Here is a 72,089-nt window from a genome sequence, read left to right on the forward strand (position 1 = left end):
CATTAAATTTGTAATTCGCGCCACATCACCGCGGTTGGACGTGGTCGCTTGCTGCGTTGAAGATAGTACACAGTGCAACGCACTTTCACTGAAGATAGTTCCCTAGTGTAACGAACTTTTCTTCTCCCATCAATGGTGGGCGAAACTATGTGTCATCAAGTGATTAACTTTTGACCAATCGTCGAGCAAGATGCTTAGTATGATGATTATAATAAAATATAATCTACTCGTTAAATCATCAACTAAAATTACTTAACAACATATATCCGCCAATTCTTATTATGAAGATCGAGTCGATTTTTTTTTAAAGCAATTATACGTTCCATATTTTCTAACTGTTTAGGAGCCCGTAGAAAAAAAAATGGTGGAATAATGTTTTACAAGTAAATATACAATATTTTGCAAAAATAATAACTGTATTGACAAAATAGAAATGATTGGTTATAAGAGTACAACATTTAAAAAAAAAAATCGCCATCTGTAAACAAAACATTTCGTATATGTTTTTGTTTTAACCATAACAATGTAACATTCCAAAAAGTTCGTACTTTTTCACAATTTAGAAATAAATAAACTAACTTCTGTTCATGATTTTTACAAAAACTACACATTGAAGAAGTACTTACACTTATTTTGTAAAGAAAACTTTGTGTTGCAATATTTCCATGAATAAGTTATAATTAAAATTGGAAAATTTTCATTTCATTATTCATTTATCCGGTTATTTTTTTTTCTGAGATATTTGCTGATAATTTTAAAATTTTACGGAAATCGTTCAATAAAGTATCTACGCAATTTATCAAAGAACTTTCCTTTTCAAATTGTCCATGTTTCAGAATATTTTCCAGTTACTAGGTTAGGCGGAAAACTTAATAGTATAACATAAATGAACCTGACAGAAAACTCATTCGACTTTCAATGAGGAACATATCCTTAACATATATCATATCAGAATTGAAACATCCAATATTGAGAGATTTTCGGTCTACCAGTATATGAGATTTTAGGCGAAGTGATTGGGAAATAATCTCCCTAATTTTAGCTTTAGGTTGTAGAAATTGTAATGACTCAATGCAATCAATCGAGAAATGATCTGTGTATTTATTGAACGGAGCGGAGATTGCCGCTAAAAATATATCGTCTCCCTTATTTCTCAGAGAATGAGCAAAAAACATTTTCCATTTACTTTTCTTTCCTTGATCAAAGTATCTCTTTATCAAAGTAACTTTTCATTGCACGGGTAAAAGATAATAGATGGGGCATTTTTTTGAGTCCTCCAATTTTAAATTCAAGTAACGCATTGTCCTCCCTATTTAATACTCCATACACATTTAAAGAGTACTACTCTCTGAAATTCAGAAAAGAATCAAGGGGATCAGGAAGAATACAAAGTAAATAAATCAATTTAGTACAACAAGAGACTTAAAGGGATAGTTGAGTTCTGTTGCAGAGGGCGCTCCACAACAAAATTGTGAGATAATAAAGAACCGAGTATCGAATTAGAAAGAACACACGATTTAAATGACAAAAACATTTTTTTTTAGGACAAAATCAGTTCAGAGACGGCTGAAATATCCATAAATATAACCATTTCTAATATGTGTGTACCAGCACAAGTGCCGTTCGAAAATTTAACCAGCCATTGAAAAAAACGAAATAGCGCCTTCTATGTCCTATTCCAGCCAATGCCAATGTTGGCTTTTTATTGGCTATAATACACACAACTAGTCTGGCTGTGTATTGTTAATATTAATTAATTAATCAATTAACGGGCAGCATATTTTTTTGAAAGTGGAGCTGAATTGGTATGATCCTATTGGCTAAATTTCACAAATTTTGGGGTCTAAAGTTACCTTCATAGCAATTTCAGGTCCTAAAAGAGCACTAGAAATGTCATAAATAAGAATAAGAGCAATAACCATGCACTTTGAAGGCATTTGCGGTCTGAAACAAGAACTCAACTATCCCTTTTATAATGGTCACCTTTCTATAGAAGGTTAAAGAGAAGGTTGAGTTCTGGGAAGAGGTGAAACAAAATTTGTGAGCGTTACTCATTCTTATTATGCAAGTGTGGAAGAACATCAGATAAGACATGTTCCCTGAAAAGCATGGCTCTTCAAATGCCTTCATATTCTAAATATGCATGTAACATCGTAAAAATCGGGGGGCCGGATTTTTACGCCACGTGTTTGTGTAGTCCCATATACATATTTCTGTGTACAGTGTTTGTAACTTTACCAAGACTTGGCCAAATTTCTTATCATTTTGATGATTCCAGAACCTTGCAATACACACAAATACTTATATGCTTGATGATCAACCATTTCTGGTCCGTTCCACACCGTTTCTTTCACAATGCAATCGCATGACCAGAACTCAACTTCAAGTTTCAAGGCCTTAGAGTCCATATATTCAATGTTCTCTTAATTTCCTCACATTTTGATTTAAAATAAAGATCTTAAAAACTCAAATTACCATTCAGAGGAACTTTAATACATATGTGAAATAATATGAAGGCCAAATAAATGGAATGTCTTAACGCATGTTTACTTTAAAATTTCTCAGTCTAATCAAATTAAATTTTTCAAAATTTCTTTTCGGCCAGAAGCTTCTCTGAATTCATTCAAGATTTGAACGTATCGACGGATATTCGTTTCATCAGGTTCAATAAAAATAACCGTGTCTTCTGCATATTCACTAATCTTTACCTCCTCATTGAAACTTTATCCCATAAATATCTCCTTTTTTTGTCTCATGAAAAAGCCTAGTACTTCAACTGCAATAATAACAAGATATGGAGACAAAGGACTTCCCTGTCTCACGCCAAGTTTTATCCCAAAGGAATATGACGCGAACCCATTATTAATAGCTCGTCCTTGAATATCTGTATACAATGATTTCATCAATTAATAACATACTGGTCAAATCCAAATACATGAAGAGCATCGTACGTACACAATTCCAGTCAATCGTATAAACAGCTTTTTAAAAGTCAAGTAATACTCAAAGCAAACTGAAACCGTCAATAGTTTCTATTTCCTAACAGTTTTTTTTTTTTTTTTTTTATATCAATGAATAATCGTATATTCTCTCCAATAAAACGTCCTTTAATAACACCATCCTTACTTATCAAAAACCTTTTTAATTCGAAATGAGAGAATTTTTGCTAAACTTATTATCACTGTTAAGAAGTTATATTGGTCGCTAGTTTTTGAGAAGTAATAAATATCTACCCTTTTTTTTGGGGGGGGGGGAACAAAGTAATAATAGATAAAGGGGAAATACATCAAGCAAAGAGAAAGTATACGGAACATAAAAGAGTCTTTGATATCAAACCATAATGTTTTATAAGAAACTCTTTGGGAAGCCCATCTGATCCCGGTATTATAGTTTCATAGCAAATTACAAGGAAAATCTAGTTATTACAAGATGCATATAGATTTAGGGAAACAATCTTCCTTCCTTGAGGATGTCTTAACATATCTATAATAGGTCCTGCTAGTAATTTTCGAAGTTTGAAAATCATATTTACGAGTATAATTCGGCAGTGCAATACACGAATTTCATTGTTCTAAAATCATATGAAGCAAAATGGAAATGACCAATATTTAAGTTACTCTTCAGACCTGATATTTGTTTTAAAATTTCCAATTTGTAGTCAACTTTGACTCAGTTTGAAAAGAACTTGATTGTCAATCATCGACTTTGAATAGGGTCACTATGATACTAGATTTATTCATTAATCAAAATTCGATTATTTGCTTTGATTTATATTGCTTAGAAAATGATCGCAACTAATTAAGCAAAAATCAACGTAAGAAAATTGGAAGAGGCCTTGTTTTTATCCTTTTGAAACGTTCACCCATGACAATGATGTATTACGTAATCCGAAAATGATTTTTCTGGGATGAACAAAAGGGGATTGAAATTGCTGCTAAGTTGATTTCTCTGTAGTGTTTGCTTTAATAGATACTGCTTATATAGCAACTAAGCAAACAATTAGGATCACTCTCAAGATACCAACAACAAGTCCGACCCAAAACCATCTCCCGGCCTCCAGCGATGCGGCCTCAGCAGCAGAGGTGTTACCAGATCGGTAGAGAGAGTTGACCTTGGTCGATGGAAAGAACAAACAAGAAAAGAAAAGGAAAACCTATGTGATGAAGTACCAATATAATGTGTTACTAACCAGTTAACAAGAATGATGATGAATGAATGCATGAAACAAAATAGACCTAAATAAAATAGAGACGATTTTTTTAAAAATTAAGTAATTAGTTAAGTAAATAATTGAATGATTACAGAAATGAATATATGTTTATATATAAATAGATAAATTAACAAGTAATGAAGTACAAAATTAATTGTTTTATGAAAAGCATATGACTAAATTTTAGGCTGATCACAATGCACTCATAGATGGCTTATACCGAAAGGATGTGTAGCGTCGCGTCGCGTCGCTTTGACTGGAACGCAACCATTCGTCCAAAGCCCCCCCCCCGGTCTTGCCGAAAGGGTGTTTTAAAAAAAAAGATGGAGAAGCAGAACCATCCGTTTATCGCACTTTTAATTTGCTTGAACTATTTTTGTATTATTGAAACTGTTTCACACAAACTAACTATATGAATGCACACGCACATAAGCCCACCCATACATACAGGTGTCGGTTAAAAATGCTAGTCAAATGGCTTAGTGAAACGTCAAAAATAATTCGAAAAATTTGCATTTTTATGTTGCAAATATAAATTAGCTGTCTTTTTCTTATCGGGGGTAGCGAGCAGTAATTTTTTTTTGGGCCCTCGAAAATTTGAAAAATCGCACCCCACCCCCTTGAGCCCCAGGGGGGGGGGGGAAATCTCCAAAAAGGGGTAAAAGTTAACGTGATTTTATACGTTTTTTTCCCGGGGGGGGGGAACGGCCCCCCGCCCCTCCCCCCCCTGATCCGCCACTGGACCACAAGGTCATCCTTTGGTTGTGAGGGCTGGTATCAGCTGATAATTAGCTAATTTGCATATTTAATGAAAATTTGCGCAGATTAAAAATACTCTACAAGATAAACATTCCTGTGAAGTTAAAAGTACCATGGCGAAGGTTTAAAGGTACTATGTCCCTTTTGCAGGTCCCCAAAATGAAAAGGTTAAATTCCAACGGCATTTGGAAGATAATACTAATTTAGAACTTCCCTAAAACTAAGGAGGCTTGAAATGTCTTTAAGTGGGAAAATAACGACTATCAGTTGTCGAATCGTCTTAAGAGCTATAGAGCCAGTAAGTAATAGTCTGATTTACAGACCATAGAACGGAATGGTCGTACGTTTTATGCTACGCAAAGATGCAATCAGTTTAATTTTGGCCATTACCAGAAGTGGGTAATTGATGTAGACAAATGCTCATGTACCCTTTACAGCTCGTTTTATGTATGTTATTACCAAAGAAGAAAAAAGCCAGTCAGTCACTGAATAGTGTCTGACAGTGAAGTCTAGCAAGTAAACGGGTTTCCTTGCATAATTTGAATATTAGGACACTTTTAACGTTTAAACGTCACAGATAGGACATACATGACATATTCATAATTCTTGCAAAGTTCTACAGAATGTAATGTTGGCCGCAAAAGGGACATAGTATATTTAAACAATGCTTGTTACCTTAATTCAACGTTGGCATCATTGCAAAGAGAATGTTAAAATCTTCCTAATGATTTATATTTACTTTTCAAAAAATGTTACAGAATTGACTAATCTGCTATCAAAAGTGATAAAATTGCTACCCGTTTTTCCGACCTTGCTCAGCCTGCTGTTTGCTGGCACGATTCGTGACGTCAGAGCAAGTTGGGCTAATGCGCGAGAGCTCTCCCAAGCCCCTCTCACTGCACTGTCAGCCAACGTTACCAGATCCGGCATAATTTCGACCCTTTATCATCTGCCTGGCATAATTTGGATTTTTAAAGCAAAATTCTTGCTTAATTTGAGCTTCTTTTTTTTTTTAGCATAATTTGAATATATTTTTCAATTTGATTACATTCAATTCAATAAATGGCTAAATAGATAAATGGTTTACCATGCTTCCTTTAACCACTCCGATGAGACCAAAGATTAACGAACAGAAGAGAAGAACCATGACATTTTGTACGATGTAATTTGGTGGCTCTACTCCTCCCTCTCTGTACAAGTCGTTTGTCTGCACCTGTATACCATGGGCAGAAAACAAACAACAACACTAGTGCCCTGGCCAAAACCTGATCATCAAAGTAACTTTCAAAATTAAGAAACACACAAAGAAATAAGAAAAAAAGGCGAACAACAACAACAATATTAACAAGAAGAAGGAAGACAAGAACAAGAAGCAAGAAGAGGAAGAAAAAAAGATTAGGAAGAAGAAAACAATAGAAATAATGTAATATTGCTTGTCAAAATTAATTCTGCATGGAAAGGAAGTTCAATTTAAAGGTACAGTAAAAAATAATATTAATGAAGAGGAAATCGAAACAATTTTGCGAAGAACAGGTGATTGGATACATCCCCCCTGGAAATTTTAGATTTGTTAGATTTGAGAGAGAAAGAGAGGGAGAAAAAGAGAGAGAGAGAGAGAGAGAGAGAGAGATCCCCAGGCCTCCCCTTGAGAACTGCCCCCCCCCTCGAGCTCCAGCACAGAAGCGATTAGACTAACCGAACTGTCTATGTCTACTTCTGTCGATGGCATAGTCGCTGGACCATTAAAACATCTCCTGCATGCCCTGTGTAGAGTAGCCCAGGTTTCTTGATCGGAATGCACCCTGATCTGTTCTGATCTGATCTGATCTGATCTGATCTGTTCTGATATGATCTGATCTGATCTGATCTGTTGACCCATCATAAGGTGTGTAGGATGTATCGTTTACATCATTGTTGAACGCGTCCACAATGTAAGTTTTATCTGTAAGGTAGGAAGGAGTAACGGATTATATAGGGCATACAGGTGAGAATAAGAGAGAGAGAGAGAGAGAAAGAGTGAGAGAGAGATAAAGGGAAGGGAGAAAGGGGGAGGGAGAAAGCGGGAGGGGAGAGGGGGGGGGGGGGTAAAAGTAGGAGGGTGAGAGGAGGAGAGGGGAGAGGGAGATGGGATATATATATATATATATATATATGTGTTTGTGTGTATGTGTTGTGTGGGTGTGTGTGTGTGTGTGTGAAAAAATGTGAATGTGTGGAGAGAGAATGAGAGAAAGAGAGCGAGCGCGAAGGGGGCGAGGGAAGAAGGGAAAGAGAGAAAGAAAAAAAAAGAGAGAGAGGTAGGGAGAGAAAGAAGGAGTGGGGAGGGGGGGGGGTAGAACGATATGCACAGTATATATAATACAGTAATTAGAAGATTCACTGATTAGAAAAAGTATAGATGACATTTGGTCATTAGTAGCAAACTTTAAAGATCAATAATTTGAAATAATAAACAGACGCACGTTGAACATAGACCTGGTTAAACAAAAACATCTATCGATGACGTTAGATCTTTAACTAGACGCAAAATTACGTAAAAATATAATTAAGTTACAATATTCCTATATTGATGCTGTTTCTATTATTTTTCTTGTCATTGGCATTTGTTTGTGTTATCAGATTTGCAACGTTTATTAATGTATTTTCAAGTTGTAATGAAAAACAGTCTTGTCGCTTTAAATATTTAAACGTTTAACGTTTTCGTAATTGCTCGATCAGGGCTATGGAGCGTGTATATAATTTAAATTTAGCATACTTAAACTAGATTAATTGATCGCAAATTAATCTTCACAAGAATATCATGATGGCATAGAATAACGAACTACGTATCTCATGATGTCAGATTGCAAACCTGTTTCTGGCATTTCACAAGTGATATACTAGTATATGTATGTATGTGTTGTACGTGTATCTGCAGTAAGGTGATGGAACATATTATGCTTAGACACATTTCTAAACATCTTGCAGCTAACGACATACTCATTGATGAACAGCATGGTTTCAGACAGAATCTTTCGACAACAACACAACTTGTCACAGCTACCGATGATTGATCATCCTCTCTTCAATCTAGAGGCCAAACTGATATCGTCTTTCTCGACTTCCAAAAAGCGTTTGATCGCGTACCACATCCACACCTTAGATCCAAACTACATTACTACGGAATCAGGGGAGACTCTCTCCGCTGGACTATGTCACTCCTAGCGAATAGACATCAAGCTGTCGCTCAGCATGGATGCCTATTACTTCAGGAGTACCGCAGGGTTCTGTCATCGGCCCCGTACTTTTCCTGCTGTACATCAATGACATCAAACTCAACATCAAGTCCACAATGCGTATCTTTGCAGATGACAGTGTCATCTATCGGCGTATCGACTCTCCCTCTGACACACATATACTGCAAGAAGATCTCCATGTTCTTGCAGACTGGTCTACTAAATGGCTGATGGGATTCAACATCAAGAAGTGTGCTACATTGTCAATCACAAACAAGAAGCACCCCGTCACAGTGGACTACACCCTACTAAATGAGTCAATTCCTCGAGTAAAACAATACAAGTATCTTGGTGTCACGATTACCCATGGCCTTAAATGGAACACCCAATGTAAACTCACCACCCAGAAAGGCAATAGAACCCTTGGCCTCCTACGCAGAACTCTATCACCGTGCACCAAGAACATCACATCCAAAGCCTACACAATGCTCGTTCGTCCTCGACTTGAGTATGGCAGTGAAGCTTGGAACCCTCGGACTCTGACATCAATACAAAGTCTTGAGAAAGTACAGCGAGCTGCCGCCCGTTTTGTATACCAAGACTACCGGAGAATAACATCAGTCACAGCACTTGTCAACAAACTAGGATGGGATACCCTTCACAACCGCAGGCTTCTTGCACAGTCCACTTTGTTTTACAAGATGCACCATCATCAACTCAACATGCCTTTTCCCACTCACATTATCCCAGCTACATATCTGGGCAGAAATGATCACCCTCTGAAGTATGCAGTACCCCCGGCTTCCATTGATAGCTTTAAGTACTCCTTCTATCCTCGCACAATCTGGACGTGGAACCACCTATCAGCTGCTGCGGTAACATCTCCAACAGTGACCATCTTCCAGGAGGCTGCTCTACCCATCATCAGAACGTTGCCTCCTCCTGTTGGGTCCAAGCTACTGTAGACTCCACGTCTCGGTTTTTACTTGCACGTCCACCGTTTTATTGTAAATAATAGACATCATTCACTGTTTTGAATTACTTCATGCACTGTCACTATGCCAGCACGTTGCACGGACATCCCAGTTTAGCTGTATGATAGCTGCCATCGGGATTATCTCTACAAGTAACAAGTGATACTCAGATTTTACAGCTGGATTGTATATAAACGCTAAAACTGTTGCATTATGCAGATGATAATCTTTTTACACTCAACGGTTCAATGCAGGATTTACAATATGCCCTTACCATACTCAATGAATTTGCAAATATGTTATCTCTAAATTGGCACAACTAAGAAGTCAATTGAAGACTCAAAAAATAGATTTTTCACGAATACAAACTTAACAGGATATCTGAAAGATATTTTAGGTGCATAGACTTTTCAGTTGAATTATCAGAAATGGAGTATCATAATTATCAAGAAAAGGTTAAAGAGATAAAACGTCAGATGACGGTATGATCGGAAAGAACATTGACTCCCTTAGGGAGAGTAACCTTAGTGAAATCCTTATTTGTACCCAAATTGAATTACCTATTATTTTTTTTTTATCTCTTCCATATCCAAAATTAGATATTATGAAGGATATCAATCGATGTTTTTTTTCGAGTTTCTATGGCATGGAAAACGTGATATAAAAAGTCAGAAACAAATGTTTCAATAGTACAATGATGGTAGGGATAAAATGACTAACATTTGCATGCATTCTAAATTACTTAAAATTCCATGGAAAAGAACATTTATTTGTTCTGACAATTTCACTCTTCATATGTTCCTATCATTCATCGTAAACATCAGTTCAGTTCAGTTTCAGTTCATTTTACTTCACATCCAATAATAATGAGAAAAAAAAGAAGATATATCGACTGCTATGAGAGACCTGGCTGTTTTAGAGGCTCAAGGGGATGTACACATCCTGCCATGACTCCGATGTGCGACTGGGTGGGGTGCGTACCGAGGGGTGTTTCTGATTTTTTAATTTTTTTTCTAAATTCATTTGCCAAGTATATATGGGATATTTTAAAAGTGAACTTTAATTCGTCACTGATATCTATTAATGTACGTTCTTATCATATTTTGAATGGCCAAGAAAATCATTTTGAAATTCTGCATGTACATGTATATGTATATCTTCTTTAAAAAAAATCTTCGAATCAACCCTAGGCCCATATGTCGTCGAGGTAAACGAGGTGGGGCTAGGAGATCTACTCATCCAGTGGAATCTCTAGCTTCTCACAATATCCCGGTGATTGTCCGCCCAAGACCAGTTGTTAATAGGTTGCAAAGACAGAAACCAAATTATATGAAAAAAATTCAGCTGGTCCAGATTGAACCCGAAGAGAAAACTAATGCAAGGTCGGTACTTGTCCTACAGTCAGTTTTATTGTGCAATGCTCGTTCTCTCAACAATAAACTGGACGAATTATCTGTTATTGTTCGGGAACACGATATCGATATATGTTCAGTAACAGAGACATGGTTTAATCATGACCAACCGGAGTCATCATACAGCGTTGATGGTTACAAAGTCTTTACCAAGTCTCGGTGTTCTCGCAGGGGTGGTTGTGTCGCTATTTACGCGAAACATAGCATTGACCCCAAACAGGTGACTATTATTCCAGTTCCAGATGAGCACGAAGTTGTATGGGCCTATTTTCGACCTCACCGATTACCGCGTCGTGTCAGCAGTATCTACTTCGGTGCAGTTTATTCACCCCAGGAAACGCCGATGAGTGCGATCTAATAAAGTACCTCATTCGGAGTGTTGACATCATCAAAACTGCGCATCCCTATGCCGGTGTTGTAATCCTCGGTGGTTTGAATCGCATGGACATTTCCCAAATCCTCAGTGGATGTCACATGAAACAAGTTGTCCGGACCCCGACAAGAGGTAACGCGATCTTAGACCAAATCATAAGCAATCTCGATCCCTTTTACCAAGAACCATCTTCGTTATCCCCCATTGGCCTTGCCGACCACAACATTGTAATCTGGCTACCCAAAGAAGTTAATAATAGACCACGCAATAAGGCTAAAAAACGGATTGTCCGACCAATGAATGACTCGGACATAACAGCTTTTGGTGAGTGGATAACTCACAACGACTGGCGAGATGTTCTTGCCGAGTCTGGGCCGCAAGCCATGTGCGACCACTTCTACCAAACGCTGCAATCAAAGGTGGATGTGCACTTCCCAACAAAGTCAATTAAACTCCACCCGACTGACAAGCCTTGGATAACGCCCCGTACGAAAGAGCTTATTAACCAAAGACAAATAGCATTCAGCAACAACTCTGAAGGAGCTTGGAAATCTCTACGCAATCAAGTCCTTCGCGAAATCTCTAGAGCAAAACGCTTTTTCTATCGTGATCGTATCCAAAATCTTAAGAGCGATAACCCCTCATCTTGGTACAAGAACATTAAAGTCATGTCTGGTCATTTAAATTCGCAAGCAAACATAATCCGAGTTCCGACTGTTGAAGACAATGACCCAGTGAAAATAGCTACCGCCATTAATGAATTCTTTGCAAATGTTAACGCTGATATCCCCGAACTACATTTGAGAGACCTACCATCGTACCTGCCAGCCCTAACACCGCCCCCACATGTTCAACCGTGGGCAGTCATGAGTGAATTGAAGAAGATCAACCCTGGCAAGTCAAGCGGCCCTGACGGCATTCCTGGACGCCTCGTTTGGGAATTTGCTTGCGAACTCTCAATTCCCCTGTCAGGGATACTAAATGCATCTAATACATAACAAGGTCCCAACCCAGTGGAAACAGGCAATAATTGTCCCTATTCCTAAAGGTCCTACATCTGCAACTTTGGATAAACTGAGGCCTATATATCTCACCGACCACTTTTCCAAAATTGCTAAGTTGTTTATAACCAAGCTTCTTTTACGCGACATTAACCCTCTTTTGGACAAACACCAATACGGAAGCAGACCGGGCCTCTCAACTACCATTTGCATCGTCGACCTAATCAACTACCTTGCTAAATCAGCGGAGGCACCAAAAACTGCCACTACCGTAGTATGCACCGACTTCAGCAAGGCATTCGATCGGGTCAACCACACTATCGCGATTAAGAAGCTTATTGATCTTGGTGCCCGCCATTCGATTCTTCCTTGGATCTGCGATTTTCTGACCGACCACCAAACCTGTGTTCGTTACCATGGTTCACTTTCGCCCTGGAAGAAGATTCATGCTGACGTCCCACAAGGCACACGCATAGGTCCTGTTGTATTCTTGGCCCTTATTGATGATGTAATGCGTGATTCTTCATCAGCGATTCACTGGAAGTACGTCGACGACATGTCCATTGCCGCCTCGCACGATGCACGCAACCAGCCACGTGATATTTCCAGTTCACTATCCACTCTAGAAGTTGGTGCCAGAACAATTACGTTAAACTCAACACCAAGAAGTGTTCAATCATGCGATTGTCCTTCAGTAAAGTCCAACTACCCCCATAAGGAGTACTTATTGATAATGTCCCCCTGAACGAGGTTAGCAGTGTGAAAATCCTTGGAGTAACCATTGAAGACACCTTGAAGTGGAATGTACAGGTTTCGGATACGGTTTCTCGTGCTAACCGCCGCATTTTCATGTTAAGATCCCTGAAAGCCTTCTATCCCCCCACCAACGACCTCGTTACAGTTTACATAGGATTTGTAAGACCACTCCTCGAATATGCGTGCCCTGCCAGGAACGGAGCATTGACTATCGCCCGGTCCAACAAGATCGAAAATGTTCAAAAACGGGCATTAAGAATTATACTAGGTAGATATTACATATCCTATTCAAATGCCCTATCAATGACCAAGCTTCAAACTCTCCATGCTCGCCGAGAAAAGCTATGTCTCAAGTTTGCCCTGAAAGCACTAAAATCCGACCAATCAGACTGGTTTAAACTAAACGCAAGCACAAGAAACACACGGAAATCACGTATCTGTATATAACCTAAGTTCAAAACAGAACGTTACATTGGCATAAATTACCCTGATTCCTGCCCGATTCCACACCTCTTATTTAAATCGTATGCCTTTTGTTGCTTTTAATACTGTTCAACTTTATACCCATCAACTCATAAAGATTAGTGCATGTAATCCACATTGTAATGAATGGATACACTTGTGTTTTTAACTGTCAAACTGATTAATTAGTGAATATCTTTCTTATAGTTACGCACGTTCCCATGTACATTCTATATGTCTTTACATATTTAAAGTTTTTACGCATATATTCTGTTATTATCTTAGTAATGCATATTTCGTAAATTGTACTGTTTTTCTCTGTAAGGGAAACTTTGTAAATTACTTTGTAATTTTGTTCTAATCCCCTTTTCCTTGTCGTCTTACTTTCATCATCACTCCGCTTCTCCATGTCTTCACAGTTCCAACTGTTCCATTCTTCTCATTCCACTCCCTCCCTATCTCTCTCTCCCTCTCCCATCTTCCGCATGTCTTCTTGTTTTTCTTTCTAACTTGACTCTCTCTCTCTACATCGTTCTCTCCCTAACCTTTTTTTTCTTCTCTCTTTTGGTAATTGTTTAATCATGTTTCTATGATAAATCCTTATATATTGTGTAGCGTTATAGACATTCAATGTGCATTACGGTTCGAAATTAAACAAATCTTCAGTACTTACGTGTTATAACTCCATTAATCAGCCTCAATTTATACTTAAAATATGAATATTCCTCACTTAAAAATGATTACAGAAACAAAAATAATGCCGAATCTATTTTATTTGTTTCATCAATTTGTTTGCAAGTAGGGAATATGTAATTAGTTATGATCTACCCGACTGTGTATTATGTGTACTTGTCTATATCTAAGTTTGTTGAAATGCTTTTTAATACATGTAAAACTTGCAATGTAATTTAGCTTTCGGGCTACCATTTTGAAGTTGTCTAATAAAAAAAACCATTCTACTACTACTACATAATACATATGTGAATGATATTATTTAATAAAGTAACCCTGTGGAAGGGGGAAACACAAGAAGAAAACAAGTGAATCTTACCTGACATTGCGTGATCTTGTATGCCTTGTGAAGCTTAAGAATAAAGCCTATATCACCGATTCAGGGCTTCAAAAGCAGGTTCAGAATTTGACGAAGGATAATGTCTTCTTTCGGCGTCTGTACTGAAGCTTAAACCATTCAGACTTTGATATGACCGATATCTATTGCAAGGTGCTCAAATACACACTGAGAGGAAAACATGACATATCTGCCAAATATAAATTGTTTCTTATCGCACACTTCTTGACCACTTGTCTTTATCTCCTTGATAACATTTTGTTTGATAAGAATGACAAATATTGCTCTATCACTTGACACGAAGCAAGTCTTTCTCCAGCCCAAGTAAATTAATAATCTTCTGCTCTGTTAGTATAATCTCTCTATTTTGCCAGCACATACTCTAATTTGAAGGTTTATTGCAATTCCTAAAGACTTGAGCAGAGGATAGATCTATCAGTTTTTGGCTGTGTCGAGCGTTTTCGATATAGGGGCTGTTGAAGTCTCACATCGCAGACGCTGTAACGCACAGCAGCTGGCTAGGAAATGTGCCGGCATAGTAAGATCCCCCTTTCTCTCTTTCTCTCTCTCTTTCCCTCTCATATCTCTTTTTACCCTCCATGTTCCTCTCTCTTTGAGGGAAATATAGATGATTAGTAAACGAATTATGATGGTTAGCGTAAAGGGTAAACTAAGACAAAAACGTAGAAGAAAAGAAGCCGAGCAAAACGATGAAAAGGAAAACAAAAAGAAGGATAAAATGAATGGAGAGGAAGGAAAAGAAGAGATCAGGAAAAAGAGCATTGACCGACAGAAAGAGTGTGTGTATTTGTGTGTCAGATACCAATATAATGTTTTATGCTGCTTGTAAGTGTCGGCTTGCATGGTGATGTACATATACAGTAGGTTTGCGAGTGCACCATGTGTGCGAGAGAGAGAGAGGTTTGAGGAGTCCTGAAAAGGACTCTGACTCGTAATCTTTCTTGGGGGAGTGTAGTCCTGAAAAGGACTGTTTGTTATCTTTCTTAGCATATAGTTCTGAGGAGAACTATAGCGCTTGGGAGAGGATGAGTGGCTCGACATTTCGAACAGGTTGACTATCCGTCGTCAGGAGTCAACCGACGACGGATAGACAACCTGTTCGAAACGTCGAGCCACTCATCCTCTCCAATCGCTATAGTTCAATATGCTAAGAAAGACAACAAACAGTCCTTTTCAGGACTACACTCCCCCAAGAAAGATTACGAGTCCGAGTTTTTTTCAGGACTCCTCAAACCTCTCTCTCTCTCTCTCTCTCTCTCACACACATGGTGCACTCGCAAACCTACTGTATATAATGTTTTAGTTTCGAAAGGTATATTTAGACAGTCTAAAAAGCCTAAGTTAAAAAAAACTAGAGGATTTCAATCATCATCGATAAGTGTTCGAAGAGCACATGACTATCGTTGCTATAAAAAGAAAGAGTTTGTTAGTCTGAGCTTTAGACTTGCCTCGCTACTGGGCAAGTTCAATGTTGTTAAGGATTCATTTGCAACACGATTGCAACTACTTTTAATAGACATTTCAACTGAAGGCAATTTCAGTATCATTATGCGTCGCCTATTGATATATGCGAACGTTACAATGATACTTACTCAATTAGACCATGACTTCGAAGTGTGAAAGACAATGAACAACACGGTATTGACATCACCTTCGTTTGTTTTCTCCAAAAAAGTTGCGATCGTGATTTTTGTAAACGATCCTCGGATCAAATGAGTCTATGAATAAGAGAACATGTATCTTGAATGCTAAACATAGTGCGCTGCTCTTTATATACCCACGCATGAGCAACTTAAAAGTGCAATCCAACCCTTGTATGGAAGCAGAAAAATAGCAGAACAGAACGGCAATAGTTTGAAATGAATCGGACCAATAGTGAGGAAGTTAAGAGATCACTGAGTCTATGAGAATCTCAAATTGGTAGTTTGGTCAGTGGATTGTGACGTAGAATGTGGATAACTCTCCCATTTGTTGTGTACAAAACTATCACTAATTTCATTTTTTCTCAAAAGTTCCTTCTTCCTTAGGGCACTAATCAAAGCATTTTAAGATAGCATTATATTTTAGGTCCTTTTAAAAGAAAAGACCCTCCTGAGCCATGACTTTTTTTCAGTCCTTTTTTATGTCGGAACAGATGGAAAAGTAGTCTGACACTACATCGCATTAACATTACTGCTTCAGCCAATTTGAAGTGCCTATACGTATAGTGATTACAACTTCAAAAAATCATACATTTCTTATATTTAGTCAGATTTCATTGAAACTTTCATCCGTTTGCTTCTCTGATTTTTCTGCTTCCTTTTAAAGTAGTTGTCTATTTGGATTCGATTTCACTTTAGTCAGTACCAGTGTTAAAATCAGGGAGCTAATCAAGACCAAAAATATATAATTTTACAAAGTCATTGTGTTGCACAAATATGGTAATGTTAATGTTTTTTTATTGAAAATTCATTTGCAAGTAGATGGTTGAATTGTAGAAATTGTACATTGCATAAAAACATCAATAATTATACAAACATAAATTGGTGCATATTCTTTTGTGCATACTTGCACTGTCTAGCATAAATTTCACACGCAGTTACTTATCCACAATGTCGTGGTGACCGACGTATTTTAAAGAAATTGTACTGATTTTCTTCGACAATTGTGCGTGTGGGTATAAGTCTAATTACTGAATAATATAATAGTCTTACGAACTCTTACAACAAAATAGGTTTTTATTATCTATACACGTCTCAAAAATCTAAAAAGAGAGCTATTACTAAACAATGAGGAATGTTACATAACCTCAAGAAAAAAACAGATTTAATATATTTATTTTTACTGTACACTAGTAGTGAATAATTCAAAAGCGGCATCTGTGCATTGTGAAGGAAAGTTAATTTGAAGAATTAAGACATAAATTTACCCTTTCATCCCTGTATTTACAAACCAGTAATAATATAAAAATTACATAACATATTTACTCTTTCTATAACATTTTGAAAGTAGCAAGTTTCATTATAAATTCTTGTAATAATTGAAATAGAGTATTACCGTAGTATGAGCATTAATAAGGAAGTATGAACATCATGATAAAGATTGCCAACTCTGTTAATTGCATAGCATGTTCATTATTGTTGATTCAGCATGTATCAATGTCGGCACCATAACCCTCTGCCTCGCTAGGGCTGCCTCTATATTTCTTCGTAAGTGTCTCCCGGATCTGATGTTATGGGTTCTAGATAGGTATCGTCAGTGTTGGGTTTCTTAGGATCTAGATACGTATGGGGGTCGGTATTCTGGTAGTTTGGGGTATCTGTATTGAGATCTTGGTAGACATGGGTATCAGTATTAAGGTCTTCGTATTTATTGGGGTCTTGGTTGGAGTCATCAAATGCAGGGTTCTCATGCTTAGATGAGGTCTCATGTGCATTGTTTGGTGGCGACGGTTCGGCCGTTGAACGTCTTTGTTTCTTCCTGGAAGTGAAATTCAATTAGAGAAAACACATTTATTTCCTTCTTCTTGGTAAAAACATTGCGATGACACATACACACACAAACGCACGCACGTATACTAAAAGTTGAAATACAATTGAAGGAGGAAAGGTCCCTTATAATCATAACAGCTGCATACGGGTGATTGTGGATGTACCTTATAATACAATACCTACAAACACATTATACACAAACTGTCTGCATTCACGTAAACATATACACCAAATTTCCTGTAAAGTTTTATTATTACCAAAATATGATTAAGAATCAGATTTCATTTTCATTTAACTTTCATTTTCCTCAGGTTTCGATTTGAATATGAGATTATTTATGCAACAATTGATCAAGATTTTTCTTGTCGATGCAGCAAAGATTAAGTTTTGTGTGCAAATAATTCCTTACTAACCCTAAGTAGTGTACTGTTCGTAATTAAAACACACATCATTTTAAAGGAAAACCACAGAGGGTGATATTAAATCTTTGATTTCATTTACGTTGCAAATATATTTAACCTTTCTGTAGTGTTGTTGTTTTAATCATCTTTTTGCAACTTATGCAACAAATGGATGGAACTTTGTAATTGTTCCATTAACAGTGTTTGTTAATTTGGCGTCTTAAACAGTGTATTTTAGCTTTCTTAATGACCCTTTAATAGATAACGGTCTCCCCGTCACTTACCTTCTAAAGATGACAAGAAGGAGAATAATGACCAGGATGATAATAATGAGGGCAGCCATGACACCCCCTACTATCGGTCCTAATGATGTACTGGAAGGGCCACCTAAAGTGTTGCAATAAAAAAATATGCCTTATACAATGTACCAATCAAATACAGGAATCCAGTGGCTCTCGTATTAAAGCCTATGGAGACTGTGGAATTTAGTATTTATTTGTATTCGTTTATTAATTCATTTTGTGTGTATTTATACATGCGTTGTGCAATCAGGAACATTGGCCACTTTAAGATTTACGCAATATTGACAGCTGGTCACAGCAGCGTTTCCTATGAGTAAAGATTGAATAGCTGATGTTAAGAAGTTCGAAAGCATGAATAGAAGAAATAATAGGCTTTAAAAGTATGTGTTGAGAACTTACAACTTACAAATGATAGAACCTTGTCACGGGTTGTCTGCTGTCCATAGATTATTTTTTCCCCAGGATTTGTTGGATCTCAATGACAACAAATTAATTACAATTGACATTCTGTATCAAAACTTTTATTTATCTTAGTTTGTTCATGGTTAGAAGGTTAAAAAGAAGTACATGTACCGTTGTTGCTATAGGGTGTTATAGTCTTGTTGATAAAATGATGTAATATAATTTAAACGGTAAAGGGTTCAAGTCTATTACACCATTCAACAGCGTTAAGAATTACAGGATAGGTATATACAAATTTTGTTCAGGTTTTCGGTATAATTAATTGAACTTTAAGTCTTCAATTTGGTTTAAAAATGCTTGTTTTGTTGCTTTTGTTAGCATAAAATATATCCTAATATATATATGCAGTACATGACGCCGACAGGAGTTTGTTTCTGTGTCGGGAAAAAAATTTCTTATATAGTTCGACAAAGTGTTTGCAGACATTCTTTGGAATATTGTGTTACCCATAGAACAGCAGGTACTAACGAATGACAAATCATGTCTACCTTGACAAACATACATCATTCAATTACTAGCAGTTAAGATAGAACTTTGTGATACACTTCTTTATACATTGCCAATGCGAAACATAATTATGGTCCCTGTATTAAATATGGGAATGAGTAGTGTTTCGCCGAGCGATGATTTTTGCTTGGTTTAGATTTTCTCTTTTTTTGCTCTTATAAGCTACCATAGGTTAAGTTCGGCACTGTCGCCATGTTCTTCAGTCAACGCAGTGCACAGTCAGAAATGTAGTCCAGTTTGACTCATTTACCAGTTAACCCGTCAGTTGCCATTCAAGTATTTCCGACGAAGTTTTGTCCCGCCACAGAAGTGAGTGTTTAGATTAATATAAACTGGAATGTGAACTCTTAAAACAGAAAATAAGATAGATTCAAGTTGAACTGTAAAACGGACTCTAAAAAAACTGTATTTAACTCATTAGCATAATGCACGTGTGGCATTAATTCCAAGATGGCTGCGCCTAAAATGGCCGCGCCCATAAGACGTACTTTTATTCATGTGTTTTTTCCAGTTCAATAATAATTGTCAAAACAGAATAACAGTAATAGGCAAATATCGTTTTATGTCATTTATAGAGTAAACAGTGTATATATGTAGAAGTCCTAAAGATAAAGGATGTTTATATTTGTGCATGCTAGAATCTTGGATTTTATGCAGTTTGTTTGGGTGACAAAAGTTGGTCTGTGGAATTTGATTTAGCTTGCATAAAAGTTGCAAGACACTATTTATTGACTTGGTGAAAGGTTAAAATTTGCACCTCTGGCATTGTATTTAGAGTCAGAATTGAAAGACAGTGTTTAATCATTTTAAGAGTTAATAATGAAACTCGAAAGGATTGCTGTAGTGTAGTGCATGTGTGGATTACAGGAGTAGATTACAGATGTAACTTACAGGTGTAAATTACAAGTTATGCCAGATAGTTTATTTTGTATTGAAGTGTAATCTCTAGATTATTACTGGGAAGTTTTATGCAAGTCAGATATTTAAGTTTAATTCATCAAACAGGGTTAAATTGTATGAAGTCATTTTATAACACAGTTTTTCTTAGACGAGCATAAATATGCAAATGAGGTGCCTGTCAAAGTCAGTGGAAGGTCATACGATACATTTAAAGTGACAATCCAATGTTGAGGTTTCTAGAAGAAATAATTCTGTGCATATAAATGTGAATAATCAAGCTTGTGTATAGATGCAAGATAGAGATGTTTACATTTATTTTGGTTCATGCAAATTGACATTAATCTGTTTAAAGGGAAGTCAGGTCTGTTTGAGAAACTCTGAAAGTATGAGTGTTTGAAAGTAATGCATATATTAGAGAATGCAAAAGGTTTTGTAGCCATTGGCTCTGAACATCTGATAGTTAAAGGACGAGGTCAAGATTGACAGTTAATAGTTCGGAAGCAAAATGTGTTTAAATGAATCTTTATAGATTACTTGGTTTATTCAAATGTTTGGTATTGTATCTCATGTCAAGAATGATATACTAAATCTGTCACTGTTATTTTATCTGTTTTTTACAGATCGAATAAATAAGCTTCACAGCTTAATATCTCCATTTACGGCTGGACTCCCAAACTTCATTTTTCCCTTTCCTCAACTATTCAAGTAGAGTTTAGTAGTCAAAGTTTGAATTAACATGAAAAGGTCTTATGTTAGAACATAGCATTGATCAGCCTTGTAATGTTCTTACCTGATTGTATCGTCTTAGCATTCACAGGTTCTGACCAGTTACTCAAACCAGCTCCATTAACAGTCCGTACCTATATAATAAAACATGGATATCATTACATAAATTATTCTATGCAGTTTATCTTTTTTCTTAACAATGAACGATATTGTTCTTGTCCTTTTAGCAGCCGAGTCTGGGCAAATCTCAGGTGTTTAAAAAAATAACTTGCTCTTTCATGCTCTCTCCACAATCGAACCATAAGTACTAAAAGCATATCTATAGCTGTCCTTTTAGAGGCCAAGTGAGGTCAATTCTCAGACCCCTCCCCCCTCCCTACCAAAAAAAGAAAGAAATCAGCTGTCAACGTTTGCTTCAGGCATCACAGCTCAAGTGCGGATTCTCAAAAGGGATATTTGACAAAACATGCTTATCAATGTGTGTCAAATTTATAGGGAAATTTACCAATCTGAATTTATAGGGCAATTTACCAGTCTGAATTTAGTGCTCGTGTCCTCTGAGTGCATTCATTGTTAAGTCCATTCATACATATTGCATCCTTACATTGTACGCCCAAATACAGCTACCCCCAGTCAATAGCGAATTGTTGACCACTATATATGCATTATGATTGATTAAAGTCAGCATTTTTCCCTCTTATGAGGGATTACTGACTTTCACGCCCTCTCTCCACTTCTTCTTGTCTCAAGCATCCTCCTCATTTAGACCAACCCCACTGGTTTTTCTTCTTCACCATATCTTTCTATCAAATCTTGATCTTCCTTTCCCTCTCATGCCATTCACTTCCAGATCCCACGCTCTTTTCACATGTTCATCATCTTCACTTCTCAAGCAAGACCCGTCCATGTCAATCCACTCCTCTCTACCACTTCCCAGTAGTTGCTTCCAGGCCCAACCTTTCCATGCCGTATATAAATACATACAAGTACATGACATGTGTTACCTGAACTGAGTAGATGGTTTTTGCTATCAGGTCTATAACAGTATGCTGTCCTTCAAACGCACCATTCAATACTTCCTCCATCTTATAGCCACCATCAGTAACGAGATCAGTTCGCTTGTAGCGGATGATATACTTCTGGATGTTACCATTGATGTTAGATGGTAGAGGGGTAGACCAGGATACAGTGAAGGAGCTTGTAGTACTCCGCGGTATAGCCACATTGATAGGACTAGGTGCAACTTTAAAGGGAAATCAGATAATAAGAGTCTTTATTAACAAACTTGTATAAACTTTGTATTAGATCATACATGTACACGATTGTACATACCAGGGACTTTTAGATTCGCACGAAGACAATGGGGATTCCTACGGTCGACGTCCTTTTAATGCATTGCATTGAATGGACGTCACACGTTTCAGTCCACGCAAATCTAAAATTTCCTATTAATCGTCTGGGACAGGTCTCAAGATATCACAGGATAGGGTCTACAAAAATATATATTAATTTCAAACGGTATACAACTGTATAATATTGATTTGATCTCATTTCCAAGCTTAAAAATAATTGCACCAAAAGAGTGAAGAAAAAAAAAGTACTCTGTATTTGGCAGTCAAACTCTCACTTTCTTCATATCGTTTTGCGGATAGTCTTACTGCTCCTTTCATTCTCCTCATGGGAAATGTGTACTCTAACAATATCCAAGAAAATAACAGCGATCTGCACTTCTGTGTATCAGAATAAGACTATTTTCGTTACAACAGTCCAAGAAAACTAGCTGATGAAGTCTCACCTTCTTCAATTGTTTTGCCGATAGTCTCCGTGCTCCCATCACTCTCTTCGTCTTTATTTGATGCAGTTATTTGAATGGTATAGTCCAGATAGGTATCCAACCCTCTTATCGTGTAGGAGCTTGTGTCATTAGGAACCAGGAGAGAGTTTGAAGAAGTTGAACCAGAGGGAGCGTAGTAGATCAGATAATGAGTCACTCCACTCCTGCATTCTGCTGATTCCGAGGGGATGTGCTGAAACATAAAGGTGCAAATACATGTTACTTGCAACAAATTTACATTAACGAACTAGTAAACAAAACTAAAATATGTTTTCAAAGTTTACATACAGTTTCTCGCATTAATAAGGATGCTGCAATAACGTGATGGAGCTTTCTGCTGAACCAGAATATCTTGATCACAGAACATCTTTATAAATCAGCTTTCTACTGTGAAATTAAATCAAAATTTAATTTGATAAGCCCCAAAGCACACACTTTCATCTTGCCACAGGAAAATTGATACTCATGTTTTCAATAAGAAACATTTCATTTAATGAAATGTTTAAGTACGTAAAGAATGTCAAAGGTATTCAAATGAGGTATTGAGTGAATTAAACGTTCATATTTGACATATCTCGATGAAATTTGGGGCAAAATTAAGTCTAACATGGTTAGTACTTTTATTTTCTAGCTCCTTTACCTAACGTTGTGGTTGTACCTCAGTGTAATAAATTGTGACTATTAACAGTTATGAATTTTGCATTTCACTAAGTAACCAAACAGCCATTCTTAAACAGTTCATACCTCCCATGTCACCTCTAGCTCTTTAAGGTTGATGGTTGAAACTTGAAGTCCCGTTGGAGAAGCACTGGGTTCTGAAGTTTAAAATTATATATAAGGTATTAAATGGCTTTGATCTATAGTAGATGATGTCATTACAGGTACACACAGGTCATGGTATAATCGTGCAGTACTCTTCGTGTAGTTCTAAATTATAAGTAAGGTAAAAGGAAAACACCATCGGGCAAACGCAATGAGGGGCACTATAAACTATTTTTTTTGGGGGAAATGCATGTTTTGTAGAAGAAATTGTCTATGTCACATTTTAGAAAGATAGACAAATTAAACAATGAATTGTATGGAATGAAAAATATAAACATTTTTACGTGAAATATTTAAGTCATACAACTAGATAATTAAAGACCCAATCAATGTAAAGCGCATAAATATCCCAACTCTGCGTAGATACCATTTACTAATAATGTAATACATGTACTTTCTTGTAGACATATGTACTTTGAAAAATAACCATCTCAAATGTTTTATTATGCGCTCTGAAATCAGATTCGATAATTTATCTTCTGAACAAACTTACTTCTACAGAGAGTTATTGTTTTGCTATATGGAGACACGGGTCCTCTTCCACCGGTTCCTTCCCTCACTGCTGCTACACGAAACATGTAATCTGTGTCGGGTGTCAGGTTACTAACGATGGCTGATGTTGTGAGTTGATCTACTCTCTGTTCTATTACCCAGTCACCATCCTGATTTACAAAAAAGACATATCCTACCAGAGGAGGATCACCTACGTCATCTTCTTCAGACCATGCATTCCATCGAAGACCAACTGTAGTTGAGGTGGTGCTCACTATCACTGGTGCCTTTCCAATGACTGGCAGAACTAACAAAAAGGAAAAACGACAGAAATAGTTATTGCAATCTATTAAAATAACCGTAAAATAAAAGCCACAACTATAATATAAGTTCTTCTATCAAGTCAATAATTATGTCTAACATTTATCAAAGTACACAAGAAAATTAACATAATTGATGCAATCCGTTGTAACCCGGTCTGTTTGCAGACAGCGTGACTGGGAACGATTCTATATTTAAAGCCTTTCTGTACTAGTTTTTCCAGGGAGAATTAGACCACCCAGCGAGGTCACTGACAGGTGACTGTTTCATCAACCCGGCTCTCGATTAACATAAGAAAAAGAGGATCACGGGGGACCAACGGGCACCGCTTAAGCTATGGTCACAAATCAGAGCAGCGACCGACCGATTAGTAGCCTGTTCGGTCGCCGCTGGAATTTAGGCATCGCCTAGCGATTTTTTGGAGACGAGAAGGCTGTAGAGGCCCAGCGATTTCCCGTCGTTCGCCGGTCGATTTTAGGTCAAAACTGGGCGAAATCACGGAGCTTTTCCACGCGGTGTCCCGGCAGTGACCGACCGGTGACCCACCGATTCCTAGCAGTCTCCCACCGGCCGCCGGCTGATTTACGCCCGGGCACCGAACTAATTGAAAGTTCGCCGCCTAGCGATTTAGGTCAAAAATCTATGCCGCTAGGTCAAAGGCTGCCGACCGATTTTGGACTCGCAGCCCAGTGACCGTCTGATCTCCCAGCGGCGACCGGGCGGCGGCTGCTCGACAGCCTTTGACCTAGCAGCTTCGATGTTTGACCTTAATTGCTCGACCTTAATTGCTCGATTAGGTCGGCGCCCGGGCGGCGACCTACCGAGCGTAGTTTGGGCGGCGAGTGAAATTGAGCAGGCTCCGCCCGAATTTTAACTCCGCGCTAAAACTTCAGCAGCGACCGAGCGATGCTTTGAAAACAAGCGGTGCCTGGGCGGCCGCCGCTAGGTGGCCGGGAAAAATTGGCTAAAAACTCGCCGCTCGACCGCCGAGCAGGCTACCTTTGGGTAATGTGACCATAGCATAAGGCCTTGTTTTTTTAGAGGGAGGAAGTAGCTACAGGTAGAACAGTGTGGCTTTAAGACATTGAATTAGTGCTTCCTATTTCACACGTATCTCACAGACGTACAGTAGAGTATTAGCGATGTCACGGAGTTTGCTCACCATAGCGTGCCTTGGTAACGGGCGTACTGGGATAGCTTACATTTTCAACATATAGAACGCAAACGTATTCCCCATCTTCCTGTGAATACGCTCTATCAACATCAAAGACAACAGCTCGTTCTGACCCTAAGACAGTGCTAGATCTCCTGGTGATTCCTGTCCTATTATTGGTGTCTTCGGTACGTCTGTAAAGATCAACTGAGGATGCATCGGGAAGTGGGATGCCCTCAACATAACATTTGAAGCTAGAGGGTTGGTATGGGTTCACTCTCACTGGAACCAATCTTGATATTCCTGTCAATAATTAAACCAATTATTAAATATAAAATTATGCACATCAATACATCAACACAGAGCAAGCTCTAACCCAATCATTTTATTCAAAATCTGCTCGCTTGTTGTATTTCATCCAAAATACATATGGCAAACAAAATCATACATGTATTTTGATTTTCTTAGATTTCAAAAAAACTTTTGATAACATTTGTCATGATTTCCTATTTTTGTTATTAGATAGATTTAAGTTCAAAGAAACGTTTAAACATTGGGTCAAAACACTCAACAGTAATGCAATAGGCAGAGTTATTAACAACGGCTGGGTCTCTAAGTATTTCAGAATAGATCAAGGTGTATTAAAGACAAGGTTGTCCCCTATCGACTCTTCTCTTTATATTGGTTGCCGAAGTTATGGCTGTGAGAATAAAGCAAAATACCAACATAAAAGGTATTATTATTTCTTTGAAAACTCCACCTGTCGTTGAAGAGAATATCAAAATATCTCAATTAGCAGATGACACGGTAATTTTTGTTAACGCTATAGAAGATGGAAACACTGCCATAGAAGAGGTGAAAACATTTGGGGTCTTAGCAGGGCCAAAACTGAATTTAATGAAAACCAATGTCATGTCAACTTCTTTTCGAGAAGAATGCTTAGATAATTTAGAATGGACTAATGAGCCCATTAAATACTTAGGTGTGTACATAACTCAAGGAAAAAAAAGAATCGGAAAGTTTAAATTGGAACTTGAAACTGGAGAAAGTAAATTCGTTGCTGAGAGTTTGGAAAATGAGGAACCTGACATACTATGGGAAAATAACAATTATAAAAACGCTTATTGCTTCCCAATTTGTATATATTGCGACATGTTTACCAATTCCACAAAAGTTTGTTGTCAACCTAAACAGATTAATTTATAGCTTTCTTTGGGAATCAAAAAGGGAAAAAGTAAAAAGAGCGGTTGTTACTCGTGCTGCAGAGGGGTGGGGTTTAAACATGGTAGATATCTAAACCAAATTCCAATCATTGCAATTATCTTGGTTTTCAAAATATATGAAAGGAGGTAAGTCGCAATGGAGAATACTTTTCAGATATTGGATCAGTTTTATTCAAGACATACCATTAATTTTGAAAGTAAACTGTTCAAGCAAAGACATGTTCTCGCTATGTAAGATGTATAAGTTACCAATATTCTATGCTAACTTACTCACATACTGGTGCGAATTAAGATATGTTCATTTCCTGAATGTAAGAGACATATGTAATGAAATTCTGTGGTATAACAGTAACATCAAACATGAACGAAATGTTTTACTTTTTAAAAAATGGAATGTAAACGGAATCTGTAAAGTTAGCGATTTATTTGTAAACGGTCAATGGGTGTCAAGCAACACTCTCTTCGAACGTTTGGGCACAAGTTCTTTATTAGATAGCTTCAAACTTTCGAAACTAAAAAGAGCTTTTCCAAAAGTATGGGTAGAACAAATAAGAAATACCAATTTTAATCCAATTGCAACAGAAGTTTCTGAAGAAATGTTTGAGATATCGAACTGCGACTTGATGAAATTAAGTCTCATGAAAGCAAAACACTTTTATATTCTTTTGAATGAGTTCAAAAAAGAAAATCCTCCGGTGTCATTGTTTTGGCAGGAAATACTGCAACTACCAATCAATTTTGAGTGGAGGCATGTTTTAGATTTTAAATTAAAAAAGATCAAAGACAACAGAGTAAGACAATTTAATTTCAAACTGCTTCATAAAGTTTTACCCTTCAAAGATAATCTTTACAAGTGGAAAATTACATCCGATATGCTTTGTACATATTGCAATGAATCAGAATCGTTTATACACATTTTGCTAAGATGTCGCCAAGTCGCAGTCTTTTGGCAAAAAAATCATCATCTGGTAACGACCTTGTTCCAAAAAGATATTGAGTTAGGAGAAAAAATCATATTAATTGGTTTCAACATTGAAGACCCGGAGTTTCTGCTCATGGAGGTACTAATTGTTTACGCACAATATGCAATTTATAAGGTGTATATACTTAATCATCTTAGAAGCAAATCCTTTAATAGTCATTCAATTTGGATGACTTTCAAAAGCGATTTTATGTTTTATGTCAATTGGCAATACAGAAACCAAGAGCAATTAATAAGTAATATCAAGATGAATCTTTCTTAGTTGAACCTTTAACGCATTTATATTCATGCCTTGATCTTTCCCTTCCACTCTCCTTATGTTTACCCTATTTTATTATATCAGTTTGTTGATTGCGAATATATATATATATATATATATTGTTATTAAACTCTATATGCAATGTTGTTAAAATGATATAAAGTAATAAAGTGCCTCGTATGAGGAAAAGAGAAAAAAAATACATGTATTTTGTAAAACATTGAACAATCATGATATTCTTAGATACAAAAATGAATAAATATATTGGCGAGAATATCAAATAACTGATAAGCTTGATGTTCCTCTCAAAGACCAAGCAAAAATACAAAACATTAGATTCCTTCTGTTTGATTTGATTTGATTTGATTTATTGGTTTCTGCATCTTTTTTCTTTTTTTCATCATACATTTTGATGAACATAATATGGCTTGATACAATATTTCAAGTGTATATAATTTTTATACAGATAATAAACGATATTAAACACATATATTGAATTTAAACAAATATATTGAATGGAAATTAACATACATTAGATGCAGGAGGGCTGCAGTAATAAGCAAAGTAGCTTGACGTGCCGGCAGCCCTCAACTTAGATACAACAATACAAAAAAAAGAAAAAAGAGTGACTTGCAGAGAAGAAAAGGAAAGGGGAGAGAAGAAGGAGGAGGAGGAGCGTTGGTAATAATACAATAAATCTCATACAGCTGCTGATTGAATACAGGTTCATTCATGATTTGGAAAAAAAAAACGATGCTAGGTCATGGACGATTACACATCATTGTTGAATATACAGTCAATGTACACACGAACATGAATACAGTAATACATGAATACTGTTGACGTCAAGAGCAGTATACGATGACAATCTAGTCATTTCTTAATATAAATATTACAATCAAGAATGAAAGAAACTACCACAAATACACTTGTGCATATGCAGACACGAGTACCTAAACAAGGTAATATCCTAATCTGATTATTTTGCTTGAAATGTAATTGCTTAATCTATATCAATGCAATACTCTTGGCAAGAAAATCATCAATGACATTTTAAACCACTCACTCTTATTAATCATGATGTCTATCCACTTGAAAAAAATGTATCCAATAACAGATAATCATTTGGAGAAAACAAGTTTTTGTTGTAATGTTTTACATTTCACTTCCACTCACTGCATGTGTAGTGTAGGAGAAATTTCTTAAATAATTATATAGATTGGGCTAAACATTTGCATACAGAGAAACAATACAAAAGAGTTTGTATACTTATGTGTAAATGCGTCTGCATGAAGAAGAAAAATAATACAATTAAAACAATAATAATAATTAGTATTCATATAGTGCCAGTATCCGCCAGGTACAGATGCTCTTGGTGCTATACAAATGCATTAGTTTTAAGTACTTGCTCTACAAGTTTATTGAGCAAGATTGTGAATTACAGGTAAACAAAGTTAAATACATGCAGACATAGTTCCATATCCACATAAAGAATAATAATAATAATTACTTTGACTGCAGTACGGTCCAATCCAGCTATCAATGCATTGACCCTTGCAAAGACCCCTCTCCGTCTCGCAAGCCTCTGAAGCACAATGACATTGCTGAAGACAATCCAAACCAAAAGTACCCCCTTCACACTCTGAAATATAATAAAACAAAAGCGTTAGGTCACATATTAGAAACATATGGTAGAATAATCGTACTTTAACAACATGTTTACCAGTTGAAAGCAAAGCCTTGTGTAGTTTGTGCTTAAGTGTAATGACAGCGTGTTACACCAAAATCAAATATGTTTCCATCAAATGATGTTTATAATACAAAGTTTTGGGAAATTTTGAAAATTGGGTGGATGGTGATTCTTTACAATTGTTATATATTTGGATTCCCCTGTGGGTGTATTATAAGTACTAGAAAATGTAACCCCTAAAAAGCTTCTGCTTTCGAGAAAAATTTAATATAAAAATTTACCGGTGCTCCCGGTAAATTTTGATAAATTTTTAAAACACCCAACGGCAGTACAAAGGTAAAAACTCAGAAAGTAAAAACTTCAGAATATGTAGTTGTGATATATAATTTCTAAACGGGAAAAGTTAATCGGTCGATTTTAGTCAAGAAATATTGTTTTATAGCTTAATTGATCTCTTGACCTTGAGAGGGAGCTATACAACATAAAGAGTTCATTATTTACACTTTCATAACTTTAGACTCGATTTCAACCGCTACAACGATCACTTATATTTATGTACTTATGTAACAATCACCTCTTGCCAGACTATATTAAAACATTCTTTCAGTTCAATAATGAATATCATGGATACAATACAAGAAATGCTAATGTTTTCATTTACCCAAACCGAGGCTCTCATCTTTTAAAAACTCAATATTATTTCAAAGACCCCAAATCTGGAACTCTCTTTCTTCAGATATTAAACAAGCAGTTTCGTTAAATGTTTTTAAGTCAAAATCTAGGCACTTTATTTTAGACAGGTATTCACCAAGTTTGTTTGTTTAAATGTATAGGCATACCCCCCCCTTTATGTTGTTGTAAGTGATTTGTTATTTTTTGTAGCGTCCTTAATGTATTATGTTACAGGGTCAGCTAATCACAAGGCCTGTTCCTTTCTTGCTGTCCCTCTCATACTTAATCCAAATGTTTACTTTGTTATTAATTTTTCTTGTGAATTTTACCCTTTGTATCATGTTGATTTATGAATGTTTGCATGTGTTTTCTGGATTTTTATGAGCAAATAAATTGAAATTGAAATTGAAATTGAATTGAAATTGAAATTGAATATTGTATGATCGCATAATGCTTCCAATACGTTCATTTGAACAAAATTCATGATCCCATACCAAAACTTTGTATTACCTTTATTTATTTTATTCACATCTTGTTTCCTCTTGATTCAATAGACAGGTTTTGACATATAGTGTTCGCTACTGACATGATCACTTACATCAACCATCCTTTAACAACTTCTTGTACTTTCTCCAATTCACATTCAACATATTTGTCATGTCTTCCATTATTTTGGCAGCCCCATAAGTAAAGCAATTTGTTAAAAACAAACAAATATGGCATGTTTTGGACATCAATGTAATCAATATTCGAGGGGAAAATGATATATTGATATCATGGGCATTTTGTCAACAGTATATCAAGATTCTAGGCCTCTGATTGGTCAAAACTACAGGCATGAAATTCACTTCTGACTGATGGGCAGTAAGGCAAACAAAAAAGATACGCATTAAGTAAGCAATGACTATAAGCAGTTGGCATAAACACCCTTATTTTAGAATTTTACACTTTCCCTCCATAAATAGATACACTTTAAAGGAAATTCTTTGGGTGAATCCATACAATGAATACGATATATTAAACAAATATTTACTGCTGACTTAAATTGTAATACATGTACATGTAACTCCTCGATGCTTTCGAGTCTGCACTAAGCAACTCAATTTGTCATCAAATAAACGAATGGGAATTTATATCGAACATTCAACACCCTTTATTGAACAATAAAATTTCACCTTGACATTCGACCTGGCCGCTGGGTAGTTTGTATCCTAGAGCACACTTCTGCCCAGAGCACTCTCCAGTCTGTTTATTACATGGTTCATCATTCAAGCAATGACATTTATCAGTGCATTGCGATCCATAGTAACCGTCTTCACATTCATCTGGAACTGGGGGTGATAAGACAATATTTTAGGAATTACAATTAGCAAGTACTACAAGCAAATAATATAACTCATTAAAACTAGTTTGTTGCCTTATAAATATGTATCTAAATTATTTGCATTATCGATTTCAATTATTACACATTCTCTAAAAGTTTAACAGTGCATTCATTAAGTAAATTTGTGTATTTTAAGAAAGAAATCATCTCCTAAATTACAAAACATGATATAGACCTTGTGGCAGAAAATGGAATATATGGGATTAGTTGTTTCAAAACACAGCTTAAGAGTGTGTTTGTCTACACAAATACGAAATATAACAACTTCAAATTAATCTGTTGAGTACTGAATTTTCTTATTCCACACATGTATAATACAGGAGCCATCGAGTTATGTAAGCGATGGGTTTAAAATATGACAAAACAACAAGAATGTATAAATATTATATAGCTGCAGTGTTCATGTACAATTCTGATTTATCTTATTTGGGGAGAGCATTTATGTCATATTATTTGTTATCGTTGCTGACTATGACTTACTTTGGCAGTTATCCCCAGACCAGCCAGTCTGACACCCACCTATACATATTCCACTATACATACTACATGATGAACCACCTGCACAGTGACATGTCTGTGAACATCCTGCACCATATGTACCTGCAGTACATACTGTAATAGAATTCAAAATACAAAACAGATTAACAGATTCAATACAATCATCAGAACGAAATATTGTGCATGTAACTATAACTTCTTCTCTTTCTTGTTTTTCTTTTCCTTCTTCTTCTCCTTCTCATCCACCTCCTTCTTCTTCTACTCCTTCTCCTTCTCTTCACCTCTGAGTCCCGCCTGACCTCACTCATAAATCCGGCCACATTGTGGTATGTGCTTTTGATATTCAAAGAAATATATACTTTCCGATAATGATAGATGTATGATAACTTTGGGGCCTTTTTTGTATTACTATTAGAATTTGAGCAACATTAAATGACTATCGGAATACTCACGTGTGTTACAAGCAAGACCATGAGCACCGACGTCACATGAACATCCATAAGGATCAGGAAGGCAAAACAGATGCCAATGACAATGTGTGGCAAGATCATTTCTATATGAACATTGAAACTCGCAATTCGATCCAAATCGATTTCCACCACCAGTTCTACAAACTGAAGAAAAAAAATATTTGCATTGCTGAATTAAAACCTTATTGACTTATAATAAATGAGTTTTCATGAGATAAATTTCAAACAAGGTTGCTTTCCTTTAATGTCCTATGTAAATTACTGATGGTGTGTAATGCTCTTTAAAAATAATAGTTTGTTTTACATTGAATAAAACCGTCTCATACCCTGGGTAGCAAAGTTCGTCGAATATGAAAAATTAATGTTATTGAGACATTTATTTAGACAGTGTTTATAAATTTCATATGGTACTAAGAAATAAGGATACAAAGCTAAGCATTCCCCCTGCTGTATCTAATTTCCCATTCTTAATTTTTTTTGATTTACTCGATGTACAGACTACAGTGTATATACATGTACATGTAGAATGACCCGCATATCTGGTAGAGAGGGTCACTTTGCACAGTATTAACAAAATCGTTTTACGTTATATAACAGACCGTTTATAATACATGAGAGATAACACATTATACAAGATCACAAATCTACTTGATATATACAGAATGATAAATGAAAAATCAGCATTATTCTTACAAATAATTCCTAGTAAAATAAAAGATGTACAGTACATATATACAAATGGTAAAATACATGATATATGGTACTATTCTGATTTCTTTATCTCCTCGTCAGGTAGAAGAAATACATATTTTAAATGAACATGTAAAATTAGATCAATTTTTTCATTTATTGTTCAACCATCAAAATATATATACAATAAAAATAAGTTACATCAAGATTTAGAATAACGCAATGATGGTTTGGTGACCCCTGTGAAAGCAGAGCTTAAAAAAGGGGCCACCAATACATAAAAAGATCAACATTAATTATACTAAAAAATATCAACATCGAACATTAATATAAACAAGAAAGAAAAAAATTAAAAAAAGAGAGAAAAAAAAAGAAGAGAAGTACACTTCTGCAGCAGCAACAAAAAACTGTATCTACATGTATAAGAGGGAAGTAAAAATGAAAGCGAACAAGAATATCAAGAATATTTTATAAAGAAGGTAAGATTTCCCTGCTTAGCTTTTTAAATCTGGAAAGATTTGAGCTGTTTTTGATATCGTTGGGGATTTTGTTCCATAACTTAGGAAAATGAATTATAAATGAATTTGAGGCGACGGAAGAACGAACTTGAGGTAAGTGTATTAAATTACTTTCGCGAGTTTGGTAAGAATGAATTGAGGAATTCAAAACAAAGATATCGCTAAGGAGAGGAGGCAATATTTTCGAATGAAATTTATACATAAACACAAGGGAATTCAAGGTAATCAGGTCCTTTAACGCTACTATATTTGATTGTGAGACTATTGAAGGGAGCATTAAAGATAATTCGTATTGCTTTCTTTTGTAAAATGTATAATTTATCTAAATGGGTTTTAAAGGTGTGACCCCAGACAGTATTACAGTAATTGAAATGAGGGAGTATAATGCTATTGTAAAGAGTCGTCAGAATAGACTGGGGCACAAAAAGTCTTAATTAAGAAAGAACCCCAATAGATCTTGATATTTTTGTACAAATTGAGCTAAGATGTGGTTTCAAAGAAAGATATTCATGCAAAATTACACCTAAAAACTGCATATTATCGACCTTTTCTATGACATTTACACCAATAATGAGGTTTGACAGATTTGACGGAACCCTCCTTCCTCTCGCACGAAAAATAATATACCTAGTTTTGTCAAAATTTAAAAACAATTTATTGCAAGCATACCATTTATTTAATTTGTCTAGTTCATTGTTTGCTGATGATATAAGATTGTCAATTTTGTTATGTGATAATGAAACAGTGGTATCATCAGCAAACAAAGAGAAGTTTTGAATTGAAGAACATTTAACTACATAATAATAATAATATTTAAGATTTATATAGCGCTGGTATACAAGTACAGTTTCTAAGCGCTTTACAAAACAAGTGAAATGAAAAGTACGGTTAAACTAAATATGTGATAAGGATCAACAAGAAACATGAAATAAACAATGTGCTTAATTTGGACGAATTACTTAACTAACAATGTATAACAATAACATGATAATGAAAAATGAAAATGTAAATACAATAATTAAGTATCATTAATGAAACTGCAATAATTATGTACATTAGACAATAAATACATTACAAGAAGATAGGACATGTGGTTATAAATACGGTATGATGATGGACAATTACTTCGTGTTGAATAGATAGGTCTTAAGTCTACGTTTAAAAGTGTCAAGAGTTGGGGATTCACGGACAGAGACGGGGAGATTATTCCAGAGTTTAGGAGCACATACAGAGAAGGCACGATCTCCATAGCGGGTGTGAGTTCGAGGACCAGATGATAGTTGAAGATGAACAGATGATGATGAGCGGAGCCTGATGGAGGAGGTTTGCACCTTTGGTGAAATGAGTCCATTGATAGACGACTTCACAATCTGGCAGCTCACTGGCTTTTCGAAATGCTGACGTCATATGCATGAGTTCTGTCTTGGCACCATTAAGCATGAGGTTGTTATCACGAGCCCAGACTTTCACATCTGCGATGCACTGCTCCAGTCTCACCACCCCACTGGCGATTTCACTTTGCTTCAGTATCAGATACATTTGTGTGTCGTCGGCATACATCATGTGTTCAACACCCTTATGGGACCTTATGACGTCACTGAGGGGACCAGAGTAGAGTATAAAGTCCAACGGTCCCACAACGGATCCTTGTGGTACTCCCCAAGTTAGTGGAAATGCTTCGGACTGGACACCATTGAGAACGATGACCTGAGATCGATTTTCCAAGTAGGAGGCAAGCCACTGCAGGACGACTCCCTCAAATCCATATTTATTCGAGAAACGTTGTATCATCATGCTATGATCGATCGTGTCGAACGCAGACGAGAAGTCTAGCAGAATAAGAATAGCTTCAAGTCCTTTGTCAATGGCTAACAAGAGATCGTTGGCAACCTTCAAGAGGGCTGTTTCTGTCGAATGGAACTGACGGTATGCGGATTGCATGACAGGATATAAACCATTGTCTTCTAAGTGTGTCCTGAGCTGAGCAGCTACAATCCTCTCTAGAGTCTTGGCGATGAAAGGAAGATTCGCGATCGGTCTGTAGTTTTTAAACTCATTTCGATCCAAAGATGTTGTTTTCAAGAGAGGAGTGACGTGTGATGTCTTGTACGCTGCAGGTACCTCTCCAGAAGACAGGGACAGATTAACAAGTTCAGTTACAAATGGTACAAGCTCATTAATACAATCTTTCATGAGCCAAGTTGGTATTGGGTCAAGTCGGCACGATTTAGAAGAACTCTCACGGATCACCTTTTGCACCTCCAATTCTGATACAGGTTCAAAAGAAGAGAGTTTGTGCGTCGTCACTCCATCCTCACAATCTGATGAGCGGCTAGTAATCCCCTGAAGATTGGTGACGATGTCTTGAATCTTGTCGTAGAAAAATTGTCCAAAATCATTAGCCAGATTTATGTCTGACTCATGGTCCGGTAGAAGATGCTGTGACTTTGGGCGGGAAAGCGTCTGAACAAGCTGGAAAAGATGCTTGGTGTCACACTGCGCAATCTCGTCGGTCAAGTAACGAGATTTTGATTGAGATAAGACTGCATTGTAGGATTTACACTCCTCTTTGAACAGTTGACGATCAACTTCCAGACCAGAACTTTTCAATTTACGCTCAGCACGCCGTTTAAGCCCCAGTCCCATATAAAGCCGGACCAGCACGGACGAGCACGGACCACTCCGGACCATCCCGGACCATGGTCTGGGGTGATCCGGGATGGTCCGGGATGTTTTGTTCAAAAAAAGTGTGATGCTTTTAAGCTACAGTCCCATATATGTCCCGGACCGTCCCGGACCATCCCGGACCCCATCCGGGGTGATCCGGGATTCGGTCCGTGTTGACACCGTGTTGGCACCGGGGTGGTCCTGGATGGTCCTGGATGGTCCTGGGCGGTCAATAACTCACTCCCGGACTGCCACGGATCAACACGGACCGCCCCGGCGCCACTACGGATGACCCCGGACCCAGCACGGTGGCTACACGGATCACCCCGGATCAAACTATTGTCCCGGACCGTCCCGGACCACCCCGGCAGTTTTTGACCGTCAAAAACATCCGGGGTCGACTCCCGGACCGCCCAGGACCATCCAGGACCATCCAGGACCACCCCGGTGCCAACACGGTGTCAACACGGACCGAATCCCGGATCACCCCGGATGGGGTCCGGGATGGTCCGGGACGATCCGGGACGTATATGGGACTGTAGCTTTAGATCGTTTTGCCTCACGAACTTCATTGGTGTACCAGGGAGCTTTTGGTCTGATTGTGACAAGTATTGATCGCTCAGGCGCATGCTTGTCAAGTAGCTCCTTTAGTACGATGTTGTATTGTTCTGCCATGTTCTGCCATGTCATCATTAATGTAGACGAGAAAGAGGAGGGGCCCTAACACAGATCCCTGAGGAATTCCACAGGATACATCCATATGTTGAGATTTGACACCATCGATCACCACATATTGATTTCTAAGTAACAAGTAACTGACGAACCACTGAAGTGGAACCCCTCTAATTCCATAAAATTATAATTTTTTTAACAAGATGTGGTGATCAATGGTGTCAAATGCTTTTGACAGGTCCATAAATACACTAAGGCAATAATTACCGACATCTATTTCATGTGATATAGTATTAACCAAGTTCAGTACGCCAAGATCAGTACAAAATTCTTTCGAAATCCAAATTGTTGGGGTATCAAAATATTGTTTAGTGCAAAAAAATTATACAGCCTGTCGTAGATTATCCTTTCTAACATTTTTGAAAAAAAAGGTTATAGAGCAATTGGTCTGTAATTAACAATGTCATGTTTGTCACCTTTTTTGTATAATGGAATTACCTTAGCGGTCTTGAGATTATCAGGGACAATACCTTGTGACATTGATTCATTGAATATATAGCAAAGAGGATCAACAATTGTATGAATGCATTCCTTAATGACACGTGCAGCAATAGAGTCCGAACCTGGTGCAGCAGATGTTTTCATGGATGAGAGAACATTGATTATTTCAGTATTGGAAGTCGGATTAAAGAACAGTGAACTTGGTACACGGTTTGATAAATAATCCAGAAAGTGAGAGGAAGAAGTTGGTATCTTTTCTTGTGTAATCTTTCCAATATTAACAAAATACCTATTAAATGCTTCAACAATAGATGCTTTACTAAGTATCTTATCCTGATTGTAATTCATGTGAGAAGGTAATTTTTTTTTTTTTACCTAATAAATTGTTGATTTGAGACCAGGTTTTTTTCATATCACCTCTCAATTTTTTAAATAGGTTTTCATAATAAATCTGTTTGCTTCGGCGAATGATACTTGTGAATATGTTCTTACATTCATCGTATTTTTTTCGCGTACGGGTGTCACCTTTCTTCATATAACGGCAATATAACTTTTGCTTTCTCTGAATAGATTTTAAAATACCACGGGTGATCCAGGGTATATCGTGTTTTTTAAGTTTTACCTTTGTAAGGGGAAAACATTCAAAATAAAGGGAGCTAAGCTTATGAATAAATAGATCATATAACACAGTGACATCTGTTCTACCATAAATTACAGACCAGTCAATCAATCGTAGCTTATTCTTAAATAACAAAATCTTTTCTTTGGTGATTACTCTTGATTTGCCACAGAATGAATGAATAGGGACAGATATATTGTCACTTATACGAAATATTGGAAAATGATCCGAAAGATCCGAATAAATGATACCACAGTTTAAATGCATGTGAATACAGTTGGTAAATATGTTATCAATCACGGTAGCAGAATGTCTAGTTACACGAGTTGGTTTACTTATAGTAGGGAATAGCCCATATGTAAACATTATATCTAGAAATTCATTAGATCTGTGATCAGTATCTTGATTAAGTAAATTTATATTGAAATCGCCTAATATATAAGCATCTTTATTTAAGGGATATATGTGGACCAACAGACTCGTGAGTGTTTCGTTGAAATCGTTAACATCAGTATTAGGTACTCTGTAAACACAGCCAACTATTATAGGTTTCTTTTTCTCTTGATGCATTTCAATAAAGACAGTATCACAATGTACGACTAACTGATAAATTAGGACACAGGTTATAATCAATATCATCTCTTATATATAAAGCTAATCCTCCCCCATGTTTGTTAAGTATATCAATATGAACAAGTAATATCCGTCAATATTAAACATATTAACTGAAATGTTGTTTCGAAACCATGTTTCAGAAATTCCAATAACTGTGAATTTGTAATCTAATGAACTAAGAAGAAGTTGTAGATTGTCGTAATTACGGACAAGACTCCTTGAATTAACATGTAATATAGAAAAATTATCTGGAGTAGATTTATATTTTTGTACAAAATCATCAGAAAACATATACTTGCAGGAATCATTGGTTACATTGTTAGGTTGTAATATTTTTGTAGAACTCAGCTCATTATTAAGTTCATTTAGACTAAGAGGATTTACGGACAGAGAGTGGTATTTGTCCTCATCGATACATTTGTCTAAGTGAAAGAAAGTAAAAATAGATAACAAAAACACGTCGTTGTTAGGTGATGATTGAAAGGGAAAATTTCAGAGTTGCAAGTAATACAAAATGCATCGTCTTTGAGTGGTTGTAATTTAGAACAGTTCTGACCAGGGAGGTGAAAGAACAGGAGGCGAAACTCTTGTAATTTATTCAAACGCATTCTTGAGTTCTAAAGCGTAACAATGGGATGTGTAACATTCCACTTGGCTTTGAAGTTCCATGCTCCGAACCGCGCTTCCACTGCGGGGAATTTCGGAAGCCAGGCACCAGTTTTACATTTATTACAAAATATTAAATTACCGGCAAAATTACAGTGTTAATTAAAAACTTTATATGGGAATTTTATTGGGAATAGTGCATCAAACAAATTTTCAAAGTTAGAACTCCGTCCTGCTTTTAAATTGTGTGCCAGAGTTGGTAAAAGAAAAATTACATCCTGTCAAAAATTCAATATTTTAGGATGATGCGCTAATTTGTGCATGCTTTAATGTCCCGTTATTTGATCCATGACTTACAATCTTCAATAACATTAAGTTTGCTAATGCGTGTTTTCGCGTGTTTTTTGTATTTTTCAAGTTTAAAAAAGAATGAAATTACACAAGTTTGTGTTCGCTTGTTCTACTCTTTACACATTCAACGATGGATTGGAAGGGACAGCGAACAGTTGCTGTGATACCATTTTCTGATGTAGGAATTCCAAATCCTAAAATTTCATGCGCTCTTTTATCTCACCACCTGGTCAACAGCTGCAGATTAGCGCATAACTTTCCGGCGGCTTGGAGCATGGGGTCAAAGGAGAACGGCTTGATTCAAGTCCTTCTCTATCACGTCCCTGTTCTGACAGAGTAGTTTATTACCCCTCATGAGAAAAAAGAAAAAAAGGAAGTGCTGCAAAAAGTGTACCAAAAAAGAAAAAAAAAACACAGATAATGATGTACAATTTAAAGTCTTGAGAAATTGAAGATACAAATCACGATCAAGCATAACAAAAAGACTGTATACACAATAAAAAACCACAATACATAAAGCATCGACAAAATTTGTATAATATCAGCAAAATGAATTTCCACCGGAAAAGGTAAATTCGAGAAAATTACTATAAAAACAATCAGTGGAAAGATCAAGTACATGATCAGATCCAAGAATGGCTTATCAGTCAAATATATTAGATAGAGTTAAGATCGGGAAGGCCTGTAATAAGTTTTTTCATCTCATGACCGCCTGTTGTTTTGACCAACGCGAAAACGCGCCCGTCAATGGTCCAGGAAGCCTTAATGTTTGTGTGTTTCGACGTATGGAAGAGAAGATTGGAATTCTTCTTAGTCAAATCTTCGACAATCACTGTACCTGTGCCTTTCAGTTTTCTTCGATTTATCATCATCTTCAGTTTAGGCCTGTAAGAAGTGAACTTTACTATGATAGGCGGGGTTGATAACTTGACGTTTCGAGCTGCGCCGGCGAACGATCCTTGAGATTGGACATCGTGAGGGTTGGTGTTTGGTCTGCGAAGACGATGTGATCTATCAATGTCACAAGGGGTGAGAGTAATACCAATCTGTTGGGCTACGTTGCAAACAATCTCGTTGGTGTCTTCATCTGGAGTAGTCTTTACTCTCAGAATGCGAATATTGTTTCGGCGGGAGTATTGTTCGATGTGATCAAGCCAATTTGACAAAGCATTGACTTCAGTTTTGTAATCAGAAACTGATTTCTCAATATCACGAAGTTTCTGCAGTTTGCTATCAATAGAAATTTCCAAATTCTGGAGACTAGCGAGCTTTTCATCAAGTAATTCACACAATTTATTTTCACGCTTCTCCATGTCATCATTGAGTTTTTGTCTTTCGCGTTCCATTGCCACGGCAACCGCTCTTTGTACGACAGTATCAATGCGATCTAGGTACACTGGGCTTTGTGTCGGCTTAGCCAACGATGGAGCAGAGGGTGGGGTATTCGGATCAGCTGAGTGCAAGCGGCCCCTCGATCTTAGGTTTGGCTTTGACATGTTGAGAGTGATTACGTAATATAACACTAGAAAAGTGGGATGGGCCGGCACTCACAAATTTTTGGTCAAGCTAGTAGCGACAGCGTTCGACGGGTAGACACAGCAGGAAAATGATGAAGTGGGACTATCCTAGTAGACACAGAATGAATCCTTGAAACATGAAGATATCCCGATACAAACGTCTACATTTCCGATAAGATATGAGGCACGATTTCCGGTGGGTTGAAGGAGCTGGTCACAAGCTACATTATAGTGATACACGAAATGACTTATGTTCATACACAGACGGCGGAATTAGTTGGTTGGATAAGGAAAGAATAAGGGGGCATGCATGTGCATTACTCTGGGCCTTTTTTGGAATAAGACAATAAATATTTTCCTCAATTCCTCTAGTAAGAGATACAAAATAAACATCATTCCAAATTAAGTTCTACATGCCTACTTACTTTTTAAACAGTTCGGGTCCTTGAAGTTGTTAGGACAGATACATAGACCAGACTTGTCATCACAAACTCCACCATTGTAGCATTTATCACAGATACCATAACACTCAGGGGGACCCCACTTACCAGCAGGGCATTCTAATATGAGATAGAAAGAGAGAAAAAAAGAGTAAAATACATGTCACTAAAGATTACATCATAAAAAAGATGAGGATAGATAGAAAATAAGCAGCTTAAAGATAAACTCCAGTTCTGGTAAAAAAAAAAAAAGATTCTCACAGAATCAAACGAAACTTACACTGAATGTTCAACATTACTAATAAATGACATGTGCCAAACAATTTTGGAAGAAAATGTATCCTGGCTGAGTAATAAGCATAGAAAGACAAGGAAATCAAGGTAGTACTAGCCCCGACACCATGGGTGTTGTCCCATATATAGCTTTCTGTGTACAGTGCTTGTTACTTTACCAAGACTCGGTCAAATTTATTATGATTTTGATGACTCCAGAACCTTGCAGTGCACACCAATACTTACATGCTACATGATCAACTGTTTTTGATCCTTTCCACACCTTTTCTTTCACAATGCAATCGAATTACCAGTACTAAAGTTTATCTTTAATGTAACATAGGAGTAGGCAATTGAAAAGTTAGATGCTGCTTGTAAGTATTGGCTTGCATGATGATGCAGATATACAGTAGGCTTGCGGGTGCACCTTTTTATAGAGAGGGATGATTGAGAAGTCCTGAAAAGGACTCTCGGTAATTTTTCTTGTTGTCCTGAAAAGGACCGTTGCTTATCTTTCTTAGCTTATAGTTCTAAAGGGAACTATAGCGCTTGGACAGGATGGGTTGCGGGAGTGGCTCGACGTTTCGAACAGGTTGACTATCGGTCGTTAGGAGTTTGTTACACAATAATGTTCTCGAACGTAAAAAATAAAGTGTATGTCATTGCCTCTGTGAAATTCTAAATATACATACGGGTAATTCTGAAATACCCATATTTTCAAATCACATCACAGATCATGACTAGCTTACATATTTTATCATTTGAAGTTTCATAAATCTTCTGGAAAAAAAAATTGCAAGGGAAAAAGCTGTCCATCTTACGGTAATATTCCGTTCCAAAAGATCAGACGTTGTCATTATCTACAAGAATACTCTGACCTAACATTTTCCAGATATTGTTTACAATCTTTTTTTCATCAATGATGAAATATAAGTGAAAACGTAAAGATCATCATCCACATTTGACCTGCACAACGCAATTAATCTAAACTAAAGAGTTTTTTTGGCAAAATATGAAGCAATACCTTTTGCATGCATCGTTACAAACAATATTAAATTGGATAAGAAATGACCCCTCTCAAAAAGCCGAATCTGATATAAGCAGGAATAGACTTAACATGTACCTCTGACGATGAGTCTGTATAGTCCTCCTCTACTTTGATGCCTCTCGTTATTATAGTAGATCTCATAGATTCCTTGGTCTGATGTCTGGACTGGGTTTGGGAAGCTGATCTGAGTTTGCCCATCAAATGACGTAAGAACCTCACTTCCATCTTTCATCCAAGTAATCATGTTTTCACTTGCATCAGGATTGTAACGAATAGTCATGCTGATCATCACCCCAGTGTCATTCACATTGACTGTCTTTGTAAACAATCCATCACTTGATCTGAATTTAGCTGTTATAAGAGATAATAATGAGTTAACCAAACAAAAACAAGAGTTAACTTTAATACATTACATGTGGCACCTACAGGTCGAGCACACTGTAGTCATTTACTCAATGAAAGAAACTGTATGATTTTGTTTAAAACTTTGTATTCATTGCAATGACCGAATCTCGTCATCGCCTTGTTTTCGTTCACATTCTGCCCCATTAATATTCTTCTCCGTGTTTTCCTCCTCCTTTTCGCCAGGAAATCGCATTCGTTTTGCACGTAGTGCTTGTGGTGTGAAAGCGTTATGAGCGGTGCCATTCGATTGAATCAGTCTCGTTCCTGATCCTCAGGAAACCGTCTTGCGGGTTAAATCTCTGATGTACGCAAAATATTTCCACAGTAGCGTTTTCAATGTGGATTACAAATGAACTATATCAAACGATTCCACACATAAAATGTCATCACCAAAGAAACTTTTCTTCTGCTGTGCGTCAGAGTGTAATGAGTATTACAAAGGGACGGTCCCGGGCTGTTCAGGGACTTACATCTTAACATGCACTTTAAGTTCAGTCTACATTGGTAGAGATAGATAACAAGCATCATTGCTGCAAAGCTAAACTGCGATGATTTTACCAAGGTCAAAATGCGTACACAAATGATAATCAGCATTGGCGAAAATAACAAATAATGTAGTCCTTATTCTACACCGCAATATTAATAGATCTGTTATAGAAATCGGAATTGTGATTGATTTTAATTTTTCAGTCGTATTTGCAAAGCTTTAAGCATATATAATGATAAAACATGTAGTTACTGATCTGTCAGAAAGAACTGTATTAATATCAAGTGCTTAAAATATCAATTGATAACACTCATTGGCTATTCAGAGTTATTCAGGTATTGTACGTGTACATATCTTAAAATATATTTTGGATATATTATGAAACAAAGAAAATAGAGATGTCTTTAATTGTGATAATTCAGTTTTATAAACAAATTGGGCCGATCAATTTGTGCAGAAGTAAACAGAAAATCTGAGAGACAATCCATGGATTTTAAAATTTATCAATAACAATACTTGGTTCTTCTTAAAATGACATCATCATGATCGACCTCACACGGGATGTGCTCAGAACTTCAGTTTGATGTAAATTTACGGTAAGTTTCTATAGTATACATTAGAAATATGGATATCCATTCCTATTCTTATAGAGAGTGCAATAATAGTATTACCATCAGATCGTTGGAAAAATGTAGTAACCCTTGTAACATCACGATCAGGTTTAGAAGCCTCACAGTAGAAAGGACCGAAACCATCTCTATCCCATCCCTCTCCCGGAGGGAATTCGATCACTCTGACCAATGCCAATGGAGATATCCTTGAGAGTTCGAGGTGCGGCTCATCTTCTGGTGGTGATCTGTCTGTTGTTATGGGTGCTGATCGACCAAATGATAGTGAAGCGTCTCTATCTGGTTCACTTGCGTAACATTGGTACCGCGGACGGCCAGATGTATCTACGTTGGTGTATCCCGCGGCCAGCACTGTGATATGAACAACCTCACCTGGAATATCGAGAGAGAATTTGACTTTTTTACATTATAAGTTTATGTCAATTTTCGTTTTCCACCAGCATTTTGGACTTCAAACCATCGAGTAATTTATATGTTCTATATAACACTTAAACAATAGCACAAGTGTATCTTAATCACTCGACAGCCCATTCAGAAGCAAGGACGGTGAGGGTAAGCCCCCTTTAGAAAACTAACGTTTTAATTAAAAACGGGAAATTTATTATCAACAATATTGCATATGTTATAACGCACGCACAGATCCACCACGCAAGTGTATACCCCGGTTAGGAACCCGATTTCAATGCTCACATCATTCAAGGAATAAGCGAGTTCGTAATTAGCCACTGGAGTCGTATGACGTCAACGTGTCATAGGTCAAATGAACATATCTCTAAAACTTACTCGCTCCTTCAATCGCACGCTCTGCGTAATGTACATAGGGCTACGTGAGCATTTGTGCGTGCGTTCATCCTTTATTGTTTGGTTTAAGTTATACAGACTGTTCCCCGTGATTTCTATATTTTTATTTATCGAAAGTTCCTTCAAGAATAGTTGAAATGGATTGAGGCGGCTCCTTTGATAAATATGAAGACTTTTTGAGGCAACATACACTGAAAGTTTCAGGACGGAAAGTTGCGATTGTCGCCCTTGTCTTTCTGTTCTACTGTCACCACAGTTAGCACCCGTCACGCAGAATTCTACTAATCCTTCAACTAAATCATAAACAATGAAGTCAACCACAAATCACATCCATATTGCACATCCAACAACCTTTTTTCGACAGCAAAATACAGGCGAGAATTAAACGTGATTCATAGTAATTTATTACTTGTAATATTTGGTTTGTGTAATATTTGGTTTTTCTCCCACCCCACTGTTTTCAGTATCTTTGTATAACATAGTTTACATTCATGTTGCAGAGAAATACATATTATAGTCACAAGTAACAAACAATATAAAAAATGATTGCATGTTCATATCAATATTGTAAATATGCTTCAAAATACATCCTAGTCATAAAAATTGAATTACAAATCTAAGACAGGAATGTTGAACGACGGAATAACCTTAATTCATATATTGAGCTTCTTAAAAAAACAGTTGAGGTTTACCCAACTTCTGCCTATTGATAACTGCGTCAATAAGTATTAACTTTAAATTTTGAGCTATGATTTACAATTATACATGTTCATATCAGTAAACAAAATTACCAGGTTTTATTGTTTTTAACTTACTGTTTCGAGTGAAGCGATTATTCGACTTATTGAAGGTCGACTTATGCAGGGTCACACTGTATTATAATCTTATAATAATGTACTAGTACTTATTGTTATCAACCTGATATACATTCAAATGCTAAATCGTTTCCCTCAGCTAAATTAGCAGTTAGTTCCGAAGAAAGACGAGGACCCCCCCCCAAAAAAAAAAAAAAAAAAAAAAACAAAAAAAACAAAACAAAACAAACAAAAAACAAAAAAAACAAACAAACAAACAAACAAAAACAAACAAACAAACACAAAACGACATACTTTTATAATTTTAAATCAGTATATTAGGTTTCATAGGCAAAGGTGAAAATCCCCCTGAACTGTGGGATGAACAATATCCTTGCAATATCAAACTTGTTTGGAGGCAGTGGTGTGGTTTATCTGTCATTTTATATTTTATCTAGTATTATATTTTTATACACATTTTCAATAAATCGTCGCTGTTTTCACGAAGTGACGGTAGTGAAAACAAATTGCATTCACTTTGCGTTACGATTTTCCTCACTACCGTCACTTCGTGAAAACAAGGACAAATGTATTATGTTGCATTTCAATGTAAATTTTCAATGGAAATCTAATAATCATGTAAGCAACGTTAAGCTCTCCTGCGGAAAACAAGTTGCCCTATACGCATTTTTCAAAGGCCTGTATAAGCTTGTATAATCACTACAGTACAAGCGTTGAATTGTTGAACTTATTACAAAGAAGAAGAGTGGGGTTTGCATTCAAGCACTATAATCACTCTTAATGTCCGAAACGAATGATACAGTAATCTGATTCAAACAATCGCAAGCATATCTTAATAGACAGACAAAAAGTGCGATGGAGGTATAGCAAGTAGCAACTACTCATTATGAATGTTTTTGCATTTTGCGAATACTACAGAGCTATTTGTGCCTTGGTCACAAATACTCTTACGGGCTGCTACGGACGCCGTACGAACGATTTTCAGATCATTTCGTAAGATCTTCTTAAGGCGGCCGTACGAAACAAGCGCTCGTAGACCGTTCGTAGACCGTTCGTAAGAACGCAGATTGGTCGATGGTCTTGTCCAAGATTTTTTTTTAACATCGTACGAAACCCCCTCTTCGTAAGGCGGCAGTACGAACGCCGTAATTACATCGTACGAACCACGCAAGATCTTCGCACATTTCGTAGGGTCGAGGGACAATTTTAGAAGCTTCAAATTATTACGATGACCGTAAGAACGCCTCAAGTTGTTCATAGAGGGCTCTTACGGCTTTCGTAAGAACGCCTTACGAGCGGAGATTATTGTGGTCTTCATACGAATGACTCCTGGCGTTCGTAAGAAGTTCGTAAGGTGCTCGTAAGGTGTACGTACACAATTTATGCAAATTTTGAGTTTTAACGGTTATAAAGCCTCACTCTGTTCATAGTGTTCGTCGAGGGTGCATCTCCTGTCGAAGAAATATGGGACCAAAGGGGAAATCTGTTAGAGGAAAGAGATGAGGAGGAAAGAGAAAGAGGAGGAGAGCGGCAACAGCAATATCAAGCAGAGGCGCCGGAAGTGGGGGCATTCACCCCCCCCCCCTCCCAACCCTATAAAAAAGCAGTAAAGGAGTATAGATGGTTTGTATTTTTTAACCAAACTTAATTAAATTAAATTAAATTAAATTAAATTAAATTATATTCCATTCAAGGAAAAGGAAAGTTAATAGGGATTAAATTTCGTATACATTCCGCTTGCTCCTACATTTTATCAATGGATGTTTTTATAATATATGCGATTTGCGCATATCGTGGAAATATTGTAAGAGGATGGGAAAGTGTTTTTTTTTAAATATTATAGTGGTGAGAAGACATGAGCCCCTGAACACTGGCGTACTAATGGGCGGGGGGTATTTCTAATTCGATACCAGTGATTTACAAATGTTGCTGAAATGACCGGTATTTTTTCTCAATATTTTGGTAAATCATATTTTTTTATGCGTTTGTTTGAAAATTACTAATTCCCAAATTAACAGCTGGGCATAAAAATATGCTTATTTAGAAGCCTTCATGTTAGGGCCTGCAGAACGGCGTGGCTCGGGGCTCGAGCCCCCCCTCACTTTTTAAAAAAAGAGGAAAGGAAAGAAAGAGAAAGAACAACAGGTGTGACCTACCAATGTCACAAATGAGATATCAAAATATGCTCATCTGACCGTAATTAGATGCCGGAAACCTTTGAGCTTCCAGGGGCTCTGCCCCCTGGACCCCACCAAGGGCCCTATGGTGGACCCCCTGGATGCTCATCTGACCGTAATTGAATACCTATAACCCCTGAGCATTCGTGGGCTCTGCTCCGTGGAATCCCCGACAATTAGTGACCTGCCAGTGACACAAATAAGGCATCTAAATATGCTTATCTGTCCGCAGTTTAATGCCTAAAAACCATGACCTTCCGGGGGCTTAGTCCCTTGACCACCGCCGGTGCAAAGCCCCCGGACCCCACGCCAATTTACGCTACGCTCGCTACACTCTAACCTGATCGTTAATACTCCACTTTGAAAAATGTTCCATGGGGCCTGCATGTAACATGTAAGCCTAGGAGTGGTGGTAATGCAAATTTTCCTTCTGCCCCCCCCCCCTCCTCCAAACGATTTTGCTCATTACGCCACTGTCCCTGGAAGGTGAGCCCCCTGGATTTTTTGCCACCCAATCCCAAACTGATTTCGGCGCGCCTGATATCAAGAAATGATGGCCATATCGGAAGCGACCGGGAGGAGGCGGTGGAAGATGACGACGACGACGAGGAGGGAGAACCATCAAGACGGCAGTTTGACGGCGATGAAGATGAGGTAACGGGGAAACTGAGAAAGGAGAAGTAGTCCTTGACTTTGATGCCACCACAGAGCAAAAACTTGTTGACTTCTTCGGTTAACATGACTGCTTTTATAATAAAGGAAGTAACAGATATTCTAACAGCAAGTTCAAGAAACACTTTACGGAGTTGCAGTTGCAGTTGTAGTCTTCTTGGCAATACTGTCATCGTGTAATATCGAACTTTCAACAGTCATAGAATTTTCGACAGTATACGGCAGCGCTTTTTTTGCAACCCGACCAAATAGGAAACAAATTCTTAAGCTCTTCTTACGAATGACTTGTGAATGCCGTGAGTTATTTGTAAAAATGCAAAAGAAAAAGAAAATCAAACAGAAACTAGACTTTAATTCGTCACTTTGACGAATTAGGTGATACGTATGCTCATGTGTTACATAATGAAGAACGCATTTTCACGATTTCATATTTCGTTTACTACTCCCATTATGGTCTATTCATGAGTCAAGTTTCAACTGTAGGGCAACAGGGAGACAGACCAAGAAAATAAGAGGGACGCAAGGCAAGAGAGAGAGAGAGAGAGAGAGGGAGAGGGTGAAAGAGAAGAGAGATAGATAGATGCAGAGACAGACCCCAAAAAAAAAAATCCGGTTGAAAATGCATTTTTTTTTATTACGAAATCAATTGAAATCGATTGAAATTAAATATTTTTTTTTTAACGAGCAATATAATGGTGTCGGGAAATCCGATTAGCCAAAAAGAAGTATCACATCGCTAACATATGTTCTAACCTTTCAAGAAGTATAGGTGTTTATCCAAACTCAGATATTTTATACCCACCAATCTATATTGATAAACTATATATTTTACAAAAACGTGCAATACGACTGATAAAAAAGAGTAACTTTGTAGTCCCAGTCTTCCACCTTTTCTTAAATTGAAAATTCTCCCAGTGTCTGAACTTTTAAAAATCAGTAATATATCAGTTTTCATGTTTAAAGGGATAGTCGAATTCTGTTTTCAGACCGCAAATGGCTTTAAAGTGTATGCTTATTGCTCTTATTCTTATCTATGACATTTCTAGTGCCCTTTTGGGACCTAAAATTATGTATGTTCTTTCACTCAGTGTGTCATTTTCTCATTCTGTACTCTCCCTATTTTTGTATTGCTTTTGTTTGAGTATGATTGTATATGTGATTTAATTCAGGTTTTTATTATTGTTATGTTCTTTTGGGTTAAAAATACAAACCATGTTTACTCCTTTACTGATTTTTTTTTTTTTTTGGGGGGGGGGGGGCTGGAGGAGGGGGGTTATTTTTATTTATTTATTTTTTATTTATTTATTTATTATTATTATTATTATTATTTTTTTTTTTTTTTTTTTTGGGGGGGGGGGGGGGGGGGCAAAAATGCGTTTTGCCCCCCCTGCCAACCCCACCCCCACTTCAGGCGCCTATAACACATATAATGTATACATTTGCAATAGCTCTCTAGTACTTTTATAGACTCTGTTGATTACAAGTCCTTCTGAGGTGGCCTCTGCTTCCGGATGAGGAAAGAAAGATCATGAGAGTTCAAAATAACAGGAAATAACACCCACCCGTATTCGGCATAGGCCTTCTTTGTGAAAATATGGGCAAAGTCCACAAATATAATAAGCAGATGTCCTGATAGCTTGCAGACACAAATCCTTGCCAGTCGATGTGCGTAACAGTGTCTGCACAGTGAGACAAGGAGGGCATATAGTGTGGTACGGTATGTCACTGAAACAGCTCCCAAAGCAAAAGTTGATTTTTTTTTTGCATTTTGGGATTCATTGGGGTCCAAGCTATCATAAATTGATGGGGTTCAAATTTTCCTGAAGACACCAAAGTTCCCTATTGCGCGTTAAATATGCCTTTTCGGCGCCCAATATGGACCCCCCAGGAAATGAAAGAGGGGACCGAAAATTTGAACCCCATCATTTTTGGCCAATTGGGACCCTTTTGAAGCCAAACAGCAAAAAAACTCATACTCTATCCACATATAATAAAACAACTGGGGTATCCGATCATTTAAAGAAGTTATGGCCCATTAAACATAGGCATGTTTTTTTTTTTTGTTGGAAAATGTGCGCATGCACGTGTTGTTATCTTTGACGCGCGCATATTACATCAATTTGAGTGAAAAATGACTGAAATTTACAGGGATTGTTGATAAAAGTATCGTTAATCCAAAACGAGCAAAAAAAGGGAAAACATTCGATCCGCGTGCGTTACAAACGCAAATACGTGCGCGCCGACCTGCACGCGCGGAAATTTTTAAAAAGCTTAACATTGTCTGAAACGTATGCAAAATTACTTTGTTTGGAGTTTTTGGCATTTTGTTTTCTAATTTCTTTTTAACGCACGTGTACGCGCACGTTAGAAGGGGCAGGCTCATTTACGTGGGCTAAATGTCTGACCCATGACCTGAGCATGATTGATACCAAATTTGAATTGAAATCGATATTGCATGGCTGAGCTACGACCATTAATGATGTTTTACATAATGACGTCATAATGACGTCACGATGCCTTGGGGTCACTAAAAAGTCACGCAGTTCTAAGTTGGACTATGATCTATCTTCAGGAAAAGTTTCATGAGAATTGCTTCAGCCATTCTTGAGATATCTTGCGAACAAATTCGAGGAAGAATAATAATAATTTCTTCTATACAGACACAAAATAAATACTAGACTTTAATTCGTCACTTTGACGATTTAGGTGATACGTATGCTCATGTGTAACATAATAAAGAACGTATTTTCACGATTTCATATTTCGTTTACTACTCCCATTATGGTCTATCCATGAGTCAAGTTTCAACTGTAGAGCAGAGGGAGACAGACCAAGAGAATAAGAGGGACGCAAGGCAAGAGAGAGAGAGAGAGAGAGGGAGAGGGTGAAAGAGAAGAGAGATAGATGCAGAGACAGACCAAAAAAGGAGAGGGGCAGAACATGAGAGGAGAAGTAAAAGAGCAAGAGAGAGGAGAGAGAGAGATGCAATTGAGAACAATGCCTTCCAGATGACCATGATTGAAAGTGGTATAGCGCCCCCTTTAGGTATCCGATTGAGGATTGTTATATATGATAATTGACATGTCACCTATGATTGAATTTTTTACTATGATAACGTCAATATAATGTTAGATAGTCTACATAAATCTCGTGGGAACTTGTCTCAGCTACAACATACTCAAAAATCAACAAAATCCAAGCAGAAATATTGGCGATATTGCTCAAAACACAGAAATGTAGAATCCAGATTTGAGAAAAAGTAATATCCCATAGGGATTAAACGCAAAAAGTAATGGATTAAGTGAAAATAGGGTAATAATAAAGAAAATAGGGTTGTTTATTACATTATTTGCAATTCTACGTGTTTTAATACTCAAAGGAGATGGTACAGTGAATGGTCAAAAAATAAAGTGAAGACAAATATTGTTGGAGACACCCGGACTCGAACCATGGATCTCGAGGATGGAAGTCAAGTGGGTTACCGATATACCAAAACATTTCCCATAGCGATTACACGTAAACGGGAAATGGAATTCTGAAATCCTACTTTGCAAGTGAAATATGAGCATAATCCCGGCATCTGATCGAAAAATGAAATGCACACGTGTGATAGATTATTGTCTCAGCTACAACATATTCGAAGTTCAGCACAAACTAAGCTAAGACAACGGAGATTTTGCTCGTGAAAGACAGGAGTGTAGAATCCAGTTTTGAGAAAAAGTCATGTCCCATAGAGAATACACGCAAAATGTGAAAAATTGACATGCCTCCTTAAATCGCAAAAATTCGCCATGATGCCTTTGTCAAAATGAAAAATTGTGGTCACTTATTTGTAGAGAATTGTTTCAGCTAGAAGATATCGAAATTTGAAAGAAAATCAATCAATATTTACAGAGATACAATCAATTTTCAAAAAATATGCTGACGTCATAACATGCAAATTAAATTTTTGAGTTTGGAAGACATTATGGTGACGTCATGAGTTAATTGAAGGTCAAATGAGACATGAAATCATATTTACGACTCATAATCTATCTAAATATGAAAAAATATTGGGAGTTGCTATCTATTCTGAAGGGTTACAAAGAATTTTGTATAGGCATGTTTTTGCTCATGTATTGTGGATAAAGATAACTCAGGTCCGCGCGCACTGTCAACTTTGACGGACGCTCATTGCGTTATTAAAAGATGAACAAGTTATCAAAATGCTTGGAAAAATGTGCCAAATAAGATGATAGAGAAAATTCGGCGATTCTATGTAGCAAAAGGCTAGTACGCGCAAAAAACGCGCGCGCATGCGCGTGAGCTCGATTTTTTGTCAAATGCTCTATATGGCCTGAAACGTATGCAAAAAAAATTTGGGATGATTTAGAGCATTTTAAATTTTTGCGCGCGCGTAAACGCGCGGACGAACGCGCACGCGCGCATTTGCGCACGTTTATTGGCCTGAAATTGACCGGACGGATATTGATCTTAATCGTGATAATTATGAATGAGAAATACTTTTCCGTTATGAAGATATGATCATTAGTTGATTTTCACAAAATGGCGCCTGGATGACGTCACGATGACTTTGAGTCTTTGAAAAGTCACGCAGTTCTAAGTTAGACTAAGATCTATCATCATTGAAAGATTCATAACAATGGCTTCATTCAGTCTTGAGATATCCTGCGAACAAATTCGAGGAAGAATAATAATAAACTAGATTTGTAATACTTGTTTGGAACAAGTATAGGTGGGCTGATCCAACTAAAATTGAGACAAAATCAAAGGCACATTTAAAATAACTAATTGTCTCAGCTACAACATACTCGAAGTTCAGCGTAAACTAATCTAAAACGACGGAGATATTGCTCGCGAAAGACGGAAATGTAGAACCAAGTTTTGAGAAAAAGTAATGTCCCGTAGAGAATACATGCAAAATGTGAAAAATTGACATGCCACCTTTAATCGCAAATATGCGCCATAATGCCTTTGTCAAAATGAAAAATCGTGACTATATTATTTGTTAAAAATTGTCTCAGCTAAAACATATTAAAATTTAGAAGAAAATCGATCAATATTTTAGAGATACAATCAATTTCCATAAATATGCTGACGTCATAATATGCAAATTGGAATTTTTAGTTCGGAGGCCATTATGATGACGTCATAAGTTAATTGAGGGTCAAATGAGACATGAACAAATATCTCCGAATCATACTCTATCAAAATATGAAATAAAATTGGGGTCACTTTGCATCCTAAAGAGCTACAATGGATTTTGTATGGGCATGTTTTTGCCCATATATGCTATGTATTACAAGAGCTCGCGCGCACGAAAATTCATGTTAAACGGTCGATCATTCCGTTATTAATAGTCATCAAGAGACAAACATGGTATCAATTTGTTTGTAAATATATGTGGAATATTATGAAGAAAAAAAAAAGGCAATTCAATGTTGTGCAATAGTTTTACGCGCGAAAACGCGCGCGCATGCGCGTGAGCGCGTTTTTTTATAAAATGCTTAGAATGGCCTAAAACGTATGCAAAATGATTTTGAGACGATTTTGAGCATTTCAAAATTTTGCGCGCGCATTGACGCGCGGACGTACACGCACGCGCGCGTTATTTGACCTGAAATTGACCGGACGGATATTGACCTTGATCATGGTAAATATGAATGAGAAATATCTTTTGGTTATGAAGATATGATCATGAGTTGATTTTCGTAAAATTTTACAAAATGGCGCCTAGATGACGTCATCAGTGAAGGTCAATATTGAAAACGTTATTGTGCTTTGTACATATGCCTATACATATGTATGCCAAATTTCAAGGCATTTGATTGAGCCATTTCCAAGTTATCTTGCCAACAAAAAAGTGGTTAGAAATAAGAAAAATATATAATAAATAAATAAAGGCAATTCTAACGAAATTATAAGGTGGTCTGTACGTTATACAGCCCACCTGACTAGACTTTAATTCGTCACTTTGACGAATTAGGTGATACGTATGCTCATGTGTAACATAATAAAGAACGCATTTTTACGATTTCATATTTTGTTTACTACTCCCATTATGGTCTATCCATGAGTTAAGTTTCAACTGTAGGGCAGAGGGAAACAGACCAAGAGAATAAGAGGGACGCAAGGCAAGAGAGAGAGAGAGGGAGAGGGTGAAAGAGAAGAGAGATAGATAGATGCAGAGACAGACCAAAAAAGGAGAGGGGCAGAACATGAGAGGAGAAGTAAAAGAGCAAGAGAGAGGAGAGAGAGAGATGCAATTAAGAACAATGCCTTCCAGATGACCATGATTGAAAGTGGTATAGCGCCCCCTTCAGGTTTCCGATTGAGGATTGTTATATATGATAATGGATTAAGTGAAAATAGGGTAATAATAAAGAAAATAGGGTTATTTATTACATTATTTGCGATTCTACGTGTTTTAATACTCAAAGGAGATGGTACAGTGAAAGGTCAAAAAAAAAAAATGAAGACAAATATTTTTGGAGACACCCGGACTCGAACCATGGATCTCGAGGATGGAAGTCAAGTGCATATACCGATATACCAAAACATCTCCCTTAACGATTACATGTAAACGGGAAATGGAATTCTGAAATCTTACTTTGCAAGTGAAATATGAGCATGATCCCGGAATCTGATCGAAAAATGGATAGATAGATAGATGCAGAGACAGACCAAAAAAGGAGAGGGGCAGAACATGAGAGGAGAAAGAAAAAAGAGCAAGAGAGAAATGCAATTGAGAACAATGCCATCCAGATGACCATGATTAAAAGTGGTATAGCGCCCCCTTCAGGTATTCGATTGAGGATTGTTATATATGATAATTGACATGTTACCTATGATTGAATTTTTGACTATGATAACGTCATGATAATGTTAGATAGTCTACATAAATCTTGTGGAAACTTGTCTCAACATACTGAAAAATCAACAAAATCCAAGCAGAAATACCGGCGATATTGCTCAAAAGACAAGAATGTAGAATCCAGATTTGAGAAAAAGTCATCTCGAATAGGGATTGCACGCAAAAAGTAATAGATTAAGTGAAAATAGGGTATTAATAAAGTAAATAGGGTTGTTTTATACATTATTTGCGAATCTACATGTCTTAATAATCAAAGGAGATGGTACAGTGAAAGGACAAAAAGAAAAAAAAGTGAAGAATTTTTTTTTTGGAGACACCCGGACTCGAACCAGGGATCTCGAGGCTGGAAGTCAAGTGCGTTACCGATATACCAAAACATTTCCCATAGAAATTACACGTAAACGGGAAATCGAATGTTCAAATCCTACTTTGGAAGTGCAATATGAGCATAATCCCGGCATCTGATCGAAGAATAAAAAGCAAAATTGTGATAGCTTATGGTCTCAGCTACAACATATTCGAAGCTCAGCGAAAACTAAGCTAAAACAACGGAGATTTCGCTACACTAAATTTTCCATGAATATAATTACGTCATAATATGCAAATTGAAATTTTGAGTTTGGAGGCCATTATGATGACGTCATGAGTTAATTGAGGATCAAATGAGACATGAAATCATATTTCCAACTCATAATCTATCCAAATATGAAAAAATATTAGGAGTTTCTATCTATTCTAAAGAGTTACAATGAATTTTATATAGGCATGTTTTTGCCCATGTATTGTGGATAAAGATAACGCAAATCCGCGCGTGCTGTCAACTTTGACGGACGCTCATTGCGTTATTAAAAGGTGAACAAGTTATCAAAATGCTTGGAAAAATGTACCAAATATGATGACAGAAAAAAATCGGCGATTCTATGTTGCAAAATGCCAGTACGCGCGAAAACGCGCGCGCATGCGCGTGTGCGTAATTTTTTAATCAAATGCTCTATATGGCCTGAAACGTATGTAAAACAAATTTGGGATGATTTGGAGCATTTTAAAAAATTTCACGCGCGTAAACGCGCGGACAAAAGCGTACGCGCATTTTTGCGCGCATTTTTTGACCTGAAATTGACCGGACGGATATTGATCTTAATCATGGTAAATATGAATGAAAAATTATATTCCGTTATGAAGATATGATCATAAGTTGATTTTCACAAAATGGCGCCTGGATGACGTCACGATAATCTTGAGTCTCTGAAAAGTCACGCAGTTCTAAGTTAGACTAATATCTATCATCATTACAAGTTTCATGATAATAGCTTTATTCATTCTTGAGATATCTTGCGAACAAATTCGAGGAAGAATAATAATAAAAACTAGACTTTAATTCGTCACTTAGACGAATTAGGTGATACGTATGATAATGGTCTACATAACGAATAATGCATTAAACGATATATTATTTTGTAAACTGCTTCTCCCATTCATATGCTTCTCCCATTATGATCTATTCATATGTCAAGATTAAATTGTGTCTCCTTGATCATCATGGATCTAGGGAAGATAGATTGAAACAATATATGACCTTTGACCCTGTGCTGTAGCCAGTTACACATTTGACTCTAATTTACATCATGAAGAACACCTTTTGACGATTTTATCTTATTCAAAGAAATGAAAATGTAATTGATAAATGATTATCATCATTATGATAATGATGATCATGATGATAATGATCATGATCATGAGCGCAATCATGACATCTTATTGAAGAAAATGAGGATTGATTTAGATAGCATATAGTCTCAGGTACAACATACTCCAAAATCAACAAAATTCAAGCAGAAATAACGGCGATATTGCTCGCAAAAGACAGGAATGTAGACTCCAGATTTGAGAAAAAGTCATCTCCCATAGATTACACGCAAAAAGTAATGGATTAAGTGAAAATAGGGTAATAATAAAGTAAAAAGGGTTTTTTATGACATTATTTGCGATTCTACGTGTTTAAATAATCAAAGGAGATGGTACAGTGAAGGTCAAAAGGAAAAAAAAGTGAAGAAAAAAAATTGTTGGAGACACCCGGACTCGAACCAGGGATCTCGAGGTTGGAAGTCAAGTGCGTTACCGATATACCAAAACATCTCCCATAGCGATTACACGTAAACGGGAAATTGAATTCTGAAATCCTACATTGCAAGTGAAATATGAGCATAATCCCGGCATCTAATCGAAAAATAAATGATACACTTGTGATAGCTCATTGTCTCAGCTACAACATATCCGAAGCTCAGCGAAAACGAAGCTAAAACATTGGAGATTTTGCTCGCGAAAGACAGGAGTGTAGAATCCAGTTTTGAGAAAAAGTCATGTCCCATAGAGAATACACGCAAAATGTGAAAAAATGACATGCCTCCTTTAATCGCAAAAATACACCATGATACTTTTGTCAAAAATAAAAATTGTGAATATGGCATTTGTAGAAAATTGTCTCAGCTACAACATATCAAAATTTTGAAGAAAAACGATTGATATTTACAGAGATACAATGAATATTCCAAAAATATGCTGACGTCATAATATGCAAATTGAAATTTTGAGTTTGGAGGCCATTATGATGACGTCATGAGTTAATTGAGGATCAAATGAGACATGAAATCATATCTCCGACTCATAATCTATCCAAATATGAAAAAATATTAGGAGTTTCTATCTATTCTAAAGAGTTACGATTAATTGTATATAGGCATGTTTTTGCCCATGTATTGTGGATAAAGATAATGCAAATCCGCGCGTGCTGTCAACTTTGACGGACGCTCATTGCGTTAATAAAAGGTGAACAAATAATCAAAATGCTTGGAAAAATGTACCAAATATGATGACAGAAAAAAATCGGCGATTCTGTCTTGCAAAATGCCAGTACGCGCGAAAACGCGCGCGCATGCGCGTGTGCGTAATTTTTTTATCAAATGCTCCATATGGCCTGAAACGTATGTAAAAAAAATATGGGATGATTTGGAGCATTTAGAAAAAATTCGCGCGCGTAAACGCGCGGACAAAAGCGTACGCGCATTTTTGCGCGCATTTTTTGACCTGAAATTGACCGGACGGATATTGATCTTAATCGTGATAATTATGAATGAGAAATACTTTTCCGTTATGAAGATATAATCATAAGTTGATTTTCACAAAATGGCGCCTGGATGACGTCACGATGACTTTCAGTCTTTGAAAAGTCACACAGTTCTAAGTTAGACTAAGATCTATCACCATTGAAAGATTCATGATAATGGCTTTATTCAGTCTTGAGATATCCTGCGAACAAATTCGAGGAAGAATAATAATAAATAAACTAGACTTTAATTCGTCACTTAGACGAATTAGGTGATACGTATGATAGTGGTTTACATAGCGAATAATGCATTACACGATATATTATTTTGTAAAATGCTTCTCCCATTTATATGCTTCTCCCATTATGATCTATTCATATGTCAAGATTAAATTGTGTCTTCTTGATCATCATGGATCTAGGGAAGATAGATTGAAACAATATATGACCTTTGACCCTGTGCAGTAACCAGTTACACATTTGACTCTAATTTACATCATGAAGAACACCTTTTGACGATTTTATCTTATTCAAAGAAATGAAAATGTAATTGATAAATGATTAGCATCATTATGATAATGATGATCATGATGATCATGATCATGATCATAAGCGCGATCATGACATCTTATTGAAAAAAAGAGGGTTGGTTTAGATAGCATATAGTCTCAGCTACAACATACTCAAAAATCAACAAAATCCAAGCCGAAATAACGGCGATATTGCTCGCAAAAGACAGGAATGTAGAATCCAGATTTGAAAAAAAGTCATCTCCCATAGGGAGAACACGCAAAAAGTAATGGATTAAGTGAAAATAGGGTAATAATAAAGTAAAAAGGGTTATTTATGACATTATTTGCGAATCTACGTGTTTAAATAATCAAAGGAGATGGTACAGTGAAGGTCAAAAGGAAAAAAAAAAGTGAAAAAAAAAGTGTTGGAGACACCCGGAATCTCGAGGTTGGAAGTCAAGTGCGTTACCGATATACCAAAACATCTGCCATAGCGATTAATTACACGTAAACGGGAAATGGAATTCAGAAATCCTACTTTGCAAGTGAAATATGAGCATAATCCCGGCATCTGATCGAAATATAAAAGGCACACGTGTGATAGCTTATTGTCTCAGCTACAACATATTCGAAGCTCAGCGAAAACAAAGCTAAAATATGGGAGATTTCGCTCGCAAAAGACAGGAGTGTAGAATCCAGTTTTGAGAAAAAGTCATGTCCCATAGAGAATACACGCAAAATGTGAAAAATTGACATGCCTCCTTTAATCGCAAAAGTACGCCTTGATGCCTTAGTCAAAATGAGAAATTGTGGCAACTATACTTGTAGCAAATTGTCTCAGCTAGAACATATCAAAATTTAAAAGAAAATTGATCAATATTTACAGAGATACAATTAATTTTCCAAAAATATGCTGACGTCATAATATGCAAATTGAAATTTTGAGTTTGGAGGCCATTATGATGACATCATGAGTTAATTGAGGGTCAAATGAGACATGAAATCATATCTCCAACTCATAATCTATCTAAATATGAAAACATATTGGGAGTTCCCATCCATTCTGAACAGTTACAATGAATTTTGTATAGGCATGTTTTTGTCAATGGATGGTGGATAAAGATAACGCAGATCTGCGCGTGCTGTCAACTTTGACGGACGCTCATTGCGTTATTAAAAGGTGAACAAGTTATCAAAATGCTTGGAAAAATGTATCAAATATAATGACAGAAAAAATTCGGCGATTCTATATTGCAAAATGCCAGTACGCGCGAAAATGCGCGCGCATGCGCGTGTGCGTAATTTTTTTATCAAATGCTCCATATGGCCTGAAACGGATGTAAAAAAAAATTGGGATGATTTGGAGCATTTTAATTTTTTTCGCGCGCGTAAACGCGCGGACATAAGCGTACGCGCATTTTTGCGCGCATTTATTGACTTGAAATTGACCGGACGGATATTGAGTTTAATCATGATAAATATGAATGAAAAATGGCTTTCCTTTATGAAGATATGATCATAAGTTGATTTTCACAAAATGGCGCCTAGATGACGTCACGATGACCTTGAGTCATTGAAAAGTCATGCAGTTCGAAGTTAGACTAAGATCTATCATCATGGCAAGTTTCATGATAATGGCTTTATTCATTCTTGAGATATCTTGCGAACAAATTCGAGGAAGAATAATAAAAATAAATAATAAAGAAAAATCTTGACGAAATCAAAAGGTGATACGTAGACTTCGTTACGTATCACCTAACTAGACTTTAATTCGTCACTTTGACGAATTAGGTGATACGTAAGCTATTTTTGTATCATGAAAGTGTGCCGATGATGATCTAATGATAATATTCATAAATACGATAATGACGATATTGATGATGAAGATTTTTTGGTTTTAAATGACGATGACCATGATTAAAAGTGGTATAGCGCCCCCTTCAGGTGCTCGATAGAGAATTGTTATATGATTAAACTATTAATTTACTAAACAATTGCAGAGCCTACCAATCATTGAACTGATATTTCGACGCACTTTATACGCAACATAATGAACAAGTCTAGACTGGAATGTAGTATCAGTCACCTCCCATAGGCATAAGACGCATATTAAGCAAAAATCTAATGACGTCATCAAATTGGTAATAATCTTGTGAAGAATTGTCTCAGCTACAACATATCAAAATTTAGAAGAAAATTGATCAATATTTGCAGAGATACAATCATTTTCCGTAAATATGTTGACGTCATAATATGCAAATTCGTATTTTGAGTTCCAAGGTCAATATGATTATGTAAAAATATACTTAATGGCCAAATGAGACATGAAATAATATCTCCGACTCATACTCTATCTAAATATGAAGGGAAAAAAAATGGCAGTCCTTATTCATCCCGATGTACTTTTTATAGGCATGTTTTTGCCCATTTCTGCTATATAATACATGAGCTAGCAGGCACGGATATTTATCTTCAACGGACGCTCATTCCGTTATTAATAGTGATAAAGAGATGAACATGGTCTCAAATTGTTCAGAAAAATATGAGGAATATCCTGTCAAAAAAATTTGAGGGGTAATTATTTTTCGTTCGGCCATGCGAACGAAAACGCGCAAAAATGCGTGTTTTGCGCGATTTTTTATGAAATGTTTATAATGGCCTGAAACATATGCAAACAAATTTTAAGATGATTTGGAGCAATTTAAAATTTTACGCGCGCGTTAACGCGCGCCGAAACGCGTACGCGCATTTTTGCGCCCATTCATTGACCTTAAATTGACCGGACGGATATTGATCTTAATCCTGATAATTATAAATGAGAAATTCCTTTCCGTTATGAAGATATGATCATAAGTTGATTTTCACAAAATGGCGCCTTGATGACGTCACGATAATTTTGACTCTCTAAAAAGTCACGCAGTTCTAAGTTAGACTAAGATCTATAATCATGGCAAGTTTCATGATAATGGCTTTATTCAGTCATGAGATATCCTGCGAACAAATTCGAGGAAGAATAATAACTAGACTTTAATTCGTCACTTAGACGAATTAGGTGATACGTATGATAATGGTCTACATAACTAATAATGCATTACACGATATATTATTTTGTAAAATGCTTCTCCCATTTATATGCTTCTCCCATTATGATCTATTCATATTTCAAGATTAAATTGTGTCTCCTTGATCATCATGGATCTAGGGAAGATAGATTGAAACAATATATGACCTTTGACTCTTTGCAGTAACCAGTTACACATTTGACTCTAATTTACATCATGAAGAACACCTTTTGACGATTTTATCTTATTCACAGAAATGAAAATATAATTGATAAATGATTATCATCATTATGATAATGATGATCATGATGATCATGATCGTGAGGGCGATTATGACATCTTATTGAAAAAATGAGGGTTGGTTTAGATAGCATATAGTCTCAGCTACAACATCCTCAGAAATCAACAAAATCCAAACAGAAATAACGGCGATATTGCTCGCAAAAGACAGAAATGTAGAATCCAGATTTGAGAAAAAGTCATCTCCCATAGGGATTACACACAAAAAGTAATGGATTAAGTGAAAATAGGGTAACAATAAAGTAAAAAAGGTTATTTATGACATTATTTGCGAATCTACGTGTTTAAATAATCAAAGGAGATGGTACAGTGAAGGTCAAAAGGAAAAAACAAGTGAAAAAAAAAGTGTTGGAGACACCCGGAATCGAACCAGGGATCTCGAGGTTGGAAGTCAAGTGCGTTACCGATATACCAAAACATCTCCCATAGCGATTACACGTAAACGGGAAATGGAATTCAGAAATCCTACTTTGCAAGTGAAATATGAGCATAATCCCGGCATCTGATCGAAATATAAAAGGCACACGTGTGATAGCTTATTGTCTCAGCTACAACATATTCGAAGCTCAGCGAAAACAAAGCTAAAATATGGGAGATTTCGCTCGCAAAAGACAGGAGTGTAGAATCCAGTTTTGAGAAAAAGTCATGTCCCATAGAGAATACACGCAAAATGTGAAAAATTGACATGCCTCCTTTAATCGCAAAAGTACGCCTTGATGCCTTAGTCAAAATGAAAAATTGTGGCGACTATACTTGTAGCAAATTGTCTCAGCTAGAACATATCAAAATTTAAAAGAAAATTGATCAATATTTACAGAGATACAATTAATTTTCCAAAAATATGCTGACGTCATAATATGCAAATTGAAATTTTGAGTTTGGAGGCCATTATGATGACATCATGAGTTAATTGAGGGTCAAATGAGACATGAAATCATATCTCCAACTCATAATCTATCTAAATATGAAAACATATTGGGAGTTCCCATCCATTCTGAACAGTTACAATGAATTTTGTATAGGCATGTTTTTGCCAATGTATGGTGGATAAAGATAACGCAGATCTGCGCGTGCTGTCAACTTTGACGGACGCTCATTGCGTTATTAAAAGGTGAACAAGTTATCAAAATGCTTGGAAAAATGTACCAAATATAATGACAGAAAAAATTCGGCGATTCTATATTGCAAAATGCCAGTACGCGCGAAAATGCGCGCGCATGCGCGTGTGCGTAATTTTTTAATCAAATGCTCCATATGGCCTGAAACGGATGTAAAAAAAAATTGGGATGATTTGGAGCATTTTAATTTTTTTCGCGCGCGTAAACGCGCGGACATAAGCGTACGCGCATTTTTGCGCGCATTTATTGACTTGAAATTGACCGGACGGATATTGAGTTTAATCATGATAAATATGAATGAAAAATGGCTTTTCTTTATGAAGATATGATCATAAGTTGATTTTCACAAAATGGCGCCTGGATGACGTCACGATGACCTTGACTGTCTGAAAAGTCACACAGTTCTAAGTTAGACTAAGATCTATCATCATTGAAAGTTTCATGATAATGGCTTTATTCAGTCTTGAGATATCCTGCGAACAAATTCGAGGAAGAATAATAAAAATAAACTAGACTTTAATTCGTCACTTAGACGAATTAGGTGATACGTATGATAATGGTCTACATAACGAATAATGCATTACACGATATATTATTTTGTAAAATGCTTCTCCCATTCATATGCTTCTCCCATTATGATCTATTCATATGTCAAGATTAAATCGTGTCTCCTTGATCATCATGGATCTAGGGAAGATAGATTGAAACAATATATGACCTTTGACCCTGTGCAGTAACCAGTTACACATTTGACTCTAATTTACATCATGAAGAACACCTTTTGACGATTTTTATCTTATTCAAAGAAATGAAAATGTAACTGATAAATGATTATCATCATTATGATTATGATGATCATGAAGATCATGATAATGATCATGAGCGCGATCATGACATCTTATTGAAAAAATGAGGGTTGATTTAGATAGCATATAGTCTCAGCTACAACATACTCAAAAATCAACAAAATCTAAGCCGAAATAACGGCGATATTGCTCGCAAAAGACAGGAATGTAGACTCCAGATTTTAGAAAAAGTCATCTCTCCTAGGGATTACACGCAAAAAGTAATGGATTAAGTGGAAATAGGGTAATAATAAAGTAAAAAGGGTTATTTATGACATTATTTGCGAATCTACGTGTTTAAATAATCAAAGGAGATGGTACAGTGAAGGTCAAAAGGAAAAAAAAAAGTGGAAAAAAAAGTGTTGGAGACACCCGGACTCGAACCAGGGATCTCGAGGTTGGAAGTCAAGTGCGTTACCGATATACCAAAACATCTCCCATAGCGATTACACGTAAACGGGAAATGGAATTCAGAAATCCTACTTTGCAAGTGAAATATGAGCATGATCCCGGCATCTAATCGAAAAATAAAAGGCACACTTTTGATAGCTCATTGTCTCAGCTACAACATATCTAAAGCTCAGCGAAAACAAAGATAAAACATTGGAGATTTTGCTCGCGAAAGACAGGAGTGTAGAATCCAGTTTTGAGAAAAAGTCATGTCCCATAGAGAATACACGCAAAATGCGAAAAATTGGCATGCCTCCTTTAATCGCAAAAATACACCATGATACTTTTGTCAAAAATAAAATTTTGAATACTATATTTGTAGAAAATTGTCTCAGCTAGAACATATCAAAATTAAAAAGAAAATTGATCCATATTTACAGAGATACAATCAATTTTCCAAAAATATGCTGACGTCATAATATGCAAATTGAAATTTTGAGTTTGGAGGCCATTATGATGACGTCATGAGTTAATTGAGGATAAAATGAGACATGAAATCATATTTCCAACTCATAATCTATCTAAATATGAAAAAATATTAGGAGTTTCTATCTATTCTAAAGAGTTACAATGAGTTTTATATAGGCATGTTTTTGCCCATGTATTGTGGATAAAGATAACGCAAATCCGCGCGTGCTGTCAACTTTGACGGACGCTCATTGCGTTAATAAAAGGTGAACAAATTATCAAAATGCTTGGAAAAATGTACCGAATATGATGACCGAAAAAAATCGGCGATTCTACGTTGCAAAATGCCAGTACGCGCGAAAACGCGCGCGCATGCGCGTGTGCGTAATTTTTTATCAAATGCTCCATATGGCCTGAAACGTATGCAAAAAAAATTTAGGATGATTTGGAGCATTTTAAATTTTTGCGCGCGCGTAAACGCGCGGACGAACGCGCACGCGCGCATTTGCGCACTTTTATTGACCTCAACTTGACCGGACGGATATTTATCTTAATCGTGTTAATTATGAATGAGAAATACTTTTTCGTTATGAAGATATGATCATTAGTTGATTTTCACAAAATGGCGCCTGGATGACGTCACGATAATTTTGACTCTCTAAAAAGTCACGCAGTTCTAAGTTAGACTAAGATCTATCATCATGGCAAGTTTCATGATAATGGCTTTATTCAGTCTTGAGATATCCTGCGAACAAATTCGAGGAAGAATAATAATAAATAAATAAATAAATAAATAAATAATAAAAATCTTGACGAAATCAAAAGGTGATACGTCTACGTACGTATCACCTAATAATAATAATAATAACTAGAATTTAATTCGTCACGAAGACGAATAAGGTGGTCTGTCTAAGTCTTATGATAGATTTGAGAATGGGAGAAGTTATATAGACATGTAAACAATGATGATCATGATGAACATGGTGATGATCATGATAGTAAAGGTGATGATGATGATGATGATAATGATAATGTTATATGACGATAAAAACGATAATGTTAATGATGATGATGAGCATTAGCATGATCCTGACAACTGATTGAAAAAATGAGGAAATATTGAGATAGCAAATAGTCTCAGCTACAACATACTAAAATTTGGGAGAAAACTGTTGAATAACAACCGAGATACTGGTCAAAACACCTTGTCATGCAGATTCATGTTTTGAAAAAAGTGACCTCCCATAGACATAACACGCAAATATAACAAATTATGCATTGTCGTCTTTAATCGAATATTTAAGTATGATGACGTCATTTACATAAAAAATAAATGGCATATTTGTGATAGAAAATTATCTCAGCTACAACATATCGAAATCTGGGAGAAAATCGATTACTGATAACCGAGATAATCTCAATTAAACAAAGACAAAAATGACGTCATCAACAAAATACATTTTCTTTAGTTTAGATGCAAATATGAAGATTTTGTTTCACTTTGTACGAGTCAGGGTGGTATGAAATCATATCTCCAACTCATGCTCTTTCCAACCATGATATAAAAATTGGGGGTCGACGGACTATCTGAAGAGCTATTTCGATTTATAAAGTAGCATGTTTTTGATCAAATTTACATTATATTGCCCATAGCAGTACGCGCGGATTTTGAACTTTGACGCACGCTCACGGCCTTATGAAATATGAAGAGTGACTGAAATTAATGTAAATTTTCAATTACGTTAAGAGGAATCCAAATCATGTAAACATTTTGAATTTGACCTTTTCCGCGCGCTGTGAGCGCGCACACCGCGCGCGGGGACACTTACGGACGGAAAATTTTGAAATGCTTAAAATGACCTGATTCGTATTCTCGTTTAATAGTTTAGTGATTTTGAGCAATTTTAAATTTTGACGCGCACATACGCGCGCGTCATGACCTTTATGTGACCTTTGATGACATGACCTGTTGACCCTTGACCTGAAGTATATGTGATATGAATATGAATGACCTTTGCTCATGCATCAGGAAGATATGAGGGATAATGGGATTTCACAAAATGGCGCCTGGATGACGTCACGATGATTTGATGACCTTGAAAATGTTCCTGTCACGTCTTATGACAATGACCTATGACTGTGCCGAAATTGAACGACTTTGACTAAACTGATCTTGAGTTATCCTCTGAACAAAAAAGGGGGGAGAAATAAATAAAAATAAATAATAATAATAATAATAACTAGAAATTTAATTCGTCACGAAGACGAATAAGGTGGTCTGTCTATGTCTTATGATAGATTTGAGAATGGGAGAAGTTATATAGACATGTAAACAATGATGATCATGATGAACATGGTGATGATCATGATAGTAAAGGTGATGATGATGATAATGATAATGTGATATGACGATAAAAACGATAATGTTAATGATGATGATGAGCATAAGCATAATCCTGACAACTGATTAAAAAAAATGAGGAAATATTAGATAGCAAATAGTCTCAGCTACAACATACTAAAATTTGTGAGAAAACTATTGAATAACAACCGAGATACTGGTCAAAACACCTTGTCATGCAGATTCATGTTTTGAAAAAAGTGACCTCCCATAGACATTACACGCAAATATGACAAATTATGCATTGTCACCTTTAATCGAATATTTAACTATGATGACGTCATCTAAATGAAAAATAAATGGCATACTACTGATAGAGAATTATCTCAGCTACAACATATCAAAATCTGGGAGAAGATCGATGACCGATAAGTGAGATAATCTCAATTAAACAAAGACAAAAATGACGTCATCAACAAAATACATTTTGTTGAGTTTAGATGCCAATATGATGACTTTGTTACACTTTGTACGAGTCAGGGTGGTATGAAATCATATCTCCAACTCATGCTTTCTCCAACCATGATATAAAAATTGGGGGTCGACGGACTATCTGAAGAGCTATTTCGATTTATAAAGTAGCATTTTTTTGATCAAATTTACATTATATTGCCCATAGCAGCACGCGCGGAATTTGAACTTTGACGCGCGCTCACGGCCTTATGAAAGGTCAAGAGTGACTGAAATTAATGTAAATTGTCATTTACGGTAAGAGGAATCTAAATCATGTAAACAATTTGAATTTGACCTTTTCCGCGCGTTATGAGCGCGCGCTAGGCGCCCGGTGACACGTACGGACGGAAAATTTTGAAATGCTTAAAATGACCTGATTCGTACTCTCGTTTAATAGTTAAGTGATTTTGAGCATTTTAAAATTTTGACGCGCGCGTACGTGAGCGTCATGACCTTTATGTGACCTTTGATGACATGACTTGTTGACCCTTGACCTGAAGTATATGTGATATGAATATGAATGACCTTTGCTTAGGCATCATGAAGATATGATGGATAACGTGATTTCACAAAATGGCGCCTGGATGACGTCACGATGACCTGATGACCTTGAAAAGGTTACTGTCACGTCTCATGACAATGACCTATGACTGTGTCAAAATTGAAAGAAATTAACACAACCGATCTTGAGTTAGCCGATGAACAAAAAACGGGGAGAAATAAAAATAAATAATAACTAGAAATTTAATTCGTCACGAAGACGAATAAGGTGGTCTGTCTAAGTCTTATGATAGAATTGAGAATGGGAGAAGTTATATAGACATGTAAACAATGATGATCATGATGACCATGATGATGATCATGATAGTAAAGGTGATGATGATGATGATAATGATAATGTTATATAATGATAAAAACGATAATGATGATGATGAGCATAAGCATGATCCTGACATTTGATTGAAAAAATAAGGAAATATTTAGATAGCAAATAGTCTCAGCTACAACATATTAAGATTTGGGAGAAAACTGTTGAATAACAACTGAGATACTGGTCAAAACACCTTGTTATGCAGATTCATGTTTTGAAAAAAGTGACCTCCCATAGACATAACACGCAAATATGACAAATTATGCATTGTCGCTATTAATGGACTATTTAACTATGATGACGTCATCGAAATGAAAAATGAATGGCATATTTTTGATAGAGAATTATCTCAGCTACAACATATCAAAATCTGAGAGAAAATCGATCCCAGATAAGTGAGATAATCTCAATTAAACAAAGACAAAAATGACGTCATCAACAAAAAACATTTGTTTGAGTTTAGATGCCAATAGGATGACTTTGTTTCACTTTGTACGAGTCAGGGTGGTATGAAATCATATCTCCAACTCATGCTCTTTCCAACCATGATATAAAAATTGGGGGTCGATGGACTATCTGAAGAGCTATTTCGATTTTTAAAAGTGCATGTTTTTGATCAAATTTGCATTATATTGCCCATAGCAGCACGCGCGGATTTTGATCTTTGACGCGCGCTCACGGCCTTATGAAATATGAAGAGTGACTGAAATATATATTAATTGTTAATTACGTTAACAGGAATCCAAATCATGTAAACATTTTGAATTTGACCTTTTCCGCGCGCCGTGAGCGCGCACACCGCGCGCGGGGACACGAACGGACGGAAAATTTTGAAATGCTTCAAATGACCTGATTCGTACTCTCCTTTAATAGTTAAGTGATTTTGAGCATTTTAAAATTTTGACGCGCGCGTACGTGCGCGTCATGACCTTTATGTGACCTTTGATGTCTTGACCTGTTGACCCTTAACCTAAAGTATATGTGATATAAATATGAATGACCTTTGCTTATGCATCATGAAGATATGATGGATAACGTGATTTCACAAAATGGCGCCTGGATGACGTCACGATAACCTAATGACCTTGAAAATGTTTCTGTCACGTCTCATGACAATGACCTATAACTGAGCCGAAATTTAATGAAAATAATTAAACCAAACTTGAGTTATCCGGACCACAAAAAACGGGAAGAAATAAAAATAAATAATAATAAATAAAGAAAGAAAATTCTGACGAAAACAATAGGTGGTCTGTTAACAGACCACCTAATAAATAAATAAATAAATAAATAAAGAAAGAAAATTCTGACGAAAACAATAGGTGATCTGTCGTTGACAGACCACCTAATAATAAATAAAGAAAGAAAATTCTGACGAAAACAATAGGTGGTCTGTTGATAACAGACCACCTAATAAAGAAAAATCTTGACGAAATCAAAAGGTGATACGTTGACTTCGTTACGTATCACCTAATAAATAAACTATACTTTAATTCGTCACTTTGACGAATTAGGTGATACGTGCTATTTTGTTATCATGAAAGTGTGCCGATGATGATCTAATGATAATGATCATAAATACGATAAAGACCATGATTAAAAGTGTTTAGCGCCCCCTTCAGGTATTCGATAGAGATTTGTAGAATCCGGATTTCAGAAAAAGTCGCCAAACACGCAAACTAAGAAAATTCTGACATGTCGCCTTTAATTGATATTTTCACTATGATAATGTCATCGAAATGATAAATAATGTCCATCATTCTGATAAATAATTTGCTTAGCTATGCCGTATCAAAATTTTGGACGACATAAAGCACAAATAAGCTAGATAGTGCTCAAAGATCAATGTCATGTAGATTCATGATGTTAACGAATTTCACCTTCCATACACATAACACGCAAATTGAGAAAATTCCGACATGTGGCCTTTAATTGAATTTTGTACTATAATGACGTCAATAAAATAACAAGCAGTGTGTATTGATCTTGTAGGCAATTGCCTCAGCTACAATATACCGCAATTTGGAAGAAAATCAGTCAATATTATGAGAAAAACACTAAATTTTCAAAAAATATAATGACGTCATAATATGCAATTTTGTATTTTGACTTCCAAGGTCATTATGATGACGTCAAGATGTATTTAATGGTCAAATGAGCTATGAAATCATATCTCCGACTCGTACTCTATCAAAATATGAAATAAACTTGGCAGTCCTTATTCATCCCAATGGACTTTTTATAGGCATGTTTTTGCCCATATATACTATGTAATACATGAGCTCGCGCACACGGATATTTATCTTGAACGGACGCTCATTCCGTTATTAATAGTGATAAAGAGATGAACATGGTGTCAAAATGCTTGG

The 72,089-nt window shown here is 36.5% G+C and overlaps 1 protein-coding gene across 1 annotated transcript; it reads right to left on the reverse strand.

Moving 5' to 3' along the window:
- Positions 1-17,428: 17,428 nt before the first annotated feature.
- On the reverse strand, positions 17,429-25,654 carry LOC100892459 (protein sidekick-2-like). Its single transcript, XM_030993297.1, has 8 exons — positions 25,609-25,654; positions 24,170-24,475; positions 23,599-23,669; positions 22,816-23,047; positions 22,025-22,263; positions 21,085-21,154; positions 18,408-18,510; positions 17,429-17,711 (listed from the first exon to the last, which is right to left on the reverse strand). Exons 1-8 carry the CDS (start codon positions 25,652-25,654, stop codon positions 17,429-17,431), a joined length of 1,350 nt encoding a protein of 449 aa, XP_030849157.1.
- Positions 25,655-72,089: the final 46,435 nt, after the last annotated feature.

This window comes from Strongylocentrotus purpuratus, unplaced genomic scaffold, assembly GCF_000002235.5.
Source record: "Strongylocentrotus purpuratus isolate Spur 01 unplaced genomic scaffold, Spur_5.0 spur5_scaffold_20, whole genome shotgun sequence".
NCBI lineage: Eukaryota > Metazoa > Echinodermata > Echinoidea > Camarodonta > Strongylocentrotidae > Strongylocentrotus > Strongylocentrotus purpuratus.

Excerpts from the sequence above, each read along its gene's own strand:
- LOC100892459 (XM_030993297.1), bottom strand. The coding sequence starts at position 25,654 with ATGGTGAGCAAACTCCGTGACATCGCTAATACTCTACTGTACGTCT. Across the intron at positions 22,264-22,815 it reads CGGCAAAACAATTGAAGAAG|TTGCACCTAGTCCTATCAAT; the intron begins GTGAGACTTCAT and ends TTCCCTTTAAAG. Across the intron at positions 17,712-18,407 it reads CTTCTTGTCATCTTTAGAAG|GAAGAAACAAAGACGTTCAA; the intron begins GTAAGTGACGGG and ends TTTCACTTCCAG.